A 60,948-nucleotide genomic window follows, 5' to 3' on the forward strand; every position below is an offset into this window, starting at 1 on the left:
TCTGCCTCCATCCCACAACGCCACCCCGGTAACTATAGTAACGCCAATGGCGGCGCAGTGAGGAAGGTCCTGCACGGAGCAGGGCAGTAAGGCAGTGTGCGGTGCGGCACGTAACTCCGACGCTTGTGATAGGTCCAGCGTGGAGACTGACGGCACCTGCTCGTCTCCTTTCCTCAAACACTTGAGTTTCAGCGGACATAGTGAGCATCCATCCTCTGCTCCAGCTTCAGTCTTCGGTCAGATGCGGCACCTCGGTAATCGCCTGTAGCTGCTGTTGACGGTTATGCCCCAGGAACCCGAAGGCGCACTGAAAGAAAGCTTCTGCGTTTTCAGACAGTTTCATTGCTCCTGCCAGACATGTATGTGAAACTGGCTGTAGTGCTGCTGGTGTTGAGTTTGCAGCGCAGAGTCCACGCTACGGATTCCGCCGACCTTCAGGACACCTCCTCTCAGGAGAGGCCTCTAAACATCCAGAAAAGACGATTATCCCTACAGGATACAGGTAATATCTTTCCAAAAATAACAAGTTTATGTCCAGGGACCCACTACAGTGTCGCCTACTTTACACCCAAAAGTGCATTCTTCAGATAGTATTAACTCTCCAGAATACTTCCATACAAACCTACAAACTCACCTGATCACAAAACGTGTTTTCTGAATGTTGTGTTACATGGTATAAAAGTCCACTTTGAATACAAATGAACGCGTGTGTGTGTGTGTGTGTGTGTGTGTGTGTGTGTGTGTGTGTGTGTGTGTGTGTGTGTGTGTGTGTGTGTGTGTGTGTTGTATGGCACTTCTCACGCTCCTGCTCCGGCTGTAGTGGAGATCCAGCAGTGTCTGCTGAGCGCAGGAGATGTCGGCTGCGGAACATTTCAGTGCTTTACGAACAACTCCTGCGAGATCCGCGGACTGCACGACATCTGCATAAGCTTCCTGCACAACGCCGGCAAGTTCGACTCTCAGGTATTTAACATCTGGAGCTTCACTGAGTGAGTGAGTGAGAGCAGCTTAGAGCAGGGATCTTCATCCACCCCAAACATCCACTCCAACCATCCACCCCAACCATCCACTCCATTCATCCACTCCATTCATCCACTCCATTTATCCACCGCACAGAAACAATACAAACGTTTGCATTGTTTCATTTCCGTTTTATTGATTTTTTTAAGACGATTTCTACCTTATACCAATTTCCCCGCACTTGTTTTTGTAGCCTTTTTTTTTTTTACTGATTCTGCATTATGGTGAGTTGTTTAATTTTCATCATATATTTAATCATTAAATGAATGATAAATTCATATTTATAATAGTAATATAATATGCACGTTAATGCGCGAGCCGACATACACGGACCCCCACTCTGCCCCTCTGCCCCACTAACGCAGTAGGTTTCTGACCCGCGCTTATAGACATGCACAGATCCAGCTTTTCCTTTTTTCCATACTCACTACAGGACGCAAACGCATTACAGCCCATTGCATAATGGATTCTGTTATATAACGCTACCTCATTACCATTTGGGATAAAAAAAAAAAAACAAAAAACAACAAAAAAAAACATTCATGGATTCAACTTCAGAAGTGGACAGTAGGAAAGTTTGTCCTTTATCGAGTATTTTCCATTTTGGAAAATATTTACTTTTACTTCACTAAATTTTTTTTTAACTAAAAGAAGATGCTGTTACTAAATCCCCTGAAGTGAATACACAATCAAATACTCTCAGTGTGTGGCTGTAGCTATAAAATACTCTAAACACACACACACACAGTTATGGTGTGCAGAAGAATGAAACACCGAACTGCATTGAATATTGAAATGTATTTATTATAGATTATAGCTTTATACTTTAGATAATTAAGTACATTTAAATGCATGTACTTGTGTCAAGTAGCAGTGTAAAATGTGTACTTTTATTTAAAAGTATTTGTACTTTTTGTCAAGTACAGGATCTATTTACTTTATACTTAAACCTGAGACACTGGATCCAGAGAATCCAGCCCCCATGGGACACCAGCCCATCACAGATATATAATTGCATGCATTAATAATAGTATAGGCACAATAATTTAGACTGCTCCATCACATTAGTAAGTAATGTAATATGGGATCTTTGGAAATATTGATTCTATGGATAAATCAGATTAAACTAAAACATAGAAATAGTCAAAATAGAAAACGATGTATATATTTTATAACAATGCATTAGAAATCTTGTCATATAGTCTAATGTGGCCTGGCATTGTATACTGGCTAAGAGTTTAAGCATTAGGTAAAAAGCCCTGTAAGATGTAAATGTCAACAGTTTAGCTTTCCCTGCAGGGCAAATCATTTATCAAGGACGCACTAAAGTGCATGGCACACGGGTTACGGCACAAGTTCAGCTGCGTCAGTCGCAAGTGTGTTTCCGTGAAGGAAATGGTGTTTCAGCTGCAACGGGAGTGCTACAACAAACATAACCTCTGCTTGGTGGTCAGGGAGAACATCCATGTCATGACGGAGATGATCCATTTCCAGGATCTCTTTCCCAAAGGGTATGTAGTTTACCTTTAAACTAACTTAGCAAGTACTTACTAAATATCTATTTTACAGTGCACGTTAAAGAGATTTCAATGTTTTTATTCAGTCTTTGTATTTCTGAGACTGATATTTATGTTAATTGATGCTTTTATTGACACTGTATTATGGGGGTACTTCAGTCATTTAATGAAATGTTATCATCATTATCATACCAACAATATCTCTGGAGTTTATATTGTGATCAAAAAGTAGAATGTTCCAGTATACCGTATTTTTCGGACTATAAGCCGCTACTTTTTTCCCACGTTTTGAACCCCACGGCTTAAACAACTAAGCGGCTAATTTATGGATTTTTCCTGGGTTTTTCCCGGTTTCACAAACTTCAAGCCAAAAAACTGAGACACATAACATTAGACCAATGAAATTTCCGAACGGAAACGAAAAAACGCACCTCACCTGTGTTCTGAACTGCACGGCATCGGAAGAGAAAAAACTTCCACGGAAGATGGAAGACAGTAAACCATGACTTTCTTGGTAGGCTGCTGTTTAGATACAAGCCGTTGTAACGCGTTGAGTCTGGGTCATGGAAGAGTTCGCTAACTCCAGTTGCAACAGAAATCATATGAGCACAGACAGGTTTCCAAAACTCATGCTTTTTTATTTTTCTTGGCAACAGCATTACGGTTTAGTCAAAGAAACTTAGAAATGAGCATCAGAAAATAATAAGGACATATTCCTCGGTCTTGCACACATGCAGTCATAGCGAAAAAATGCGGCGGCAGGCTATTCCCAAAATGCCGCTCTGCTCTTAAAGGAGCCGCAACATTTTTCACCCGTTACACCCTGTAACAGACACTGTCTTTCATTAAAGCCTGTGTAAAGTTAATTAGTTTCGGTGTAGACACCTGCGGCTTATAGACAGGTGCGGCGTATTTATGTTCAAAATAAAAATCTTTGTCAAATTTAGTGGGTGCGGCTTATATATGGGTGTGCTTTATAGTCCGGAAATTACGGTACATCTACAAAACATTTTTCTGAAACTATACCACATCACTATCATATAATCATATAAATGCTTAAGTAACTATTTTAGGCAGTCATTACTCTTAGTACTAACACTCTCACTGTTTGAATATCTAGCGGACGTAACTTACGTTATATTTCAGATGAGTTCTAATTCATCAACTAACCTCTTATCTCTCTTTGATATCACTAGGCCTCATGTGGAACTAGTGAACATCATGTTGGGTTGTGGTGAGGAGGTTCGTGTGGCCATTACCCGCCGTATCCATGCCCAATGTGAACAGAACTGGGGTGCACTGTGTGCCAGCCTGAGTTTTTGCTTGCCAGCCCACACCAGGATCCAGACTGTGCCTACACTCACTCCTGTGCCTGCTCTCAGCAGCGCCAACTTCCTGCCTCCTGCTGGTCCTCCTCTCCCACAGCCTAATAGACAGCAGGTTTAGATACTTCACAAAGAAAATGAGGGCCTTACTTCAGCCTTCAGTGCCTCGATTGCACGATAGTGCAACACATCTAATGGCCGACGATTCAAACGGGTCTGCTAATGACACTCAAACTACAGCATTGTATGCATAAAGTGTTTAAAAGTAGTAGTATCTACACTATACTTCCTACAGTGGGATTGTACACTTTGCATCTAAAATATTAGGATGGTAGCAACCCATTAAGTGACATTTCCAGCTGCATTAATACAAAACTGAAGCCTCTTCATGTTTCTGTTCAACAAACTGAGGAAAGTCTAGTGTGAAAAATGGTGTCAAGACAGGACTCTATACCCAGCAGCAGAGGTTTAAGTGAACACAGAAGATACAAATGACTCATTTAATCAGTTATGAATGTAAATTCATGGTGCTCTTTCTCAGTAGCACAGTCTGTTACAAGCTCTGATCCACATTTAGTTTTTTTTGTACCTTCTTCTCTCATGCCAAAGGTGAATCATGCTTGGGAATGTTTATCTTAGTCACACTGAATATAATGTTTCTGGGTAAAGCAAAGCATTAAATAAAAACCGGTGGCAATCAATGTGGTAGGAAAAAAATGGGATTTACAACTATGACATCTACTGAAATATTCAGCCACGTAACAGCCATTAAATAAAAATAAACTGGTTTATTGAGTTTTATTAAAAATGGTAACTTATAATGTGTTATATGTATACAGACATTTTTCTACTATATATGTGATAGATATCAAGTTAAATTTATAGGATTTTTTAAATGATTATTATTATTCCAAGGATTGAAGTAAAACTGTATAAAATAATTATAAGCAGAATTTGAAACTACAGTTATCTTTTGTACCTACCTCATCCTTTTAACATTTAATTATTAAGGCAATATTTTACATATACAGAGGTCAATTTCTCTGTTCAAATGAACAATTTTGTTTATTTATTTCTATGTTTCAAATGTTATGCATGATTATTTTTCAGGTTCAACAGCACCAACTTAAGATGTTATTTCAATGCTTTTTTTATATCACTTGTATTGTTGTATTATTTATACATTTACATGCTGTTGTCTCAATTATTTATGTTTTACATTTTGGTACATGATGACAAAACTACATTATATCCACAAATAGCCCCCTTTCAAAATAAATATTTCCCAATAAATTATGTTTATGACATTTGTGTGTGAATTGTCTGGTTTTCACTTTACTAGTTCTATTTTATCAAATCTGCTCTTATCATCTTGCCAAAATCTTTATAGAAACTTTCTAATATATATATAGATAGATAGAATTATATTAAAAACACACTTCAAAACATTTTAATATAGTTCAGATTTATTAAAGTCATAAAAATTACAGGAAATAAATTAAGATGTGACATAAGGCACTTCATCACAGTTGAGTCATCAGTAACAAACTTCACCTGAGGCCCCTGAATTCCACAGAGACTGGAGTGAGGACACTGAGGGAATCAGTGACCATGCTTACAAGTATTTCTGAGTGGTGGCACAAATGCTAAAAAGGTTTCAAATATGAGCTCAAAAGCAGTGATACTATGCATAACACTGACTACAACAACCTGAACAATCAAATACTACACAAGTGCCCAGCCATGGCAGTGGAGTACCCTATCCTACAAGCCTGATACAACTAATAATGTAGGTAATCATCGTTCCTGAGCTGGTGTGTGTGTGTGTGTGTGTGTGTGTGTGTGTGTGTGTGTGTGTTTAAAAAGGGAAAACAATGAATTGTACCAGACAGGGGTACTCGAAGACCAGGGCTAAGAACCTGTAGGATATCATCATGTTCAGATAAAATACATTGAGTTACATTACATAATTATAAGAGCTAAATGGAAGAAACAGTACAGCACCATCCAGTGGTCTGATTGGTAACTTGTAACAAAGTAACTTCTTGTGTGTATGTGTATATATAAATGCTTATAATGCAATGAACTGGATGCGCTACTTCATAAAAAGCCCTTGAACTTCCAGTAAACAATTTTTGCCAAGTTGTTATTGTTATTATTGTGTCATTTGTATAAAGTCAACAGAAATGGCCTACACACAATATGTATTTAGTATGTAAGTATTACAGTTTTTCTCAAATGCTAAAACACATTTCACAAACGTTTCCTCCATGTTCCCCAATGTCTAAACACAACACCCTTTTCTAAAGCTACATAAACACAACCACACCTTCTCACTTCAAAACTCAAACTTTCACACCAAAAGAGCAGCTCGAAGCTTTCAAAAAATGTAAACACAATACACATCATTACACACTACAGCAAAACAATTGAAAACACAATGCTCAATTTGTGAGAAGGTTCTTTGTTTCATAACTGCCAATGCATATTTTTGAAACTTTACACTAATGGATGTTCTTAGATCTCTGCAGAGGATTAGGCATTTAGATTTGAGTTTCATATGAAGAGTATAAATCTATAGTAAATTCTGCATGTACACTACTGTAACACAACTCAATGCAAAAACAGAATCTATTGCACACAACAGTACTCTTGAAAACATGATCAGGGTGTGAAGTTTATTTATTTACTTTATTCACACCACACACACCACGATCACTGTGCGGCATCATGTCGCTGAGCGGCATCGGGCCACATCACCTCATCCACATCGCAGGCTATATTGTCTCTTGCCAGGCACCGCGGGAAAAACGACATGGAATGGCGAATCCATCCTTGGAAGGCCTCCACTGGGATATCAACACAGGCCAGCTCCATTGCCCTTAGTAGGTTCTCTCTAGTGTATGGTTGTCTGTCATAAACCTTCCATCTCCATGATGAGAAGAACTCCTCTATAGGGTTCAGGAAAGGGGAGTAGGGTGGCAGACAGACGTTTAAAAAGTGGTTACTGTTGGTGGTGAACCACTCTCTGATTTCGTTTGTTTTGTGGAAGCGTACATTGTCCCAAATGATCACATAAATTTGATGTGCGGGCCCAGGATGGTGTTGTTGGCGGTCCAGGAGGATGTCTTTTAGCTCCTCTAGGAAGGTGAGGAGACGTTGGGTGTTGTAAGACCCAAGGACAGCATGCCGGTGGACAAGCCCCCTCCAAACCCATGGCCGCACAAAGAGTAATATTACCCCCCCGTTGGCCAGGAACCTCAGTGATGGCTTTTTGGCCAATGATGTTACGGCCTCTTTGCCTTCGTTTCTGCAGGTTGAAGCCAGCCTCATTCAGGAAGAGGTACTCATGAGGTCTGGCCATCGTGTCCAACTGTAATATCCTCTGTGAAAATGTGAAAGTGCACAGGTGTTCAGAACAACAGTCAATCAGGAAGCACAGTATTGTCCAGAAGTAATGTAGGCCACTGAGCAACACAGTATGTCCACTAACTGTACTGTAAACATGGATGTATACTTACTTGCACATACTCGTAACGTAGGTCTTTGTGTTGCGCAGAGTTGCGCTTAAAGGGAACCCTATAGACCTGTTTCATCCGCTTCTTTTGGCGCCGGAGAACTCGGTCTATTGTGGCCAAGCTGACATCATTAATGCTCTCAAAGTTGACATTATCGGCAATGACTTTGTCTCTGATCTCCCGGAGTCTGATGAGGTTGTTCTCACGAACCATATCCACAATGAGACCCTCCCACCTCTATGTGGCATTCTTTCAACTCTAAAGAAAGAAACATGTGTTGTCAGTTTTACAATACAGTAACAACTGATTTGAAACCAATAGACTACTTTCACAGGCTTGTAAAATTGTATTGTGACAAAGAAAGCAATAGAGTACAATACCTGTTGTGTTGTCTGAATGCCCTGATAATGGTGGCCCCGGTGAACCTACTCAGGTTTGGACCGACTCGTAGTCCTGCTTCAGCCATTGTCATGCCATGGACAATGACATGGTCAATGACTGTTGCTCGCATCTCGTCCGTAATGATGGTGGGAGGTTGTCTTGCTCTCCCTCCTGGACCTTCTCCTCTCCCTTGTTGGCCTGCTCCTCTTCCTCCTCTGATTTATACTCTTCTTCCTCGTTGGCCTGCTCCTCTTCCTCCACTGATTTTAACTCCTCTTCCTCGTTGGCCTGCTCCTCTTCTTCCATGGCCAGCTCTTCTCCCTCCTCTGACTCTGCCTTCATCCATTGTGTTTGTTTGGAATCTTCAGCAAACTGTGCACTCTGAACTTGCTTTTGTACATGTGGTCACAGCATTAGCAACAAGTGTCTTCAATTCTGAGTCGTTGTGTGTAATGAATGACGCCAGGTGTGTTCATTGTGTTCAAATATTGCTGACTGTGGCAAGCATTTTGCATCACATGAGCTTTCATTTGAAAATATGAGCAGAGTTCTTTTGCAACTTGTGTTTTAGCAAAAAAAAAAAAATGTGTTAAGATTTATGAGAACGGAGGATTGTGTTTTGTGAATTGTGTCTTCATGTGAAATGTGTTTATGATATTGTAAAATGATGGCTAGATTTAGTAAATGTGTTTAGACAACTGGTCATTTGGTTTAGAGGATTGGCTTTTGTGTTTTAGCATTTGAGAAAAACTGTAAATTATTATTCATGAGTTCCAAACTGCAAACCCCAATGGATGCACAGAAGACAGGCACACAAACATTCACACCAACACTATCAACAGAACATTTTAAGTAGTTGCAGGCAATTAAAAAAAAAAAAACAGACAAAAGAAAGAAAAAAAGAAAGAAAGAAAGAAAGAAAGAAAGAAAGAAAGAAAGAAAGAAAGAAAGAAAGAAAGAAAGAAAACTTGAATTCTTTGCTCTAAATGAAAGGGAAAAGCCTCTTTTTCAGTATGTAGAGTACAGTACCAAAAAACAGAGCAAGTGCAAGAAAGATAAGCAGTTTGTCTGTGATTTCACGCCGATTATATTTCAGGATGAGCTTCTGTCCCAAGTGGATTGTGGAAGTCATTGATTTAAACTCTTCACTTGTTTCCAGCACTGACCTTGACGATGTTGCTATGAATAAAGCAAAAAGATGGATTGTGGATTTAACTAAAGCACATTCAGAGCCATTCAATTAACAAAGAGCATGATTCTACTGCATTCAAAAGTGTTACTGTCTTTTAAGAAAAGTAAAACATCTTCAGTACCCATTTACCCCAATTAAAGTTGAACATGTTATTTTAAACAATTTAAAAGAATCTATTTAGAAAACTAAACTTTATACTTTAACATTATCATTAGATAACAAAACTAAATGGATAGCTAAATGCTAGTTATATGAGTCTTCCTGGCCACTGAATCATCATACTTCATCAAGATATTCCCATATGACCATCACACCCATATGTGCTTATTGTACATCCCATTCAAGGAGTTTGACCAACTTTCTTCTTATTATTTCAGCTTCTACCATTAGGGGTCGCCACAGCTGATCATCCGTCTCCATACCCCCCCCCCCCATCCTCTACATCTGCCTCTTTCAAACTAACTACCTGCATGTCTTCCCTCACCACATCCATAAACCTCCTCCTTGGACTTTCTCTTTTCCTCCTTTCTGGCAGCTCCATCCTCAGCATTCTCCTACCAATATACCCTATGTCCATCCTCTGCACATGTCCAAACCATCTTAATAGCACCTGCCTTACCTGGTCTCCAAAACATTCTACATGCGCTGTCCCTCTAATAAGATAATTTCTAATCCTGTCCATCCTCGTCACTCCCAATGAAAATTTCAACATCTTCAGCTCTGCTACCTCCAGCTCCACCTCCTGTCTTTTACTCAATGCCCCTGTCTCTAAACTATACAACATCGCAGGTCTCACCACAGTCCTATAAACTTTTTCACTTTTGCAGACACCCTTCTATCACAAATCACTCCTGTCACTCTTCTCCACCCACTCCACCCTGCCTGCACTCTTTTCTTCACTTCTCTAACACATTTTCCATTACTTTGCACTGTTGACCCCAGGTACCTGAACTCCTCCACCTTCTCCACCTCTTTTCCCTGCAACCGCACCCCTCCACTGCCCTCCCTCTCATTCACACACATGCAAACATCATGGTCCACGGAGACTCCTGTCTGACCTTTCCGTTAACCTGTATATTAACCACTGCAAACAGGAAAGGGCTCAGAGCTTTGATGCAATCCAAATTACATCTTAAATCAGTCTGTCGTTCCTACTGCACACTTCACTGCTGTCACACTGTCCTCATACATGTCCTGCACCACCCTCACATACTTCTCTGACACACCTGACTTCCTCATACAGTACCACAATTCCTCTCTCTGCACCCTGTCATTCGCTTTTTCTAAATCCACAAACACACAATGCAGCTCCTTCTGACCATCTCTATTCTTCTCCATCAACATTTACAAAGCAAATAAGGCATCTGTGGTGCTCTTCCTCGGCATGAAACCATACTGTTGCTCACAGATCGTAACCTTTTTTCTCAGCCTGGCTTCCACTACTCTTTCCCATAACTTCATGGTGTGACTGATCAACTTTAGTCCCCTGTAGTTACTGCAGGTCTGCACATCTCCCTTATTCTTAAAGACCGGTACATCACACTCCTTCTCCATTCCTCAGGCATCTTCTCACCTTCCAAAAACTTGTTAAACAATCTGGTTAAAAACTCCTCTGCCATCTCTCCTAAACATCTCCATGCTTCTACTGGTATGTCATCTGGTCCAACCGACTTTTCACTCTTCATCCTCTTATTAGCTGCTCTCACTTCCTCCTTACTAATCCTATCTACATCCTGCTTCACCATCTCCACACCATCCAACCTTCAATTGATGAAAGATCACTTTGATATAGAGGAAAGTGATTTTATTTGTGATATAACAGCCAGCATAGTGTTTAAGACATTAGACTTCGGATCAGAAGTTTAAATCCCAGCACCACCATACTGCCACTGCCAAATGCCATAAATGTAAATGTAAATATGAGATACCAACAGTGACAAAAACAGGCATCACTAATCATGCATCTCTGTAATTGGCTGTTAAACTACAGATGATACCACAAATGATTTTGATTTGTTCAAAGGAGGCTTAAAAGATTCAAGTATTTACATGCATAATTATTTAAATTAAATGTATTAATTAAAATAATATTTGGAGTGCAGCCTGCCATGTCAATAGCCTTGAACTAAAGATTCAACAGATAACACTAAATCTATATTATTAAGAGTAATAATAATACAGAGGCTCAACAACTTTGACAAAAGAAAGCCTTAGAAAAAATTCCAATCTGAGTGCACTTACCCAGAGTGCCAATGGATTCCTCACTTTGCTTGACCTGCTGGGACATCATTCGGCTGATGCTCATCAAACTCTCTGTGATGTTACTGGATGTCTCAACCATGCTCTCTTTGGTGGCCTTCCTACCATCAAACAAATATGAGATAAGGTGTCTTTGTAAGTCAACTAGGAGACACCAAAACAGTTTCAAAATGCCTTGTGTCTTGTGGGAGTTTTTAGAAATCTCAGGAACTATACTAGAGTGAGAGAACAACATTCTTCCAAAGGGTGTCCTCTTAGTTTATAGTGAAGACACTTCTGTGTCAAATCTTTTCAAAATTTTCCAACATGTTGAGGACATACACAGCGCTCACCCACATCTGTCACTAAACATCATTGCAAGCACATCACAATGCTTGCTAAGGACAGCAGTGACACGGGGTTCATCACCAACAAAGAGGAAGTGAGACAGTTTGAGGTTGGGTGAAAGGACACGATCTCTGTCTAAATGTCAGCAAGAGGGGGGGGGGTGGTTTAGGGGGAGACGTCGACTGTATTTGTACCCAACATAAAGAGAATGACAAAAATTCAAAAATGGCAATCCAATTACAGCTGTTTTAGCAAAAGGCTGAAGGCTTCCAGCGTTTACCTACTTACTACCATTTTTACTACCAACTTGCTTAGTTTGTGAACTACCTTACTTACTTAATTAATAACGTCTTTCTATTAATCACCCTTTTAATCTATCCTTTAGTTTCAGTACTCGTGAGACCAGTAACTAAGACTCCTGAAGCCATTTGTGTTCTCATTATGAATGAATCCAAGTTTTCAAACATATTATCTGTTTGAAAACTTTCCTTTACATCTGTAGTCTTGAACCCACCGGTTCTGTAATGTGTTCTTGGATATGCTTTTGTTCGTGTCTTTAACTCACGCTGTAAGCGATAAACAGATATCTAATCTCATAATAATAGCAAATATTAGAAGCTTTTTGAAAGCATTTGTTTCCTGCAACATGTAGCAATGACAAGACTTGCCTTTGCCTCACAGAATCCGCACCGTGGAGTAGTTCATCTTTTTCCAAGTTGTCGATGGCCAGCTTGCAGGCCAAGTTGGCTTTCCTCCATGCTGTCTGGTTACTGCAGAAGAGCAAAAACAAGCTTGACATAAATATACAGGCAACTACAGCATAAAAGCACAAGCACCCGGAGCCTCACCTTAACATTTGTTTGCGATGACTTTGTGTTTCAGCCATAATAATGTTCTTATCAGTCTCTTTATCTTGTTCTTTAGCCATTTGTTCCAAATCCTATAACCCAAAAAAAGATCTTTAAACAGTTGTCCATTCCTTGCAACACAAGGCTGCATTAGAAATTGATTATAGAGCTGATGAGGCGACAGAAGTATCAATTCAAAATATTGAAATCATATTTTTTGAGAATCCTAAATATACATTTTTGAAATGCAGATAAACTGTAAATTAGCTCAAGGAGATGCACCTAGTCAACTAAAAAAGATAACAGACAACTATTTAGGTAATGTTTTAGCAAATTAGCCTAACCTGGAGTTAGATTGTTGGCAACTGCTAGCCAATCACAGCTGTCACAGGAATTTAGCTGTCAGCGGAAAAGAACGCTTTGGATGCTGACTGTGATTATCTAAATGATAAAGGAGTTTGACTCTTAACAGAACTTCCTCTACAGGGAATCCCAGTTTATTCACTGTTTACTAAAACATCTGTAAGCTTGTCTTTTTCATATGTGTCCAAAAGAGTTCAAATCTCAAAAATACATACATGTGTATATGTAAAAAAATCATATTAGAATGTTTCAGCTCTCCCTGCACTTTTATTCAGTTCAAATTGTTTAAAGAAAAGAAAAAAAACACCAGGAATTGGACAGAAGTCCACACGTCATTTGTTGGTTATGATAAACACAGAGGTGTGTAAAAACAACATGAAGTGTCTTAGAAAGAGGTTGAGACTCTGCAAGCAGCCAAAACAGTTTCATTGTACTGTGAATTCAGAAACGGTACTGGACATATGGAACACTAAAGTTATTTTGCTCACACATGCTGCATCATACAGAAGTCAGTCCAGAATCTCACACAGATCAACCACAACTGGGTTATAAAGACTGTAAAAGCGAGTTAAAATAAGTGTGCTAGGGCAGGGGATGCTATAACTTATAATACAGAGGCCACGCCAGGACCAGGATTGGGAAGATATGCTCTAAAATGACAAGCAGACCAATCAAAAAAAATTGCCTCCCACAGCATGACAGAGCCAATCTTTATGTTAAACAAAAAACATACATTTGTCAACTTTATATGAGGTTGTCTTAAAAACTGCAACAAATAATCGATAATGTCCACTATAAAAAGAAATCAACATAGATTGATTTTAATAATCAAATTTCCATTCGCTTCAACAGTAACAGAAACGTAACAGCATGTAGGGCTTATTCCTGACTAGAATAGTACAAAAATACAAAACAGCAGAGTAAATCCACTGGGGGGCAGCACTGGCTGACACCACTGTACCATAGAGCACCACAGGTCCAAACCCAGTTAAAGCTATTTTATAGGACACTAAAAATGAACTCTAAATTTTCTTGTACAGCACAGACTTCCTGATTAAATAAACTAAACCCAAAAAGAATCATCAAATCAAATTCGAGAAAAAAGTTTTTTTTATAGTTGCAAAACAAATTGTTAACACTGCTAGTAAAGTAGAAGCCAAATAAATGCTATACATTCTTCACAAAGCAGTGACAGCAGTGTGAGTATTACATTGGTGAGTGAAATATACTTAAAGGTTGACATATTTATAAAATAGTAAATGGTTGATCATTAACTGGTGTTTGTGACGATTAAACAACAACAATAATAAATAAATAAAATACACCTCAAATTGACTGCATTCAGATGATAATTTGCATAGGTTATTGCACTTTTACATATTAAATATAACGCACAGGTTAATATATTTAGTAGTTTACTGCATTTATCCAGATTGACTTTGAGGTTTTGCTATTAAAAACAACTTAGTCTCACCCTATTTCACTAGGTCAGCAAATAAAAAAAACAGTGCTTTTTTTTAGAAACCATTTTATGTTATTGTCAATTAGTAAAGAACATAAAAATAAGGTAAACAACACTATAAAATGTGATGGAAAAAAACTTGCTTTGCATGTTATAGGAGATTAGCAGGTGGAATATTTTTATTTGGTTTGCAATATGCATTAAAACTTTAAAAGAAATATAACAAATATAATAAATGATAAATGATGTCCACTGTGGGCAAAAGGTTCGCTTATTTTTGCTCCATCAGTAAATATAGGTCCAAAAGAAGCCACAGATAAATATAGAGCTTTGCGGAACACTGCTAATAAAATTTCTCAATTGGAAAAAACTAAGCTTTCATACATTGTGTATTTAGTATAAAAGTTCAGAAAGACTCATGGTCACCTGCTACTTTAATAATAAAAAACTACTGATTATTTATGCAAACACTAATAATAAGCCTGTATCAAGTATGCATTTCCAAATTAGGGATCTTCTGACATTTTCATAATGTTCTCAATGTGCAGCAGTTCTGTGTTGGAAAAGCAATGTTGAGAAATGAGCTCAGACAAAAATCTTTAGATTGGTTGAAGGTTACAGGAAGGCAATGTGGGGGGAAGAAAAACACTTTACACCCATGGTTTAGAGAAAAAAGCATGCATGTCAAAAGTTAGTCTACAGTATGAACTTTATTAAAAGAAATAAGTTTATTAAAATGTCCTGGTCTTCAAATTGCTGTGCTTTTCATATTAATAGGACTGGAAAACATTCAATACGAATTTTGGGCACATGCTTTACACAGCTAGTAATACTGAATCAGATTATTCTGATTAATTGTACAACTGCTACATTTACACGAAAAAACAGCTAAATGTAATGTATGAACATCCTGACCTGAATCCGCTGTCTTAAATAGTTAGATTTTTCCTTCACCGCAGCGTTCAGCTCCATTAACACACTGTGTGGACCCCGACATTCTCGTATATCCTGTTATGAACAACACACAGTGTGAACTCAAGAAACACTCATCCAGTTTCAGGTCTGCTGAGTAGAAGAAAACTTGTCCACATGTGCGGCGAGGGAAACATGTATATCATTCAACTTTCACCAATAAACAATTCTAAAAAAAAAAGCCTGAATCCTACCTGAATGAGAGCTTTAACTTCTAAATCATTTTTAATAATTTCTTGCAAACATATTCGAACGGAGACGTCAGGGGACGGCGCCATCTTTGTTGTGGTACGTAAAGCGAAAAGGTCCGAACTAAACGGAAACGCGTTTTTTTAAGCTGAAGGGGAAAGCATAACTACTTTAATAACTAAGCTTAAAGAGCCGAAATGTTGGACAGATTTTTTCCATTTTTAGTATTAGCTACTATTTTAGAGTTATATTGTTACAAGTAAAGGGAAAACGTTTAATAAATAGGTTGTTTAAAAGTCGGAAAAACACGTTGCAGACATACAGGTGCATCTCCAGTAATTAGAATATCATTGAAAAATTGATTTATTTAAGTAATTCAATACAAAAAGTATTATTTAGATTCATCACACACAGATTATGGCTTACAGCTAATGAAAACCCAAAATTCAATATCTCAGAACATTTGAATCTTGTGAAAATGTTCAATATTGGAGACTCATGGTGTCACACACTAATCAGCAAATTAAATCCAAACACTTGCACAGGTTTCCTGAGCCTTTAAATTGTGTCTCAGTCTGGTTCAGGCTACACAATCATAGGAAAGACTGCTGACTTCTATGTTGTTTAGTGTAGCACCAGGGTTCTGGAGGAAGGTTGCCTCGTTTTTACTGTGTACTGTGTGCCACTGTGTATAGTAGAAATGACAATAAAAGCCTGTTGTCCGGAAGACGATCATTGACACCCTGCACATGGAGGGTAAGACACAAAAGGTCACAGCTAAAGAAGCTGTTGTTTACAGAGTGCTGTATACAAGCACATTAATGGAAAGTTGAATAGAAGGAAATAATGCGGTAGAAAAAGGTGAAACGAAGCCTATTCAAGAATTTGCGGGAAATTCATAGACTGCAGCTGGAGTCAGTGCTTCAAGAGCCACCATGCACAGATGTATCAATGTACTAAAGCTGACGCATTCCTTGTGTTAAGCCACTCCTGAACCAGAGACAACGTCAGAGGTGTCTTACCTGGGAAAAGGACAAAAAGGACTGGACTGTTGCTCAGTGGGCCAAAGTCGTCTTTTCAGATGAAAAGTAAGAACATTTTGATTTCATTTGGAAATCAAGGTTCCAGAGTCTAGAAGAAGAGAGGAGGGTCACAGAATTCAAGTTGCTTGAGGTCCAGTATAAAGTTTGGACAGTCAGTGGTGGTTGGGGGAGACATCATCTGCTGGTAGTGGTCCACTGTGTTTTATCAAGTCCAAGGTCAGCAAAGCTGTCTACTGGGAAGCTTTAGAGCACTTCATGCTTCCCTCTGCTGACCAGCTTTATGGAGATGCTGATTTCATTTTCCAGCAGGATTTGGCACCTGCCCACCTGCGGAAAGCACCAAAGGTTGGTTAAATTAACATGGTGTTGGTGTGCTTGACTGGCAAGCCAATTATACCAGACCTGAACCCAATAGAGACTTTATGGAGTACTGTCAAGAGGAAAATGAGAAACAAGAGACCAACAAATGCAAATGAGCTGAAGGCCACTGTCAAAGAAACCTGGGCTTCCATACCACCTCAGCAGTGCCACAGACTGATCACCTCCATTCCACGCGAAATTGAGGCGGTAATTAAAGCAAAAGGAGCCGCTACCAAGTATTGAGTACCTAACAGTAAAACCTTTCTTTCGGCTTTTCCCGTTAGGGGTCTCCACAGCGGATCATCCGCATGTTTGATTTGGCACGTTTTTACGCTGGATGCCCTTCCTAACACAAACCTCCCCATTTATCCTGGCTTGGGACCAGCACTTAAGCTTGTGCAACCCTAATGGCTGGGGTTGGTTCCCTGACTGGGGATCGAACCTGGGCCGCAGCGTTGAGAGCGCCGCATCCTAACCACTAGACCACCAATGAACATAATTTCCAGAAGGCCAACAGTTCACTAAAAAATATTTTTGACTGGTCTTATGAAGTATTCAAATTCTTTGAGATTAATTGTTTATTTTTATTTGTTTTATTAAATTTAATGTGAGCCAAATTCATCAAAATTTAAATAAATAAACACTTGAAATATACCAGTCTGTGTGTGATGAATCTATATAATGAGTTTCACTTTTTGTATTGAATTATTTAAATCAACTTTTTAATGATGTTCAAATGTATTGAGATGCACCTGTAAGCTGTCACCAAAATGTTTCAGTGAAAATATATATTCAATGTCGTCTATTCAAACCTTTTGATTGATAAAATACAGCTGAGTGCAAAAGTTTGCATGCAAAATCGTCAGGTGAAAGTGGATTTCTTTTTTCCTAGTGAAGGGTCATAAATGTTTTGTTCACCAATTTTAAATGCATACTTTCCAATAAACATATCTACCAAAAAATGTACTTATACTTAGAAATATGAAAAAAATTATGTATTCATCAGCTTGAACAAAGGTATGCTTTAAATATCCAAGCAAAAAAGGTGCTACACCAGCGTTTTTGAAATCTGAAATGTAATGGGACTGTAATGAGAAGTAATTAGCTTTTCCTTTATTTATTTATTTATTTATTTATTTATTTATTTATTTATTTATTTGCACCATTGTGGTTTAAGTTTGGTCCATTCTTCTTTCCAAATTGTCTTCAAGTTATCCAAAATTCCCTCTGATAGAGTTCAAAACTATACACAAAATTAAAGGAAGATAAATGAATGTGGGTGTATTCTCAAACAAATTATTGATTCCGAAAGAAGTCAAAGGTTTTTTGACTGATATAAAAAAGCATCTTTTGACATCTAGCAGAATTCTAACAAAATGAATAGGCAAGATTAGAACAGACTTGTCAGGATGCAAATATTACGCATAATGCTTAAAGCAGATACATAAAGGACATATTTTCTATACAAACTATAAAACTAAGAACTGACATTTGATTTATTTCATTTTCAGTTTAATTTGTTTTGATATTATCATAACAATGTTCTCACTTTATTGCAGAGGTGGCAAAAGTACACACATCCCTCACTTATGTAGAAGTACAGATACTGATGTTTTAAAAGACTCTGGTAAAAGTTGTAGTTGGAGTACTAACTATACTTTTTTTACTCAAGTAAAAACGTAAAAGTAAAGAAGTATGGGCTCTGAAATGTACTTAAGTAAAAAGTAGCCATTACTACTCAATCTAGACCCTTTACAGATTTGAATAATGTACTGCTCTTATTTGTACAAAAAAACAGTAATTTCAGCGTTATGAGGAAGAAATGCCACAAAACGCACTGGCGTGTTTGACGACCCCAGACAAGTAGGTATGGCTGCAGCCCGGTGACCTCCAACGGGGAGGGACTTCTGCCACAAGTTGAATGTTAATTCTTTTTTGTTTTTAATATCGTTTCTCACGTCTTTGTCATTGTGTATGTCAAACACTATTTTGAACAGCTATTTTATTGCTTAATCTTCTTCTCTGCTCCAGTTAGGGGGCGCCACAACGGATCATCTGTCTCCATACCCCCCTGTCTCCTACATCTGCCTCTTTCAAGTAAAGTCAAGTAAAGTCAAGTTTATTTCTATTGTGCTTTTCACCATAGACACTGTCTCAAAGCAGCTTTACAGAAATCAAGAATTAAGGTGAATGACATGTATTTATGCCTAATGAGCAGCCTGGGTCGATTGTGGCAAGGAAAAACCCCCTTAGATGTAATGAGGAAGAAACCTTGAGAGGAACCAGACTCAAAAGGGGAACCCATCCTTATTAGGGTGATATCAAGAGTATGATTATAAATCTTTAAAACAATACTTTAGTCTTATACAGTCATTTGAGATTATGGAACTAGGAGCTACTAAGCAACTCAGAAAATAGCTCAGCATTTGAGAGCATCATAGATCCAACACCAGCTTTTCTATGCCAGAGCCTCTAAACACTCAAAGAGGTCCAATATCCAAACTCAACATGAAGTGGAATCCAAATGGTGCTGGTACATCTCTGGATGGTTTTCTCACCACATCCCTGTCCTTACTCTTTTCCTCCATGCTCAGCATTCTTCTAACGATATACCCCACATGCCTCCTCTGCACATGTCCAAGTTATCTCAATCGCCCCTCCCTCATCTTGTGTCCATAGCGTCCTACATGCTTTTTTTTCTCTAACAAACTCGTTTCTAATTCTGTCCATCCTTTGATTAGCATTTTATTGCTCAGTATAAAAATAAATAAAATCTCTCCTGCATTTTTTATTTAACTTTTTCTATGAAAGTGAATGGAAATAGAATAACATTCTTGCTAATATGTTACATATTTTAATTCAATGATGTAATCTGATCGTGGGTAACATTTTATTTTCAGTAAAATAAGCAAAACATTTACAAGACACTCATGTATAATTAAAACTTTAACCCAGCCATGAGGGTTGCACAAGCCAGTGCATTCTTAGGGTCTCAAGCGCGGGTAAATGGGGAGGGTTGCGTTAGGAAGGGCATCCAGCATAAAACATGTGTCAAATCAAATATGCAGATCATGAAAGAGAATTTCATACCAGATCGGTCGAGGCCCGGGTTACCAACGACCACCACAGGTATCGTTAGCCAACAGGGTACCGGTGGAAATTGGGCTACTGTTGGCTGAAGGAGGAGAAGGAGAGGAGGAAGATGTCTACAGAGACAGCAGGGAAAGGAGAAGTGAACGAGAGTGGAGGTTTGGGTGGGCACTTTAAAAGGTACTATGACTGGTAAAAAGAGAGAGGTAGCTGATATGATGGAGAGGAGAAAGGTAGACATGTGTGTTCAGGAGACCAAGTGGAAAGGGAGTAAGGCCAGGAGCATTAGAGGGTTTAAACTGCTTTATAATGGTGTGGATTGAAAGAGAAATGGTGTAGGGGTGATTCTGAGGGAAAAGTTTAGTAAGTGTGTAGTGGAGGTGAAGAGAGTTTCTGATAGGGTGATAAAAGTGAAGCTGGAAGTTGAAGGGGCGATTATAAATGTTATCAGTGCTTATGCTCCACAAGTGGGTTGTGAGATGGAGGAGAAGGAAAAATTGGCAAAACAGAAAACGTTGGCAAAACAGAATTGGGGTCGACAGAGTAATGCGAAAAGTAGACAGGAGTACAAGGAGATGCGGAAACAGGTGAAGAGGGAGGTGGCGAAAGCAAAGGAAAAGGCATATGAGAAACTGTATGAGAGGTTGGACACAAAGGAAGGAGAAAAGGATTTATACCGATTGGCCAGGCAAAGGCACCGAGCTGGGAAGGATGTGCTGCAAGTTAGAACAATAAAGGATGGAGATGGAAATGTGTTGACTAGTGAGCAGAGTGTGTTGAGAAGGTGGAGGGAGTATTTTGAGCAGCTGATAAACGAGGTAAATGAGAGAGAGAGAAGGTTGGGTGGTGTGGAGTTCGTGAAGCAGGAAGTGGATAGGATTAGTAAGGAGGAATTGAGATCAGTGATTAAGAGGCTGAAGAGTGGAAAGTTGGTTGGACCAGATGACATACCGGTAGAAGCGTGGAGATGTTTAGGAGAGATGGCAATTAAGTTTTTAACATAATTGTTTAAAATGATTTTGGAAGGTGAGAGGATGCCTGAGGAAGGGAGAAGGAGTGTGCTGGTACCGATCTTAAAGAACAAGGGAGATGTGCTGACCTGCAGTAACTACAGGGGAATAAAGTTGATCAGTCACATCATGAAGTTATGGGAAAGAGTAGTGGAAGCCAGGCTGAGAGAAGAGGTGACCATCTGTGAGCAACAGTATGGCTCCATGCCAAGGAGGAGCACCACAGATGCCTTATTTGCTTTGAGAATGTTGATGGAGAAGTATAGAGAAGGTCAGAAGGAGTTGCATTGTGTGTATGTGGATTTAGATAAAGCGTATGACAGGGTGCCAAGAGAGGAGTTGTGGTATTGTATGAGGAAGTCAGGTGTGTCAGAGAAGTATGTGAGGGTGGTGCAGGACATGTATGAGGACAGTGTGACAGCAGTGAAGTGTGCAGTAGGAACAACAGGCAGGCAGGGTGGAGTGGGTGGAAAAGAGTGGCAGGAGTAATGTGTGATAGTAGGGTATCTGCAAGAGTGAAAGGGAAAGTTTATATGGATTGGAGACAGTGGCATTGAGTAAAAGACAGGAGGTGGAGCTGGAGGTAGCAGAGCTGAAGATAGTGAGGTTTTCATTGGGAGTGACGAGGATGGACAGGATTAGAAACGAGTTTATTATAGGGACAGGGCATGTAGGATGTTTTGAAGACAAAGCAAGGGAGGCGAGATTGAAATGGTTTGGACATGTTCAGAGGAGGGACATGGGGTATATCGGGAGGAGAATGCTGAGGATGGAGCCGCCAGGTAGGAGGAAAAGAGAAAGACCAAGGAGGAGGTTTATAAATGTGGTAAGGGAAGACAAGCAGATAGTTGGTTTTAAAGAGGCAAATGTAGAGGACAGGGGGGAATGGAGACGGATGATCCGCTGTGGTGACCCCTAATGGGAAAAGCTGGAGAGGAAGAAGAAAAACCCTTATGTGTTTTTTTTTTTAATTATTATTTGTACTTCTTCTAACACATTGCATAGCATGTGTTGGTGATGTGATGCCTCTTGTGTGGTGGGAGGTAATCAAAAGATTTTTTCATTGCAGCAACAACAGTTTTACCGCCCACAAGAATGCAAGATACAAGAATACAAGATTCGGCCTCTCATAAATCACATCCTTACCAAGCTAAAAGAACTGCCTATGTGTGAGACATTAAGTGTGGATGAACAAATAGTATCATTTAAGGGCAAGAGCAGATCCAAGCAATACCTCCCCAGTAAACCAAGAAAATGGGGTTACAAATTCTTTGAGGACGGCATTTCACAAACTTTTGAGATTTATCATGGTAAAGCTGTCTATCCACCTGAGCTTCCAGATGTAGGGGCAAGTGGGAATGTATTACTGTGCCTAGCAGAACCAATACCAAAAGAGTTTAATTTAATTGTTCTTTGACAACTGGTTGATGCTTACCCTATATCTCATGTCAAAAGATGGGACAGAGGCTAAAAGAGAAAGATCGAGGTCCCATGCGCTGCAGCAGTATCCACTTACAATCAGCACATGCGAGGTGTTGACTTGTTGGATTCATTGAATGCTTTATATCCTAATAACATCAGATTAAAGAAATAGCATCACCGTCTAGTCTTTCATTTGATTAATATGGAAGTGGTGATATGATGACTCCTCTACAGACGGGATTGTGCTAACAATGAAATGACGAAAGGTGACCATATGCGGCGGTGACTTGAATGCCTTCAAGTACCAAATACCACATAGTCTGTGCAAATCATAAAAAGATGGAAGGAAGCAGGGGCAGGGGCACATGGCTCCCATTCCTAACCAGGATGTCTGCTTGGACAATACCTCACATTGGCCAATAATGTTTGACAAGAAGAGAAGGTGCATATACAGGAACATCCAAAGTGACGTATAAAAGGTTTATTGTACACCTCTGTTTCACAGCAGAGAACTGTTTGTTTTGTTTTTTTTTTATTTTATTTTACAAAGAACGAAGTACATAAAATAACACAACACACTACATGATACAAACACACACCTGGATCAAATCCAATATGTAAATATGTTTAAAGTGCTTTTATCTTTTGTGTTGATTTTGTTACATTTTAAAAATAATTTTATAAATGTGTTACACTCAAGTTTTGTTATATGATCTGTGAATTCACAGTTTTCTCTGTGATTCTGTACCATTGTTGCACAGCGTTGCCCCTAGACAACAAAAATTATTTTTTTAGCAATAAAAAATCCCAAAATGAACCAATAAATGATGTGGACTTATTTGTATCATGAACCAGCAAAATGTGTGCAGTAGAGGGTTAAGTACAGTAATGAAGAATTTGTACTTAGTTACTTCTCACCTCTGCATCAGTGGATCATTATGTAGGGAAAACAATTTGCAAGAACTTGCAAAATGCAAGACTTTTTTTTTTTTTTTTTTTTAAGACAATGGTAGGATCTGGGGAAACCGTTAGTCAGGGATAACATGATAGTCCCTTTGAGACAGTGCTGGAGAGGTGAGTCAAGTTCATAACTATGTATTTATTTTATAACTGGTTCAGGGAAGGATTTAGTTTAAAGACTGCCACGTCACACTGTCAATCAAGAGGCCAATGAATGTCCAGTAATAAAAAAATGAGAAGAGAGACAGAGCATATAAGCTACAGTATAAGAAATACTCAGTTAGAGGGTTTTAGGGTTATCTGGACTATTTGGATAACAGTTTTGTATTTATTTGTATAAAACCACACCAAGCAAATACTGCTGTATCTAATGTTTATTTGTGATATTAAACTCAATAATAGCATTAGACTATAATGGTTACAAGCTAAGTTGTGGTACCAACTCCGGGCTGATACAATGCAGAGACATATTTAAGGATAATACAAAATAAGAAAGAAACAAAGAGGCACAATAGCACAAGTAGACACATAAAAAATGTCACAACTGATTTTAAGCCTACTTCATATCTGTACATTAACAATGCTTAAGAAACCAAGTTGTTTTCCAACCAGTTGTGCCTCCAAAAATAAATGAAAAAGAAAAAAAAAGAATAACAAAAAATAATAAAACATGAGAAAAGAAAACAGCACAACACTGAAACATAAATAGAACAACTGTTAAGATATTGTATTTGAACAGGCATATATGTGAACTACAAATATAGACATTGCTAATAGGATCATGTAACTGTTAGTTTCAGTAGGATACACTGCAGAATTCTGCTTTAGAATCACCAAGAGAATTAGAGCACTTAGCAATGAAATACAGCCTTCCTACTATGACAAAAAAAAATAAAGAGAATTTACACTTGGGGAGTACACACACAGTACGAGCTACTTAAAGATCCCATGCTAATTTATCTAGGAGAATACCATACAACAAAATGCATCAACAATCAGAAGCATTACATCAAGGTCATGAATTGTGTGTGGGTTTTTTTTCCCAATGAGTGACAATTCCATCAATTGATAATTGAACATTGTATGGATTTCAAAACAAGCTAAAAAACTTTTTGGGGGGGTTTTGTTGCTTTTCTGGAAACCATCCCGAAGGTCAATAATTAGCAAGGGCAATATAAATTTGGCAAAGTTTGGAAGAAGATGTAAATCATTGCAGTGTGATGTGTGAGTGTGGTGCTCAGGAAACAAAATAAACAGAACACAAGGGTTTGTTATTATCAGGTTGTGTGGTTGTCTTCTGAAGTCGAGAAAACTGGGGCCAACAGTCCAGGTGACCCTACTAGCACTCTGATGTCCTCCTTAAAACAAACAAAAAAGTGAACAAAAAGAGCTACCACCGCTACATTTACACACCCTTTTTTCCCACCCGACCGCAGGTCCTGTCCATGCCATTACAGTCATCCTATAATAAGGACGAGGCCTTGGCACAGGTGTTTACAGTGGCTCCAACTGATGTCAAACTGACCACTGTCCAGCACTGTTTCTTGCAAGGGAGTGGAAGAAATAAGTTTGTGAGCCTGACAACAGATTCTACATCACAGCTCTCATGCCACTGAGGGTGTTCAAGTATGTATTTTCAAAATTCAGCACCAATGGGCGGCGAGACGGCACTCCTACCCAAAGTCCATGTTTTGTTTCGCACAAACAGCTTCCTTTCCTTCAAAAAGCAACGAGGGAAGCCATGCAGCTATGGAGAGAAGACTCTGGACTTCTCTATGGATGTGGTCAGGTACAGGGAAAACATGCTGTCGGCAACTCGCACACGTGGACAGCTTCACAAATATTAACAAAAACAATACAGTCCTTTGCTTCCTGCCCTCTTATCCAGTGACACAGGATCTCAGATCTGTCAAACAACGTTATGTCTACATGTGTCGTGGAACTGTATTTGGAAAATGGAGGTTTTCTGTTCGTTGGAGAGTAAAGTGGTGAAGGCCATTTCTGTTGGTGAATGAATAAGACTGTTCCAGATAAAATCACATGGTAATCGGAGGAACAGTAGAACCAGAAGAATTAAGAGGCACAAAAATCTTGAATGTTGGTGAGGGAACACGATGCTTACAAGGTCTGACGTTGTCTTTCCAAGGCTGATCTACCTGCTCCTTCAAGGGCTCCTAAGGAAGTCTTTAATCCACTGCAGGTCTGCTAAATTTATTTTAGCAAGACCTTTTCGTGTATCATTCTGGAATTATGAAAAAAAAAATATTTTCAAGCAGATTTCACTCTAACCAAACAGAAAAAAAAAAAGGAAAGCAAAGTCATTGAAAAAGGAAAGGTTTGGACTTGTGCATTCACCAATTGATTTGAAACCCAATGTACAAACTAACAAATAAAAATAAACAAAACAAAACATGGTGTAAATAGAAACAATATTAGCATTTAAAAACAACTCTACATCGTGACTGCAGCACTCTTTGGATAGTCTCTTAACCAGAATGTTCCACAAGTTAAAATGTACAAGCTTAACATATTGAATTGACTTCACTGTAGGAAGACTACATTCATTTTAACATGAAAACTGTCTGAGGCAAAGCAGCAACAGCTCTCATTCTGCAGACATCTCAAATCTACAGAAAACAAAACTCTTGATTTAGTTCTTGGCATAATGGGCTGAAGTTTCCTTATAAAACATCATTAAATCAAGTTTGGATATTTCATTTGTTTGAATAAGGCACCTGATATTGCAGGCATCATTTAAAAAACAATTTGTAATTTGTAGTTAAACCAAGTGCAATGAGGGTTGTTTTCAGCTTGAAGTAATCTGCAATCACATAAAAAAGGCTGGAGCACCACTGCATTATGTTTACATCAGAGTCTGTGTGGCATCTATAATCCACCCCCTTGTGCTCATCATTTAAGTTCAGTGACTTGATCAGTGTGTATAATCTCTACTCAATGTCCTTGTCATGGTCTCACTGGATGGTTAATTACTCTGTATTGTATGAAGTGAGTTAAGTCATCATGCACAATGTTCATACTTCATCTTCACACTCAAATGACAATTAGATACTTGTGATACGATACAAAAAAAAAAAAAAAAAACTTTAAAACAAATAACAATTTTAAGCAATAGTAAGCTTGAGGAATGCCATTCTAGAGCACTCTTGAAGCGACAGTGTTTTAGCATTAGTCTTATCTAATCTTCTTAGACATCTACTTCTGTGAAATAATTTTTAGGTTTTTTAATTAGTAACAAAATCTATGAAAAACGAAAAATAAAAGCTTGGTAAAAGATGACAAACCATCAGACAGAACAACTTAACGGACAACCATCCAATAGGGTAAATATACTTGAATGGGCATGTTTATTTATTAACAATAAGACAGACTGTCTCTCCTTAAAGGTTTAGCAAATGCTCTAAACCATTTATCATCCTTTAATAGTAAGTTATGGCCACCATTAGGTACAACGTTTAGACTTAACCTGAACATTATTAGATACAATTTCTTAGTAAAAACAAAAAGAGCCAATATTTCTTTACTGGGAGAGCATCCCAATTTACTACAAAGACATACAAAATGCACCACTTAGAGCTATGTCTGTCACATGCTCAGGACACATATGTACAAAACTAGGCATGCCAAAATTATACAAATGAAAAGGAAACACATGAACACAAACATCTCTCTTTTCAAATGCTTACTGTAGCCATTTTGGAAAATGATGCAAAAAATGTTTCAGTAACTTTTTCTTTTCTTTTTTTTTTTACTGGGATCCAACTGGCCATTTCTTTGTACAGATACAGTGGCAAATACTCAACAAACAAGAAAAATAATTTTTTAGTTAGGAGTGGGCTTACACATAAATCAAACAGAACAAGGAATGGTTACTGATTTTCTGTACAATATAACAAAAATGGTTAAGCAGCTTCAACCAAACATTCATTTAATTTGTATATAGTGCAGACAACAAATAGAAGCACAATTTGGATTCAATAGATAGCTTACTCGTTTTTAGGATTGCAATCTGGCAACAATAATGGAAAAATGTTAACTGAGACTCAGGATAATATGCAAAAAAAAATACATAGAATAAACAAACAAACTGCTGGTTGGATCATTATTTCTATATTGGAAAAAGCAGTTTTTCGCTGTATGAAGCAAATATAATAAAGGAACACATGCAAAATAAATGTTAGGTACTCTACTAAACAATTGATATTTTTAAATATATTCCAGCTTAAGAGCAGTGTGTATAATATTATAATGTACAAGTTTTGAAAGAAATATTTCAGATTTGTGTTAGGATAGATTTGCAGCAGAGGCCCCTTTATTAACTCTAACTTAAGCTATATGTAAAATTCACATAATGCAATAGCTTTTTCATGCTTTAATTTAAAAACCAAACAACAGGAAAAAAAAATAAAATTACTGGCTTTGAATAACAACCATATCCTTAACCGAATGCCACAGAGTCTCTCGAGTTAAACACTTAAACTCACAATGTCACATCAAATGCAAGAAACTAAATTAATAAAAAATAAAAAAAACCTAAGACAAACACATATTTTCCCACTACAGCAGGCCACTGACTTATAAACATGCACCTCCACCTTAATTCTCCATGCTCATTGTCACTTGCCAAATGTTTTTTTTTGTTTTTTGTTTTTTTTGTTTTTAATTACAAATTGGTCATAACTACTGAGAGCCAATGCCAGAGGTTTTAATTCAAGATGGCAAGGCGAAGGCCAGGATAAGTTTTCATAGCAGCAAAGCTTTTCAAGCCTTGCCCTTTATCAAGAATGGATGGGTGTTTGGAAAGGCAAAATCGATGTAGTCTGATTAATTCCCTATGGCAAACAAGATTTGCCTTACAGTACAGCGATATAGTTTTTTTTTTTTTTTTTTTCTTTGAACCACTAATAAGGAGCTTACGCTTCCTCAGTCACCTCCGATTTCCACCTTTAAGTACAAATTACTTAAAAAAAAATTATTGATAACAATATTCACCTCTGGCAATGTCCAAAGAGAACATGTCAATACTGTACATCAACCTGAAGAAGAACACAAAGCAGAATTTGCACTTTTCCATAGGAAATGTCTACTAAAGGCAAATGGAGTTTGTGACGCTTGACTTGTCGTCACACAGGGGCCTGTCCTTTCGTGACTTCACTGTCAACCTGTCCTGGTTAAGATGGTAAAAGTCAAGTACTCACTGCAGCATTCAAACAAGGCCTGTTTAGCAGCAGATGGAAGGAAAAGAATGCTTTTTTTTTCCTTTTTTTCTTTCTTTTGTCTAGACAAAGTGCTTTAGTTATCTTACATATAATATATATGTTTGTATATACACACAAGATAAATATAGAAGATATATCTAATTTCTATGTATAAAGAGAACACTGCAAATTACATTAGCCTCTAACATGAATGGTATATACAAAATTACTATGCTGCCAAACGAAATAATAATAATAAAAAAATTTAAAAGAGAACATCAATGAGCTACTATGGTGTACAAACGTCTTTAGATTTTATTTTATTTTTTTCACAAAGCTATTTTGGAGGCTGTAGAGGAAAATATTCTCCCTTCTTTCATTCAATCAAAAATAACTCCACAAACACCCGAAGATAAGCCATGACTATCAATCACGCTTTTTTTTCTTCTCTCTCTCTCTTTTTTTTTTTTTCTTTCCATATAACATGCAGTTCTGCATTGGGAAGTGCAGTAGCTTTTCACACTGGACAAATATGAAGGTGCAGCAGCTAGCAATCATTTGTGCAACTTTAAAGCTCTCTCTCATAATCTTTTCCTGCCTCAAAGAATTAGCACTCTTAGTTATGGACAAGGAAGAGCCTATGACTGGGTCTAGGTTTAAAAAATTTTTGAGCATGAGGTCCTGATGATAAATTTATCAAAGCCTTTCTCAAAAAAGGGTTTAGAGATATGTTCATAGAACATTAAAAACAGAAAACATCAAGGTAACCATTGCAAAAATGACAGAGAATAAGTCTTTCTTTCTTATTTCCAAGCTGCTCAGTGAATATAAAGCTATAAAAATGAGTCACGCTTATGAACATAATCCGTTACAAAGGTACCATTATATCAATACATATACAAGAGTGTGTATGTATCAATTACGGAATATACACATGACAAACTCAAGATAAAGTTTTTGCTGTATGCTTATTCTCCATAAAACTAAAGAATATTAATAAACTAACATTTTGGTTCTCCGTTAATGTCATACATATGCATTTACAAAAGCATCTTCAGCTCTACCGTTTAAAAAGCATTAATGGAAAAAATTGCATGGTGGGAAACTGAACTGCTTGATCTAAGTACAAAGGTTTCCAAAGCAACACTTCAACTTGAGAGCTAAAGAACAGCACAAGAGCGCTAGGAGGATACGAGTGAATGCTTCTTTCTGTAGATAATTGGACCCAAGCAAACTTCACAGTTCATTGAAAATCCCTGACCCTACAACTTTTTTTTTTAACTTACATTCAATACGGTGTCAGGATAGCTGTGCAAAACCTTACTTAAACTGGCTAGATGCCAATTTACTTTGCACGTGTCTTTGGTACAAAAACAAAACAATCAGAATATAGTGTGCAAATCTCTCGTTCTTTTTTTTCTTTTCGTATTTAATATATGAATAGTACTTAAAATAACCACTCTCCCTCCCAAGCACACACACACACACACACACACACACACACACACACACACACACACACACACACACACACACACACGAGCACACACACATCCATTCTCCACTTAAATGAAGTACCAAAATAGAGAGAGGAAAGAAATATTTGTCAGAGCCATCTTATTTTACCTAGCACAGACTCTGTGGCATAAATCAATATTTTTTCATGTTCCTAAGTCCATTCATAGTATCTTTATCAAGCTGAAATACACAGCAAACTTGCAGGTCTGACTTGCCTCACTGCTCTTTTTCTCCTTGAAACATGGTCTATTTGCTTTCAAGTGAAATCCCCTCCATATCTACAAGGCACAATGAATCTTACTTTTAATAAGTACAAATATGAACAAAACCCGAGTCAGGGAAACATTTGAGCCCCTTCAATGCGACTTCGGAAAACGTCCATGATCATTTGATGTGAGGGCACTTTGATCAAAGTGGAGTGGAGTTACCACTACAAAATATTATGTCTTCCCAGCTAAGCAAGGAGATTTAAATGGACCATCTGCTCCAGTCAGTCTATAATCTCTTTTTTTTTCGGCCTGAGACCACCAAGACAAAAGGAACAGAACATTCAAGCCCAATTCTAATTGTCGTGCTGTGTCCCTTTTCTAAATTCACACGCGTAACGTCAATCTTTTAATTGCTTTCCAATACAGTTAGATGATTAATATGTTTGTGTTGGCTTTGTCAGAGTTGGCATATAAAGTTTTAACTTGTTTAATCCTGCAAAAACCAGGACACTAGAGTAGGAAAGCAGAGGTTTAGTTAATTTTGAACATTTTAAATAACCAGGTAAAAATGTGTGTATTAAGTTGTAGAATGACTTTTTCTATCCATGAGTCTAAATTAATGTTAATAATAATGCAATATTCCCTAAAGAAAACACCTCTGCTTCCTGTATCCAGTAAAGGGGCATTTGCTGGACATAAGGAAAAATGGCTACAACAGGAACTAGTTGCGTCTTCTTCTGTAAAAGGATGATTCATTCCGGGAGGTATCTCGTCAATTGGCTTTTGAATTTTGCAAAATGGTGGCTTACAGATGGAGGTTTTTTTTTTTCAACCAGCCACATGCACACATTGTAAGGAAAAAGACTACTGAGTGCAGAGAATTCTGTAGGTGCGTGGAAGGCGAATATATACATACGTCTGCACAGACGGACAGGTGTTCGTATGCATATATCCACATTAAGCATTTTGAGCATCTCCTGTTGACATGGGCATGCAGAGTGTTGGGCCGTTACAGTGTGAGACAGGAATGGCGCGGATGGCTTCGAGTGTGCTTCCAAATACTATCTGTATGCCTCTACACTTTCAGCGTGGGCACACGCAGTCCCACTAGACCTCCAGTGGGATCACCTTTGCCTGTATTCTCAAGGATCTGGTTCACAAAGTCTGAAGTCTGGCCAGCTACTGGTGACTGCACTGCACAAAGAGAAAGAAAAATGAGAATTATTCATTCTCCACGTTTAGATCTCCAATGTGAAAAAGCATATGGCTCGTTATTTATCATAACACTATAAGCAATACAGGTCAAAAAACTGCACAAAGGACTACCAGAAAGCCACTGCTGGATCTTTGAGCAAAGAATATGTCTCTCAAATATTCAGCTATGTGGTGGGATTGTATTAGGCTTCATTAGTCACTTGCTCATAATAAAAGCATCTGCTGAATGAATCAATATCAATTTATTAGACATTTAAAATATACATGCACCATGCAAAAGCTTTTTTTTTTATGCTGGAAAAAAAGCAGACCTTAAATAGTCTAGAGTCAGTACTAAAAAAATATGCAGAATAAACATGCACATCCTTGTGTGGTGTGCGGAGGCTTTGCTTACCATTAAAACTAAATAAAAATGATTTAAAGTCAGTGTCATACCTAGTGTCTCCTCTATGAGCTTGTCAAGCTTTTCTGCCATACTTGTCCCGTTGTTATTCGAGTTATCTTGAACTCTGTTCACAATCTCCTCTTTGATTGTATTAATCACAAACAGCAATCGATCTACAGATAAAAAAGCATACATAAACCAATAAATTCAACATATAACAGTGGTGGCGTGGTTCCAGGTAGGCAAAGACACATCACATTCGAGACATACAACAAGAACAAAGGCACAATGAAAGCTTTTGGCTAAAGGATTGAATCAGATTCCACTACGGACGTCAACTGCCGTAAGCATTGATTTTCCTCTTTCTAGTTTAACTTTAAAACTGACGTACCATATTCAGTGCCCAGGCCCCATAGCTTGACTTTGTTTGCTTCATATTGAGCTTTCTTTTTCAGTCTGCAGGCCCTGAGGAACAGAACAATGCACAGTTGTATTTGAGAAATGTTTTGAGCCATTCTGAACATGATCAATGATTTTACAGTAACAGTTTTGCACAATACAATTATGCGAAAATGCTGTAATGCAAAGTTCACTTGTGTTTCTCAAATTGTTGAGAACTGATGGTCATTAGTTGCTATTTCTGTTTTTAGATCGATAGCTGCTACACAATATGCATATCTAACTATAGAATATATTCAAAACCACCACTGAACACACACAAAAAAAAAAAAAAAAAAAAGAGATAATTGGCCAATTTTTACCAAAAAAAACATTACATCTATTCACTAAAAATAAATATTCTGATGGAAAATGCATATATGATCTGATTTCACCATTCTGTTTTGCTAAATTAAAGACCAACGCTTTTCTTTGAAGAACAATAAACGGATATTGTTTCACAGTGAGGAGAAAAAAAAAGTCTCTCACTTACTGTAGGTAGTCACAACATTATTATACTTCTCTTTTACAGAACGTTAGACCTTTTGCATTGCTTCCTGGCCATGTTTGTGTCGCTAATGGTCACACTACCTCTTGCCTTGTTATTTTTGTTGATTGATGTTGATTTATGGTTGATCCTAAAGCATATTACTTGTGTTGCATCCATCACTTATGAATAACAGTGATTTAACTTTTAGGACCAAGGTTATAATTTGATATTAATAATTCATATTCCTAGCCTAAATTTCCATGTGCAATTCTTAACAACATGAAAACAATTAATCTAAAAAGAATATATATATATATATATATTTATATATATATATAATATATATATATATATATATATATATATATATATATATATATATATATATATATATATATATAAAAAAATTAAAAAATTTTAAAAGTTAAATCTTAACATCGCATCACCTGTACTTATTTCTTTAATATTTAAAAGTGCAATAAATGGGAAGAAGTTTAACAGGCAAGTTTTTAAATATGTATTTAATGTGTAGGAGTATATAAATGTATAGATTTTATGCTGAATTTTTTATTAAAACTGAAAAATGTTTTTGCTCATTATTATAAAGTTTAATGGGAATGATGTCCTTGGCTAGGTTTATGTCAAAGTGTCATGGTATCAGTGATGTTTTCCCAATGCACACTGGTTTTAACCTAAAGTCTGACCGCCGTTTAATATTTTCAATTACTATTTCAGGATTATTAGAACGACTGAGGTAGAATTTGTTCCTCTATTGACTCAATAATTCTTTATTTTGACAAAAATCTCACTGTTTATAGAATGTGCTTTTAAAATCCGTTAAAAAATGCTGTTGTGAGAAAATAGTACTACAGATGCAAACACCAGTTTTAGATTGGTTGGTACCTGCATTTGGTTGTTGGACCAATACTATAGATGTGGCATGTAGAACAGACTGAATTATTAAGTTTACTTTATTACTGTATTATTATTATTATTGGAAGGGCATGTATATTATTACCAATTAAAACTAATGCCACAATACTATAACTCATTTACTATTTTCTGTAGTTATAAGCACTGACCTCTAGATCTCTCATTAGAGGCTTACTGGATTGTAGGTAATGGTAGCTAGAAGAAAGTTATGATTACTGTCATGTGTTTAATGCTTTCTTCTATCTTACTGCCAAAAAAATATGCTAAATAGGAAGTGTAATTTCACTGTCAAAGTAGGGTTACACATTAACAGTGGAAAAAAAAAAAGAGGTTTACACAAGCTCATGGGTGAATGCACATAAAAGTAGACGTATAATCAACAGGTCAGAGAGCATTACCATTTTGGAGGAGGCAACTTAAGTTAAGTTCAATTGATAAAGCATCTAATTTCAAAGCATGTTTTTCTCCCCCAAAATATATGCTGACACAGCAATACTTGGACGATAAATAGAACTTGTTATAACTGGTTAAATTGGTTAAAGGACCTATTTCATAAGGAACTTCAAGCTTGTTTTCTAAGGCACTGGTTAGATTGTCTTACAGAATAAAATACTGTGGCCAAAATTGTAATAAGGTCCTTTACATTTGATTCTGCATTTAAGGTTTGGAAGGTTTAGCATATTTTTGAGTATTCTTTAAGTTTGTGTGCATTTAGAATAAAGAAACTTACAACCGCTCAATAAAAATCAGTTAGAAAAACTGCAGATAATTTGGATCTGAGTAGATTTTTTCTTAGGCACTTGACCCATCACAGTTGCTAGCAACCGCGGCTAATGTGGCACATACTGTTTTCCAGTAGCAATGACCTATATTCATGTCTGTCTTACTCCAGGGTGGATGAGGCACAAACTCCAAGCAAATGAATTTTTTTTTTTTATATCTTGTCAGGTCTAGCTGAAGGTTAAACACTGATTTTTTTAGCGTATGAAGAGAGAAAAAAAACCTTTAATCACCAATTGAAATCCATGAAACTATATTCTGCCTTGGTCAAAGTTTTAATTGCTTATACTCACATAATTAAGAACATTTTGTGCAAACATACCTTTTTCCCGGTGAGGTTTGTTTGAAGTACAATTTTGCAAGAGATGAGAGAATAAATGGAGTTGAACGAAAGCAGCTGTAGAAAAGCTTACCTGGATGCAAGCTTGTTTTTCTCCTTTCGTGATCGAGGCCGCGCAGTCAAGGGGAGCTCACTAACAGGGGTCAGGTCACTAATCACCTTGTTAAGTTTGTGCAATTCATTCCCAATCTGAAGCAGCTTCCGTGGGTTGGGGGTGAGATCCTCTACGTCTGTCCGTCGAGACTTCTTTAGTGTGTATTTTCCTGAGATAGAAAAACAGAAGGTAAGTGTAAAGTGTAATGTAATAACACTGTTAGTGTCTTTATCAATTTCGTGCTGCAAGTACCTGCATCATTATTTGGATTTCAACCAGAAGTGGGTGTGTCCTAAACCGGTATGTTAAATTATGTTACTATTGATTCTTAAAATGACCAGAGATCCTGTCCCTTTCTTCTTTTTGGATTTGCCTGATTTATCCTGACACCCTACCTCTGGATGAAGATCTTCTCAGTTGGAGACTACTCTCCACTCTGTGCAGCTAAGAATGGTTCCACATGAACAGTCTAAAGATACTGATACTGGCCTTGCGAACTATAGGGATGAATCATAAATTAATATAAACAATACTGTAATGGATTAGGATGCATTTTGCAGGAACAATTCTCCATTTCAGTACCCATCACTAAACAGCACACCTCAACAATAATGGAACTGTAACACCCGGGTGGATGGCAAGATGCTTATGGATTCTTTTTTGAGTCTGTTTTCTCTTAAGGTTTCTTCTTCATGCCATCTTAGGGAGTTTTTCCCTGCTGCCTGGCTTTCCTATTAGGGATAAGCTTATAGGCACTAAACTAAAACTGAATAACCTCCATCTCTTTAAGCTGCATTGGGACAATGCCCATTGTTAAAAGCGCTATAAATAATTCTAAACAAAATTTCTTTTTTTTAGTAATAGCAGCTTCCTAATAAGCTTGTTATGTCTTAGAAAGAATATGTTTGCTCTACAGAATATATGATGAATTGCTAGCATTCAGTCTTACAAGTGTGGCATTTCGTTTTATACCACAATTAATTGTTTTGAAATCGTTTATATACTCTGAATTGGTCGGTGCATAAAAATCCTGTATTATTTTCGGTCGAGTCACAGTTTTGAGTTTTGGCAGGTTAATATGAATGCAGCAGTTCCGATACGTTAGTGTTTCTATAGTAACAGCTCAAACGCAGGGACACAGCTGACCTCCTCATAATCAAAGGCGTATAATAAACAGACATTATAAAATTGTTGCTGTAATAATGCATTTTGTTAGAAGACATTTATTTAACGAATACAATCCTACAGTCCAGCAGGTACCAAATCGAGCAGATTTTCAAATTTTATACTTTCTGCTGATTTTTGAGAGAGAGTGAGAGTGATGGAGACAAAGAAATGAATGTTTATTAGTGTTCTAACACAGCTGAGTATAAGAACCAACTTGTCTCTCAGATGTTCCACAACAATCGGGAGTAAATTGCTATTATATAAGTGGAACAACTTACTCCAGACCATGTTGTTAAATGATAAGAACACATTTCAGTGGGTTCTTATCACATTTTAATGTTCCATTGTTAAAATACATGCTGCAATGTGCAATAATTATCTTATCATCTCACCATGATGCAGGCCGTTCTTTTGATACATGTTGCTGGGAAGGGTGTCTCTGTCCCACTCGGAAGGTTTTAGCATACGTTCTTGTTTAGATGGGGTGAGCTGCTCGCTGTATTCCCAGAAGTATCGACGCTTGCCCCTCTTCCTGGAAATTCCAGGTGTCAAACCTTTGACGTCCTCTACCATGTCTGTGTCACAACCTGCTCGAAACAGAGGAGAAAATTCAGATCAACAAAAAGCCAAAATTAAGAAAAAGTGTTCTTTGAGAATACAGAGTGGGAAAAAATATATATAATTTCAGCTGCAGCTTGCCTTTATAATCCCTAGGCATGCTAATCATAATGTCTCATCAGTAAGAGTTTACATTATGTCTAACTGGAGCTTCTCAAACAGGAAAAACATGACCCAATTCTAAACCTGCTAGAACAGTGCTTACACACAGCGTGCTGAATGAACAAGTACACTATGAAAACATTTGCAAGTAATGGACAGTGAGACCTATAATAAAAACGCACTATAAATGTATTTCAGGACACTGGAATAAGTTCTTTAATATGCTGGTATGTACCTGGCTCTGAGAATGCATCGCTGATGTCATCGTCTTTGTCTCCCTCATAGTCGTCGTCTTCTTCCTCCTCTTCCTCTTCGTTTTCTGAAAGCTCATGCTCGCTGCCAAATCCTTCATCGTGGTCTTCGTCATCCAAATCCACCCCCTCAGCCTCCTCCTCTTCCTCTTCCTCTTCCTCCTCGACCTCCTCTTCTTCCTCGTCTTCATCTTCCTCCATATCAGTGGACGCTTTGCCTGCAAGCCTGGCCCTGGTCAAGAACAGCGAGTAGTTGTGCTCCTCCTCTTTCTTCTTCTCAGCGGCAGCGTCGGCCCCGAGGGCACTCACAGTGAGTAACGTTTCACTGATGCCGGCCACAGGGAAGTTAAGCTTCTGTGGCTTTCCTCTTGACAACCCCACCTCTGGAGTAGAGCCACATGGAGCTTCTTGTTTACAGACTTCAACACTTTTCTCACAAACCAGGGGAATCAGAGAAGATGGAGTGTCAGTAGTGGCTGCTTGGGCATTGCCGATCAAAGAAGAACTTGACTCATGCTCTTTAGTAAGAGGAGAGCTGGTAGACACGGTGATTTGCTGAGCACAACTATCTGGGAAGGGCTTACGTGGTACGCTAATGCGAACCTTTGCCTTGCGAACATAATCTGTGTTCTCTGGTTGTGGAGATGAAATCCTACTAGGCCCTTGCATCTGGGCCTTTGCCATAGTCTCAGTGCTTGAGGGCACTGGCCACGTGGCTTTTTGTGAACCTTCGGCATAATCCGGCAGTGTACTGTGGTTGGAGGACGTGACAGAAGTGGTGGTTCTGCTTATCTTCTTGCCTACCGCTGGTGGAGGAAAAACAGTCTGCTTTTGGCCTGACAATGAATCTGGAAGGTATAAATTGTCACACACCGGCTGAGAGTCCTCACTGTTGAGCTGGGCCAAGGTGGGTGTACGGCCTATGACTTCCTCATCTTGGTAAGGACTGGAGAAATCATCCAAGCCCAAGAAATCCACTTCCTTTGTGCCCCAGATGTCACAGCTGGTGAGGCGAGTGTACTTGGTCAAGTCTTCCCAATACGTGTCCCACTGTTCAAAGTTGGAGCTGTAAGTCAAGTCATTGTCTATTAGTTCTGGAGGATTTTCCATACTGTCAAACTCTTTGCAGTCCTCAACTTCAAACTCCTCACTTCCAGGGCTCTGGCGACAAGTCATGTCTCTGTCCTGCAAGAGGAATGAAATGCCAACAAGATATAACTAAACAACATGCTCAAAGTTCTCAAATGTTATTCAAAGCCAATGAATAATCTCACCAGTTCATAAATGAAGTCTGGGTCAGAGTTGTTGGCTAACAGGTCTGTGCTAGTCAGTGCCTGGTCAGCGAAAGTGTAATTTTGAAAGGCATCCGCAAAGGGAGGATCCATTCCACTGACACTAGGCTGCAGGACAGATGAAAAAAGATACTGCTGAATTATCAGCTGGAAAGTAAGAATACTGGTCGTTAATACAAATATTGTAAGTATTCTAGTTAAGGTGGACGTTAGTTTATGATAAAGCATTTAAACAAAGGTCAAATAAGATCAATTATTTTAATTAACATAAAACAAATGCATATTTAATCAATATCTTTTGAGAATACAGCTGACACATTAAATAATACGCTTTACCTGAGGCATTGCCAAGAACAGGTCACTGGTTCCTTGGCGGAAACCTTTTTGCCACCTTTTTTCCAACAATTCCCTTGTTCTTATATCAGTCTGTTGGAGAAAATTGATGTGACCAGCAAGTCTTTCTGTAATAACAATGCCTCAGCCACACATGTGGGTATGGCTGTGTGTTTCTCCTCTGTTCTCTGCAGAGAAGGAAAATGCAAACAAAAACAACAAAACATGTTAACAAATGAAAACTGGTATTTGGTTGAATTATCACAATGAGACACATTATCTGCGTGCGTGATACACTTTTTCTTTATGACAGTAACTCAGCCTGTGTGGAGTTGTCTATAGATAAAATGTCACTTACAAACTGCAATTCAGTGCACAAACAGTAGCTACAAGCAGCTGTAACAAACGACTGTTTGCTGAAATTAAAACAAGCACTAGTAGCATCAGTTAAAAGACCTGAGTTCCTCTGTGTAGGATGACCTAAACAGCAACAAAGGACAAGACGACATAGCGTTTCTTGCCATAGTCTGAAAAAGTTACAGAGGCCCTTTGAAAAAAGGCAATGCAGCTCCATGGAAGAAACGATAGCAGCCCCAAAGCCAGTTCGGAAGAAAGTGAGAGAGCAAGAGCGTTGAGCGCTGGGGATATTTATAAACAACCTCTGCAGCACCATTTCACCACTGCCTACAGATCGTCATAGACAGAGGAACCCGAACAGCCTAATGCCCTTTGCATAACAAATCAAGTGAAATATGCGTGAGAGCGCCAGGGATGTACCGGCCAGCTGCGAGATAGAGCAAAACAGTCTTCTTCGTGTGCAAGATGACATCATTTCCTCCGAGTGTAGCGAACAAGTCAAATGAGTGTCTTATCACCCTTCAGTTCTCACAAACAGCAGTCGCTTGTACACGAACCATTGAAGAAGACGGAGAGGAAAAAAACAACAAAGTGTATTTTCCCGTTAGTGCCTGACTGCATTCTTATTCTCTCTTAACAGCCGAACAGGAATATTTGCATACAAAACTTTCCAGAACACAATGGTTGCAGAGTTCCAATACATCATTACACTGTTCTCACAATCCTGACTTTCTGTGCTGCCTGGGAGAACCTTCAAAAGTCACTGTAACAGAGAAGAGACAGCATTTTCCTTTGCAATTCATTCATTCAACTGTTCAAAAAAGTGTTAGTTTGCTGTGATTTGAATGATCAGCTTTAGAAGGTTAAGCCCAAAAGATAATAAAGCATACAGTGACAAAGACAGAAAAATACATGACATTTGCTCAATAAAATGAGCTAATAACGGGTTTCGGTGAATTCTACACTAGAACTTCGATTAGAATTATCATGCCTCAATTTTTCCTGGAGCGAAAGTTCACAGATCACAGGGAAGGTGATACCAGCTTTTGAAATGATTGTGTTGCAAAGAATGCACAGGCTGTAAACAGAAATGCTGAACAAACAGAAAGAAAGAACTTGTACACCTTCGAGAAGGTCTCTTGTTAGTTACTTAAATCCATACTGGGAAAAAACAGGACAATAATGTGCATTGCTTTTTTGTAAAGCTAGATGGTTAATGGTACAGTACAAGTACAGTCTTGGCAGTAACAATGAAGTAAACAAGGCTTGTGCTATATGACCACATTTAATACAACATTTAATTCTGGTCTATCAATTTCACTGGACTAGAAGTTCCAGGAATGTCTATATTTTTTGTAACCACACTGTGCCTTTCACTGTGCAGATCATTCGGTTAATCTGTGTTCTTCTTCTTTCTGCTTCTACCATTAGGGGTCGCCACAGCGGATCATCCGTCTCGATTCCCCCCTGTCCTCTACATCTGCCTCTTTCACACCAACTACCTGCTTGTCTTCCCTCACCACATCCATAAACATGGTCTTCCTCTTTTCCTCCTTTATGGTGGCTCCCCCCTCAGCATTCTTTTACTGATATACCCCATGACCAGACCTGCCTAAATGTAAACATTTTGTGTAGGAACTCAATTTGTGTACACTGCTAGTGATCAAATGTTTTGGCATATTATGTACAAAATGTTTTCTCTTTAATAACATGAGCCAATCAACACTTGGATTGGAGGTGTCCTGAACTATTATTAATATTAATATAACAATATTAATAAAAAATGTCTGGAAGCCACACCCCCTTTCCTGACAAATCCTGTCTGCTTTCAGGTGGTCCTACACAGGAGCTCTCTCTTCAGGGAAAATAGAGAATGTTTGGAGTTCAATAATATAAAACAAAATCTATCATAATACATTGCTTATTTCAGAGCAGTAGGTTTAATGAAAAAAAGGTGAAAGTAGTAAAAAAGAAAATGGCTTTAGATTTTTCAGTCGAAAATAAAAGATGAATTCATAAAATAAAGAGTTTGACCTGAACGTATAAAAGAAGTGTCAGATTATTACGTGATACAGTGCGACTTTATTAATAATGATAGCTCTTTATAAAAAGTGATTATAACATTTTGTATAGGCAACTGTTTCTGGATGATTTCATGATTTATGAAGATTTGCTAAACAGAAAACTGCAAATGGGGGGAAAAGAAAAACGCACAAGTCGCAACAAAGCCATGAATTTGCAATGCAATTAAGACATGAATTTGCACTGTGCAAAGTGGCCTACATAATAACATCATATTTGTTTGACACAGTATTAGTGTTTTCAGAACAACCTTTTGTACGTTTTTTTTATTTTTAATGAATAAACATGCTCACAAAGCAAGAAATCCATCTGTAGCTTAAGTTTGAGTGAGATCGCAAATAATCAAGGCCAGAGGTCACATCGTCAAAGAGAAACTCCCTGAGGTGACCTAAGGTTTTGGCAGGCACCAAATTGAAAGGGAAAGTGATTCTGAAAAGATGATTGGGAAAGTAATGCATTATGTTTAAGTAAAGCATGTTTAGAATATGTTTAGCATAAGACAGTTTTTATGATTAGAGAAGCAAAACAGCGGTCTGGAGTGATCAAGTGAGATTATCCCCTAAAGCCATGGTGAATCTTGGGCAACACAATGCTGTATACATACCGGGGATAAAAAACTTTTTTCCCCACTCAAATTTGGAATCAGACTCAAATTTGAGAGAATGGTGGCGTTTCAATACATCAAAGAAGTTGCCTGAATATGTGGTTGTTGAGAAGTCAAGCTGAAATGATCATTCAAATAGCCACTGTTTATAGCCATAATGAGTGGAAAAGCAGAACAGACAATGAACTACAGACAGATGAACTACAACAGCAGAGGACCACATCAGATTCCTTTCCTGTCGAACCACAACAGTAATCTGAGTCTACGGTGAGAAAAGGACAGCTGAAGGCTGAAAAATCAGCACTTTTTTCTCTTACAATCGTTAACTGCCCTGCTTCAAATTATCTGTGCCCACTGTATGCGCAGATTCCTGTTATTGGTTGAAAGGAGAACAAGCCGATGTGTTTTATGTGCTATTTTTATTTTTTTGCTGTTGCAGCCCATCTGCCTTAACATGTGCTGTGCTTTTGGAGATGCTTTGCTGCCCAGCATAGTTGTAAAAAATGGCTATTCGCACAACCATAATCTGTCGGCTAGAAGCAATTCGGCCTCTTCTCTCACCAGGGCACTTCTGTCCCAGATCTGATGCTCAATAAATATTTTTTCCCCTGTGTTGTGTATGGAAATTCCCAGGTGATCTGCATGTTCTGAAATAATCAAACCAGCCCATCTGGCACAAACAATAACGTCACTAATGTGAAGTTGATGTCCTGTATCTGCATGATTTTATGCATTTTGTCGCTTCTACATGATTGGCTGATTGGATAACTGCATGAATGAGCAGCTGTACCAGTGTTCCTTTTAAAGCGTCTTTGATTATAACAAAACAAAAGCTGTGCTTTAAAGGGAAATATTCGAAACTGCGCTATGTTTTGAATAGTGTGGTCTGTGTGCCATGTCTAAAGCCAGCAGCTTTTCTATTTCTGCTGTTACTTTGTTGTGCTCTCAGTGGCAGGGAGCTTTCTGCAGAAAGAGCTGACTGGCTGTCAGCATTGTAAATTACAAGGAAGCCTAAGCACACCAGACCTAAGGTGTAAAGATAAGGAAGACTATTTCGCTTTCTGCTTGCTATGTCCCAAGCTATTGCTGTTGTGTTTCTGAGCTAATAATATAATAATCGATTGCCTATTATACCTTATACCCAAACAGCCTACATATTAAGACTATTAAAAACATTGCTTGATATGAAGATGCTTTGATTCCTAGAGTCTTATATGTTGTTCTGTTGCATTGTAAAAGAAACACATATGCAATACATAAACAATCATGGGATTAAATCCAGGGAATAGTGTTTGAAATCTTCTGGTTTGTGCAAAAGTTTATAAAATATTGTTCTTTCGAAGCATTTAACATGAACATTTACATTATTAGGCAGACAACCTTATCTCTCTCTCTCTCTCTCTCTCTCTCTCTCTCTCTCTCTCTCTCTCTCTCTGGCATGTCTGAGCAGCAAGGACTCAAATGCAGGAACTGAAGAATCTTAAGAATGGGGATGTTGTGATAAGATTTGATGTGAACTTACATACTTGCCATGATTAATGCTGTCGGTATAAAAAAAAAATAAAATAAAAAAAAAAGGTAAGTAAAAAAAAAAAGTAAGAAAAAAGATATTCACTACAACAGGTATGTTTCATCTTTATATCTTATATTCCAATGTGTCCTTCTGTCCACCAGAATTGATGTCTAGTTTATGTCTCTTCAGAACTTCCTAAACTGGCCTGAAATGAACTACAGAAAGCCCTGGATGTCCTGGTATTAGTACTAATAAATAAACTTCAGGAGAAGAGGAGTGGCCTGTAAACAACAAGGGGTAAATCAAGGTAATCCAGGTACATCTCTTTTAATGCAACCTGGAGCTTTTGACTGCTCATGTCCGAAAACTCTGCCTGTTCTGCTTGTGAACTCTGAACTTTGTCAAATTTATTTTTTAGTCACATTTCATAAGCAAATAACTCGTTTGAAACCCGGCGTGGCTTGCTCGCTGCTATTCCTCTTACAGCATGATGTCACCCACGCAATGTTTACAAGAGGAAGCGTTGATCTACAAAAAACTCTTTCTAAAAATAAAAAAAAACCTCTTTCTAAGTGAAAGTGCTTACAAGTGCTACGCTACAGGAAACAGAGCGCCTGTTCCTTTAAATCCAGTCGAAGATTCGCGTCTGACTCTGACCTACTCCACAACGCTGAACTCAACACGGGTCCCTAATCGAAAACAAACGTCAACCAAACATCCAGCGCACTGCGCCAACGCCCACGCTTTCCAGGGCCCTCATTGGACACGAGGGCGGCTTCCGCCCGCCCCCTGAGCATATCTAAGAGGTCCGACTGAACGTCAATCATTGAACACCGTAAATATCCTTCACCTATGAAGTGTGGTTGAGAACGCGGAGCAACAAACAACACTCAAGGCCTTCCCCGCGTTACGTAAATAAGTGAATTAGACATAGAGATTATTTATCTTATTATCTCATATTTTAGTCTGAACACACCACTCTCTAGTAGTACCATTCTGATGGTTAATAAACATTTTTTTTCGCTAATACAGAAGGAATAATCCTGCAGCTGGATCGCCAAAAACAAAATAAAAAATGATTAGCAATGCAATTAATTCCCCATCATGGGGAAATGTTTTTTTTTTTTTTTTACTAAAAAGTTGAATTATATCGTGACAAAGACACACAGATTCACAACTTTACAGAGCATCTGTCACTTGGTGTTGTGCTTGTAGGGGGGCGTGTACCCTAGTCTGCAATACACTACTCATCCTCATCATATCAGGGCTTTGTTCCTCTTATCCAGAGATAGCATCAATCTACTACAAGTAAATCAAACTTACAACCCAGGAGGATACATGCTCATGAGAGTAATTGTCATTTATTCAGCTGATTTCATCAACTCTTACACACTGCCAGGTTGCTTGGCATTTTAGATCAAATTTTAAACGTTTGACCTACAGACATTTTCTTCCTTCTTTTCTCATGTGGAAACTTTTTTCTGAATGTATTAAGGCTAAAACGTGGCAAATGAGTATGCACAAAAGCGTGCTGTCCAGCATTCAGCAGCACTAACCTTGACAACACAGCCAGAAAAAAATAAAACCACAGACACACCACAAGCCTTCTAGAACAAGTCAGCGACACTCGTGATAATGAGAGCAAAGCAGCCATCATTAGAGTTTTTCAGCAGGGTTGAGTGCAATATGAATTAAAATGCACAGTAGTGGATCCTGATACATCAAACCCACGAAATCTGTCCTGTGAGAAGATCAGTGGAGCGGAGTGCAGTGTTTGGTGCGGAACTAAAACTTGCTGTGCTGCTTTGACAACTATGGCCTCCGTCCCTCCCACTCTCACTTAGCCTCCGAGCTAACAGGCAGGAGACAGTGTTTGTATTCATTTTAACGATCCCTTCGACGGCGTCCGCGACTTTCACTGTGCACAAAACGTTTACTCACACGTGAGCAGGCTTTTCCCGTTGTCCAGAGAAAAGCGTCGCGCTCCGCCTGCAGTCGCCTTGGACGAGAACTTGCAATGAAATTTCCGCACAAATCCACGCTGTCTTCTTCCTCTCGGGTTTGTTTTGTTTATCTTCTTCCTGACGGGTTCCTGGAAAGCGCGTGACTCCCTCGCCACGTGACCGCGTGCAGCCAATCAGAGCGCGCCTTCGGAATTGATTCAAAAGCCATTTAACCACCCCCCACACACACCTCTTTTTAAAGCATTGTCATCAAATGAACATAATGATGATCAAATGTAATTATTGTATTCATAAAGTGTGATACTTTCTGTTGTGTATCCTTATCAGTGTTGTACTTTTAGTTGGCGAGGATTAGGACTTGCAATTATTGTCACCTAAATCATTGCACATTTTAAAAATTTGATGAATTAAATATTTTTTAAAAAGTGATTAAGAGAATATATGTTTAGATTAATTCTCTATCAATTATGTTGGGTTTGCAACATTAGACAATTAAGTTGTCTGTGTCAGTCCTCAAATTTCCACAGTGGATTGTCTAGCTTACGCTACTATTTCTTCACATTTACCTTTCATATGTACACTGGAACATTCCATAGGTGTATGAATGTTTGGATCTTAGTAAAGGAACAAGTGCAAGATTCCACTATTGGGCAGGGAAAACAGTGCCAGTGTTTCCACTGGGGCGGTCCGCAGCGCACCGCAATGCATTGAGTACTTGGATATGCCCATAGCCCTGGGCTGTTAGCCAAGCCCTCCACTAAATAATAGCATCTATTACTCCCAAGAAGGAAACAAAACGTAAAAGCTACCATAATAGGTCTTTTTTAAGCTTGAGCTGTCAAAATGACCAAATAACCATGGGTTAGGTCTGACATAAAAAAAAAGCAATATTCTATATAGAATTCATATGGTACATGTTAAATAATGTTTTATCACCTGTTCTTATTGAACCAATGCATAATTTTGTTACATATGGAATAAGATGAAATGTCTGCTTATAAAAACAACAAAACAAAAATGGATTTTGCTTTTAGAAAAAGTTTGTGGAATCCTAATGAATTCTCTTTATTCAGGTATAAAGCTGTTTTGATCCAGAAGCTTGCAAGAGGTACCTTACAGTGTTGGTGCTCAGCGTTGGCCCAAACAGTGGGTTTAGCTGAGCCAGGTTGTATATCAACTGGCTATTAAGAAACAAGAACAATGATGTCAAAAGGAGCATACACAATAAGTCTTTCATTTACTGTTTTGCCAAACCCCACATTTTTGTGATTTTAGAGTAGTGAACAAACTTCTTTTTGTCATTGTTACCCTTTTCACACAAAGACAGAGATAAAAGGGCCAACCACACAATGTAGTCAGGACAAATAATCACTACTATTAGAGGACTTGGTTAAAAAAAAAAAAAAAAAGGCATTTAAACATTGTCATGCCAAAAATTACAAGAGTAAAAGAATGAACCAGAGATGGGCTCTCTGTACTTGTACAATAGGTTGGAGGTTAAGTGCCATTAGCTGAAAATCAAGAATCACAAGCCATTTAGCCTGCTTCTATGCATAAATCTTTATGCTCTACAGATTTTATATCCATTATTTAATATCGTTTACTCTGAATATGATGAGATGGGTTCCAGAATTCAGTTCTGAACTGTGGTTTTGAGCCTGACCAGTCCAAGAACTACTGCATTACTATAAAGTGTGTGGCTAGCAGCTGCATTTATCAGACTAGAGGCACACAATGATAGTGACACAGAGAAGTGGTTTCAACAGTTTTTGAATGGGTTGCTATGTAAATACATTCCACAAACTAGCTATAAAAATGGATGAGTGCTGTGCTGTTTGTTTTTGCTGTTTCCTGGATTTACTTCTGGAGGGAAGACTGTTCTCTTTCTGCATGTCAAGCTGAACTTTGATGTGAAAATAATGTCAGAATATGGCAGAACAGACTGTTGGAAGGAAGAGTATGAAACAGCATTATGGCATTTTCGTAATAACATTAGTAGACCTGTTAATCTGCAGACTCACTTCTATCGCTAGTATATAAAACATTCTAGTTGCCCCCCCGAACTGCCAGAAAGTTATGGCTAAAGCATTAAGCGTAAATCTCAAATGCCCAGCTTTTTACTTAGATTGGATTCTGCTTCACTTCTTAAGCGTCTGCCAAAAGGATAAATGTAGATGTACGAAAGAAGATTCTTGAGCTATCCTGTGAGGTTAGAAAAAGGAGTTCTGTGTCATTAGCTAACAATGTGTTTATCTGAAAACTTGGATCTGCAGTTAAAGGTCTTTTACTTTATCCTCTTGAGAAACGCACTGGTTCTCACAGCAGGGTTGTACAAAAGGCTTTTCTGTTTCTTCACAGCTTTTTGGCAAAGTTGACAATGAGGAGAAAATACAAACAGCAGTCTGTAGCGCCATCTGTGGCCGAGTAGAGGTAAAACGTAGGACGTTTTCAAATAATGTGATTTGCGTTTTAAATAAATAAAATGTTGAAAACACCATTACACATTTTGCTGCTCAACAGAAATCAAAACCATACAGGCTTACGTTTTACTGGCACAAATTATGGAATTGGTAAGTGGAGAAAAGGGGGAACACTTACTACAGATAGTTGTAGTCAGCACCAACCAAAAAAAAAAAAAGACCAAAATAACACTAGAGAATGTGATTATGAAAGGCTGTGATCGCTAATTATTAGTAATAGTTCATTTCAGTACTTTAAAAAGTCGAATCTAATCAAATGAGAAAAACAGGGCCAATTTTTTTTTGAGTATGTAACAAGATATAATGGAAGCATGACCCTCTGCTCAGCCCCTTGGGAATGTCAATACTGATATTCGTAGGGCAAAGAATTGGTCAAACGTTTGGCTCCACTAGAAGGTGTCCATATTGTTTTTAATTGAATTAAAATACTGTTTCACAATTGCATGTAAAAAGGATATTCAAACTAGGATGCAATGTAGTTCAGCAACTACTATATATATATGCTAAGGTGGGACCTGGGGTGAAGTAGAAAAGCAATATAAGTGAGCACTTCAGTCTCAGGTTACCCAAAACTAAACACCTTAAAAATGTTTAGACACACCCTACCCACTTAAATGTACTTCCCCAGTAAATATGCATAGTAAAAATCTTTAAGTATTCTAATAATCCATGATCTTATCTACAATTAATCTTTCAAAATGAAACAACCAACCATAAAATGAATAATTTTGAGTAGGTAATGCGATAATAAAGACTGTACAAAACCAGTGAAAACTTGAAAAAAATAAAAATTATTATTATTTTTTTTTTGAAAGAACAACTCAGTGTTACATTATTTTAAAAACAATCTATAAAGATTCTTGGGGACAAATTAAATGCTCTTTATTCCAACTAGAAATCACTCAAACAAACAAACAAATAAATATCAGTAACATTCCAAAAACAACAACAAAAAAAACACTTTAGCTGCGTTTTCTTTCAAATACAGAAGTAACCATCTTGTCAGCACAATGACTGGAAATACTGTAATAGATGTGCAAAAAGCAATGTGTTCCACAGTCTCTAGCTTGTGCTAGCAGGAATTTTACAGAAAATTATTGTTGGTCAGAAAATTTTACAGTTCTGTCTTGATCTTGTGCATAAGGTCATTCTGGTCAATCATCTCGTGCTGCCTATTCCAGCGATGGTAAGCCAGAAGCGCAATGTTCTTAGCAGACACAGAGCTCATCTCCATGGCACTTGCAGCCCATTCAATTCCGTTGAGATAGTAAAGGCTTTCATGCAGGATCATAGGTGGTATTTCCTGAGAGCTTCCATAACGAGGGTATGCCTTCCATTCAATGACCTGTACAGAGTAGTAAGACTTAAAAAGGGTCTTTAGCTCATCCTTCTCCAGTGGTTTAGGGGAAAAGACTTTGTAGACTCTGGCCTCATGTGGCTGTTTGCGTCGAAATCCAGTGCTGATGTTGACGGGGCAGATGCTAGAGGCACTGTTGAAGAACAGACCAGCCGTTTCGCTTGTCAGCACACTCGTGAAGGGGAAAAGCTTAGGGTCAGGAAAGCCGAAGTAAGAGCAGTTGAGATAACCATGGACAATTGAGGCCACCATTGTGTGGTAAGACCCAGTTATCTCTGGTAGCTGGTGTTCAAAACCTAAGAAAGAGATTCCTGAGTTGACGTTTTGCTGGAGAGGAGTGGCTATGACAACAATGTCATAGATGTCTGATGCAATCTCAGTTTGAGTGGTGTAACTGAGCTTGTACTGGTGGGTGTCACCTAGAATGAGCAAAAACAACATGTTATAAAAGATTTTATTTCAGCTTAATTCCAGCTTTTTTAAAAGTACCTTTTTAAGAAAAAAATACACCTGCAACAGAGCCATGCTCCTAATATGTAGCATCCACTCTTCTTTCAACAACAGTCTATATAACTGGCAGCTGATGAGACCAGTTGCTACAGTTTCGGTAAAGGAATGCTATCTCATTTGAGTATGATATAGAATTTTACATGTTTAATGGTCCTGGGTCTTTTTTGTCATATTTTTTATTTCTTGATGTGCCAACTGTTTTTCTATTGTAAAAGGTCTGAACTGCAGGCAGGCCTGTTTAGCACCTGGACTCTTTTACTACAATGCCATGCTGTTGTAACAGATGTTTGTTATGCGGTTTAACATTGTCTTGCTGAAATTAGCAAGGCTCTCCCTGAAAAAGAGGTCATCTTGATGGAAGCATATGTTACTCTAAAACCTGTATATACTATTTAACATTAATGGTGCCTACCGGGTGTGAAAGCTGCCCAGTCCATAGGCACTAATGCACCCAAATTCCATCAGAGATGCAGGCTTTTGAACTGAGCGATGATTATAAGTCAGAGAGTTCGTCTCTACTTTAGACAAGGTGTCCACAGTTTCTTAATAGAATTTCAAATTTTGATTTCTCTGACCACAGAACAGTTTTTTCCCTTTGCTTCGGTCAATTTTAAATGCTCTTTAGCCCAGGATCATGTTCACATATGGCTTCTTCTCTGCATGATAGAGCTTTAACCTGCATTTGTGGAAGGCAAGGCAAACTATTTCCACAGACACTAATTTCTGGAGGTGTTTATGTGCCCATGTAGTGATTTTCATTACAGAATAATGCTGTATTTAACGAAATGCCCCCTGAGGGCCTGAAGATTAAAGAAATCCAATATTGAATTTCGTGATTCTTCATATTCTCAAAATCTTTTGAAGATATTATGTATTGCAGATGCATAATATCTAATTTGTCATCATCTATCATCCAGTAACAACTTATTCACAGGGACTTATATGGCAGACAATCTACATTACTAAGTTTATTAACAAATGGATTAAAATAACATTATCTAGAAAAAACTATAAAAATGTATAATAGTTGATATGGTAAAAATATCTTCCATTTATTGATTAAATATAATATATATATTACATACAGTGGTACCTCGCTTATCGACCGGCTCGGACATCGACCTTTTCGCTTAGCGAACAGTTTTTCGACCAAAATTTGCGCCAGCTGAACGACCAAATGCCCGCTTATCGACCTTTTTTTTACCCCAACCCATGTGGAGCATTTTTTTTTGTTACATTTGTAATGTTTTTAATTTATACTTTTTTCTGTATTATTGTCAGAAATCCACCTGCCACGCCCCCTTCGGCGACTGTCAAAACCTCCGTGTTTCCCTGTCACACGTATTCCTATGCGTTTCTTCCTTTTTCGGACTCCACGCGCTCTCCACGGCTGCGCTTTCATTCCAAAGCTCACACCGGATTACCTTTTTCCTCCTGTGCGTTCGCCCGTGGACCTCGCCCCTCCAGGGCGTAACACGGATATCTCTCTCTCATTGTCGGGATGTTATGGACTGCCGTGTGTGTGTGTGTGTGTGTTTTTGTGTTAAACTCTCCGTGTTTTCGTTAAACCAAAGCGAACTGTGCTCCGGCTTTGCCTCCGCTAATTACGCTGCATAACAATTATATACAGTATTATTTATGTACCTGTATTATTTAGTATTAATACTGCTAAAAACAGGGCAAAAATTTTTAATAAATGGGTATCGGTGGAGGTCGGAAACGGATTAATTGGTTTTCCATTATTTCTTATGGGATAATTACATTCGCTCTTCGACCTTTTCGCATTTCGACCGGTTTTAAGGAATGTATGAAGGTCGATAAGCGGGGTACCACTGTGTATATTTATATACTTTTTTTTTTTAGTTTATTAGCTAAGATGGAGCCAGAAACTTTATCTCAGGATAAAAAAGTATCATCTGCCATTAAATTATGAAGAACATTTTTTTAACGTGCTGTTAAAGAAATGACACTAAATTATGAAATACATAAGTACATGTAAATACCTGTTGAATGAAGGGAAATGGAGGTGACTTGTGAATGGATCAGGTTTGCCTTTGCTAGTTTTAGAAGTCCGGAGCACACTAATTTATTTCCTCCTTCCACTGCCCACAGATTTGTCTGTGCCCCAGCTAGTGAAACAGCACCTGAGAAAGTACAGCAAAAATTAAGATTTATGTAATTTATGTGCTAGAATTCCAAGTAAAATCTGCCATCTGAGAGGAGCACAAGTTCAATAAACAAAAGAGAAGAAAGTAAGAAAATACAGCAGGAATGGGTTCAGCTATATATGAAAAATCATTCCATAAAGAGATTTAGAACTCCTAAACATAGCTACCGTTCTGAAGCGTCAGCACAAGTAAATAGGAAAATATAAACATTATAAACATTTATTGACCACATACAAAATGGGGTTTATCTTTATGTTAAACCTCACTAGGCAAAAGTCATTAGTGTAATTATGATTGTTTCATAAAACTGTGAGTGAGTAGATGGATGGCTGTATAGATTGTCACCTTAGTTTTTATTGAGCTCCACATTTATATACATTTTAAATAACAAACATTTTTAGGGCACGTTTTATGTTATGTGGGCATCACTATATGTATATCAGCTGTGCTGTACACATGCATGTATATAAACATTCCTAAAAATGTTTGGAAATCCAGCTGAAATGTTTTGCTCAGTTAAGCTTATAGTAATATTTACAAAAAAAAAAATTTATTCGGTTCATTTCAGTTTTATTTGTATAGTACTTTTAACAATGGACATTGTCCGAAAGCAGCTTTACAAAGATGTCCTTGCTACCATCGGTCAGTATGTTACCAGCTTTGCCTCATAACCTCAGACTGCATGTGATGTATGTGGGAAACAGTAAATATACCTACCAACAAATGCTGGTATACTGACATTCTGGCCGTAGTTGACCCACATAATTGGAGCAACGACTTCATCAATGAACCGCTGAGACACACCCAACTCCAAAAGAGACTCAGACAGAGAGCGGCGGGTCATGTTGAGAAATCCCGAACCTCCGAGCGAATTCAGTAACTCCTCCACTGAACTGAACGCATAGCCATGACCCTGGTATTTATAGATTCTGCAGAGAAACAAACAGATCATTGCAGTACAGACTTAATTATCAAGATCTTAATGACACAAGTACAAAAAACATTTGGCACAACATTCTCCTCTTTATTTTAGTAAAGATACACTCACAGGGCTGAAAGACTTGTTACTTTTTATCACACAACACCCACACACCCAAAATTCCTGTCAATACACAGTGTATATCACGTATTTATAAATATTTATATTATATTGTTAGCTTTTTCACTACAACTACCTCAGGTGGTACATATTGTAATATGCATAATCGTGTGTGTGACAAATAAATTAGATTTCTTTATTTACATTTTGCTGATGCAAGTAAGACCTATTTTCATAAATAATAATAATTAATTTAAAAAAACGAGTGCTGAGAGTTGGGTGCCTGCTTTTCTGGCATGATTACATCTGAATCTTTAAAAAAAAAAAAAGCATCACCCGGTGAAGAGAGCTACAAATATGTTAAAAAGACATATTAATGGAGAACTAATATTAGAAGTACAGGAGACCAATGTGAATATACAATATATAATAGCATATGTGAGTTATTATAAGAGTTCCAAAATATGCTTTTTATTATTTATTTTTTTTTTTACTTAACATGTTTAAATGTACAAAAAAAAAAAAAAAAGCAAACACAAACACACACACATTTTTTATATATAAAAATCATTGCATATATAATGGCTGTATAGCTGTTATTGTTAACTATTCACAGTTTTTCCATCATTAAAACAAATGCTAATAATCCTGTACACTTCATTCATGTCCTACTTTGTCCTACTAAACTGTGATCCATTAAAAGAAAAGAAAAAAAAATCTCCTTAAAACATTACATACACACTGCTTTTTCAAACCACCCTTCTGTACACCGTCTGCATCGCTGTTTTTGTTCACTGCCCTGATTACTGACCCCTGTCATATATTCCATAACAGCTTATATCAGTGTAATAAATTATTTCAGCTGTTACGTTAACAAGTCGTCAAATGGAGCCGTCAAACCAAATGTGGCGGAAAAAGGTTTGTCTTTCTCACTCACTCTATCTCAGAAACTCGGAAACTTTCCATGATGGCAGCACCAAGTGAGAAATCGGTTTTGGTTGAAAAAACAACACTGAGAAATGCAGTCTGCTCAAAGTGAGACACCTTCCACATGAGTACAATTGTTTAACAAAAGCATTTGAAATCTGGGGCAAATAAAGATCACTAAAAGGCTGTTTATATAGCCTCCTTTTGTAAATGAATTCTCAAATTGGTCTAGTGAAACAGCAAAGCTGTGACAGTAGCTGTAACATGAACACATGAACACATGAACAACAAGTTAATGCGATTTAATGCACTCATAATAATACATTACTGTTTATATGCTAAAAGCTCAAACGCGCCTTCTATAAGCTCATAGTAACAATACAAAAAATTTTAAAAGAATCTACAATGTATAATTATTGATGTGGTGTCATTTATTACAAGAAGATATTTATTTAACATTTATGAAAGGAGTCTCTGGCATTAACCCTTCGTTACAGTTAAACTGCTTGGCAAAATATACAGCACAGTTTCAGGACAGATTTTCTCTGCAAAATGTGTATTTTCAACAAAAAGCGAGCATACAGAGAAAGATAGACAGATAGAAAGAGAGAAACTCTGCTGAGTGTGCAAGCTTGTTTGCAGGCAATTTTATGCGCACAGCTTAAGGTCCTGCTACAGTCAGGTTGAGGTCTGGACTTTGACTGGGCCAATGCGACACAGATTCTGTTGTTTTTTTAGACATTCTTTTGCAAATTTGCTCTGTGTTCCAGATCAATGTCCTGTTGTATGACCAAATGTTGGCCAAGCTTTAGGTGTCAGACAGATGACCTTATATACGACTCTAGAATACGTTGGTATACAGAGAATTTCATGGCCAACGCAATGACTGCAAATTGCCTCTGGGGGCAAAAACAAGCCCAAATCGTCACCACTCCACCACTGTGCTTGACATTTGGTATGATATGTTTGTGCTAATATGCTGTGTTTGGTTTCACCAAACATGGTCCTGTGTATTATAATCAACCATCTCCAATTAGGTCTGATATGTCCAAAGGTCACTGTTCCTGAAGACTTGTGGTTTGTTCAGATGCAACCCATCCAAACACACCATACTGAAATGTAACTCTTTTTTTTTTTTTTTCTCTCTAAGTATTGAATGGTCTGGACTTATGGGAGGTTTGCTGGGATGTCCACCCCTGGGAAAATTGGTAACTGTCTTGAATGTTTTCCACTTGTGAATAAATGGCCTTGTAACCCTTCCTAGATTTACAGGCAACAACAATTGTTTCTCTAAGATCATTGCTGATGCCGTTCCTTCTTGATATTGTATTAATACACACCTGAATGCGCAAAACTAACAACCTGCTGAAACTTGTGCTTTTATAGTGGTCGGTATACTTGCTGACAATCAATAATCAGGGGCATTTAATTAGCATTTAATTAGGTTGGTACTTATCCTCCGAAATTTCTACGGAAGCAGTAAATATGTACTTTTTTCACAGTTTTTCCACACATCCATTTTGGCTTCCCTTTTGTAAAAATTTAATAATGGCACAGTGTAGTATGACACATGGTGATGTTCATCTGAGGTTGTATTAACCTAATTCTGAGACCTGATAAGACCCAGGTTATTTTTATTATGTCCAACCACAGTGGATTTTTATTATATGTAAAAACACAGAATTCAAAGAGGGTGTACTGTCATTTTTACTTGAAAATGGAAAAACTTATCCCAGAACAAGCATTTATTGGAAAATAAAACACTCTACAGCCACCACCACAAATTCTAAAGTATATATATATATATATATATATATATATATATATATATATATATATATATATATATATATATATATATATATATACAGTGAGGAAAATAAGTATTTGAACACCCTGCTATTTTGCAAGTTCTCCCACTTAGAAATCATGGAGGGGTCTGAAATTGTCATCGTAGGTGCATGTCCACTGTGAGAGACATAATCTAAAAAAAAAAAATCCAGAAATGACAATATATGATTTTTAAACTATTTATTTGTATGATACAGCTGCAAATAAGTATTTGAACACCTGAGAAAGTCAATGGTAATATTTGGTACAGTAGCCTTTGTTTGCAATTACAGAGGTCAAACGTTTCCTGTAGTTTTTCACCAGGTTTGCACACACTGCAGGAGGGATTTTGGCCCACTCCTCCACACAGATCTTCTCTAGATCAGTCAGGTTTCTGGCCTGTCGCTGAGAAACACGGAGTTTGAGCTCCCTCCAAAGATTCTCTATTGGGTTTAGGTCTGGAGACTGGCTAGGCCACGCCAGAACCTTGATATGCTTCTTACAGAGCCACTCCTTGGTTATCCTGGCTGTGTGCTTCGGGTCATTGTCATGTTGGAAGACCCAGCCTCGACCCATCTTCAATGCTCTAACTGAGGGAAGGAGGTTGTTCCCCAAAATCTCGCAATACATGGCTCCAGTCATCCTCTCCTTAATACAGTGCAGTTGCCCTGTCCCATGTGCAGAAAAACACCCCCAAAGCATGATGCTACCACCCCCATGATTTACAGTAGGGATGGTGTTCTTGGGATGGTACTCATCATTCTTCTTCCTCCAAACACGTTTAGTGGAATTATGACCCAAAAGTTCTATTTTGGTCTCATTTGACCACATGACTTTCTCCCATGACTCCTCTGGATCATCCAAATGGTTATTGGCAAACTTAAGACGTGCCTGGACATGTGCTGGTTTAAGCAGGGGAACCATCCGTGCCATGCATGATTTCAAACCATGACGTCTTAGTGTATTACCAACAGTAACCTTGGAAACGGTGGTCCCAGCTCTTTTCAGGTCATTGACCAGCTCCTCCCGTGTAGTTCTGGCCTGATTTCTCACCTTCCTTAGGATCATTGAGACCCCACGAGGTGAGATCTTGCATGGAGCCCCAGTCCGAGGGAGATTGACAGTCATGTTTAGCTTCTTCCATTTTCTAATGATTGCTCCAACAGTGGACCTTTTTTCACCAAGCTGCTTGGCAATTTCCCCGTAGCCCTTTCCAGCCTTGTGGAGGTGTAAAATTTTGTCTCTAGTGTCTTTGGACAGCTCTTTGGTCTTGGCCATGTTAGTAGTTGGATTCTTACTGATTGTATGGGGTGGACAGGTGTCTTTATGCAGCTAACGACCTCAAACAGGTGCATCTAATTTAGGATAATAAATGTAGTGGAGGTGGACATTTTAAAGGCAGACTAACAGGTCTTTGAGGGTCAGAATTCTAGCTGATAGACAGGTGTTCAAATACTTATTTGCAGCTGTATCATACAAATAAATAGTTTAAAAATCATATATTGTGATTTCCAGATTTTTTTTTTTTAGATTATGTCTCTCACAGTGGACATGCACCTACGATGACAATTTCAGACCCCTCCATGGTTTCTAAGTGGGAGAACTTGCAAAATAGCAGGGTGTTCAAATACTTATTTTCCTCACTGTATATATATATATATATATATATATATATATATATATATATATATATATATATATATATATATATATATATATATATATATATATATATAAAATTCCTTACATTTTAGGTGAGTAGGCTGGACTATTTGAATTATAAGAAATTCATAGAACATTAATTTATTTGTTCTTTTAATTATTTGTTATTATTTGTTTGTGTGCATAGGTTGGGCTTCACATGGGCTTCAGATTATTTTATACGCCATGCCGTAATGCATGCTTGGGTTTATTCAATTAATCATTCATTTACCCATTCACCAATTTCACCACTTAGCAAGGCATGCCTATGTACCAGGTTAGCTCTGTCAGATGCTAAATACAGCACAGACTTTTCCCATTAGGGGTCGCCACAGCGGATCATCCGTATTAGTGATCCGCATGTTTGATTTGGCACGTTTTTACGCTGGATGCCCTTCCTAACGCAACCCTCTCCATTTATCCGGGCTTGGGACCGGCACTAAGAGTGCACTGGCTTGTGCAACCCTAATGTCTGGGTTCAAATAAAGCACAGACAATCACCTGGTTAAATAAAATAATCACATTCCTTTATCATCGCTGTTTGTAACTCATTTACTGCTCATTTTGTGTGTTTTATTGTTTCCTCGTCACTTGATTTTGCAGTCTTTAAATTACATTTCTAATATTGGAAGCATTATATTTTTCAAGTCAACGTGCTCAAAACTTATCCTTTTTCATTCATTTAATTTCAAGAACGAGTGGTTCAGGGTCATGAAGTCTTTAATGGTTTTCCGCCATTGTGTCCTGTTAATAATAAATATATTTTAAGGCTATTTCAGGCAATTTAGTAGAAAAAAACTATTATAGTTATATTGTCCAAAAGCGTTCGAACAAGCTTCTCTGCATTTTGAATAAATTAGTGGCAATCTGCCTTTAGTTGGATGCATGTTCTACCTGCACATTTAGGTGTACCTAAAGTCATTTAATTTTTTTTTTTTTTTTTTTTGTACACATGCCTTTCACCACATGACAACCTACAAAATAAAAACCTCTTATTTCACAAGCATTATTATATGATTAAAAACTCAAACCCAATTTATATAGTCATGGGCTTGAAGCTAGTTTGTTTTGCTCTGCTGCTCTTTTCAGAGATTTTCCTCACCTCATGAACTTTTCCATGATCTCCTCGACCCACATTTGCATCCGGATAAAGCTGCTGCCATAACGCCACCACAGGCGGAAGAGGTCCAGCAAGTACCAGTCAGTCTCTTCCAGAATGAACTCCTTACCATTAAAGACGGCCATCTTGCCTGCCACACTCTTTCGATATTTCAGCCCTACCACAGTAAAACAATGGAATATGGATCAGTGTCCTGGACTGGATCAATTAGATTCTACTCAACTCTCATATTCCCTGTCTGTACATGATTCCTATGAGTGTACATAGTAGAACAGTAACAGACGTCAGAAGTATCTTGACAAAAAAAAGTTATGATGTTTTTGACACACACCTGCATATTGCATGGACATTTTTATGTGAAAGTATAACCAAACTGCTTTGAAATCAGCAAGGTAAAAATCATATTGGTGGATCCCTCATATTGTTGTTTATATTCCAGAAAATAAAAATAATCTTTAATGGGCATAATGTACACACAGTTCACATACTATTATACTTCTATTTACAGTAAATGTATCACTATTAAAAAAGCCTTGTTTGTTAAACATTGTGAGAGTTAGGTACACACCCAGCTGCTTCACAAAGTCCTGCATGTGTACGTTGAGGGAATTAATGATGGAGCCGCCAGTTTCGTAGGCTCGGTTGTTAACGGTGACGGTTGCCAGGCGACCGCCGACCTCCTGCTTCTCAAACACGTCAATGCGCACTTCCGGTCCAAAATGCTGCCGCAGGAAGTGCGCTGTCGCTGTTCCGCCGATTCCAGTGCCAACGACAGCTCAAAACACAAATACACATTGTGAGCAAACAGGGATTGAATTGCAATGGCAGATATTTGCAACGTTCAACTAACTTAAGAGTCTGCACCGTCGAGGTGTGTAGAAAGACTATTTGCGGCGCAATAGAGTGTAAAAAGTGGGAAATCGTTTAGCGCTGATGTAGCTGGCATTAGTAACAACGCACTATAGCGCAGTAAATCAGGCCTACCGATTTTAGAAGGCGGTGTGCCGTCCAGCTGTGCAAACCCCGAATCCCCCAGCGCTGGACCCGCGCATAATAAAGAGAGAAACCCTACTGAAGTGTAGAGCAGCATGGCGCTAGATATGTTCAGGCAGTAGAACATGGAGAGCTGACGTCCATTACTGAAGCGCAGCCTCACAGGAACATTTTATCCAGAAACTACACTGAAATCCACGGACCGCAGTGCACAAGCTGAAATGTCGGAGATAAATGATCGTGTTTCCAGAGCGTTTCACTTCATCGGAAGCGAAGCAGCCTGCCAATTCGGTCCGATGTGTCAAAGTCACGTGCTTCCGCTGACCGTAGCGTCATGACGTAATGCTTCCAAAACATTTTGCCACTTTTTTTGCCCGCAGCATTTCATCTGTCCTTTGCGTACAGCGGCATTACACCTACTACACCCACCTGACTGGAGAATATATATATATATAACGCGTTTCTTAGCAAAAAAAAAAAATCCTTCCTTGTACATATAAAGTGGTGTATATTTTAAATGTAATTCTCCACCTGACTAACAGTTTTGAGCCTTTTTATCACCATTGATTTCGTTTTTACTTAGTTAATACTGCAGGGCCACTGCTGAGTTAAAAATACAAAACCTAATCCAGTAACTAGTATAGTCTAGTGTAGCAGGCTATACAACAGAAGAAGGAATGTGTGTGTGTGTGTGTGTGTGTGCGCGTGGCCGCATGCGTGCATGTCAATCTGCTGTTCAGATTAAGCAATATTTTGCACATATTTGTTTTCAAAATCACAAAATGGTCAGATGTTATGCGCATGTTCACTTCCTGTTTTTGCGTCTGTAACTTCAGGTCATTTGCAGTGTAACGATAGTGTGACTCGCCTCCTATATCATGTGAGTTAAGCAGAGTGTTTATGTGGGTCAAGTTTTTGTGGAGGTTATCTGTGTGCAAGTGGAGGAACACTTTATGATCCTCCTGTGGAAATACAGACCCGTAATGAGATTAGCTGCACAAATAACAGTGACGTGTGTTGAAGTGAGAGAAGTGCAGCCAGGAGAGGTAGGTCATAAAAAAAAAAAAAAAAGACAAAATAAATATGAAATGGCAAATAACAGTATACATTTTTAAACAAATCTTATTTCTAATCTGTGCTAATCTGGTCGTTTTTATTGTCACAATCACTGGCTGTAATTCCCGGCAAAGCACAGAGCTTTCCCCTCCTCGGATTGCGCAATCCCATTCCAACTCATTTGAGCGCGCGAATTAGGCGCGTGCCCGTGACTATTTATGAGAATATCACCAATAAACTGTTTGTAGACCTCTTATTTGCAAATCATCGCCCTCCATAGTCTAACATGTAGCATATCGGTGTAAAATACATTCAGGCCTACTTCCAGCGATAAAACTGCAATAAAAAGTAGCATGAAAGGCAGACATTACCCCGGCCACATGAGGGCGTGCGAGAGCCCGAGTACTGTTTGTATAACACTAATAACGTTGCCTAATAAAAGCAAGTTAATGAGAATGTAATCATTTCATTTCAGTGGTGTTCATATAAGTGTATAAATCTGTCTCTGTCTAATGCCTTGCCCGCTCTAGACCAGGTTGAAGTGTTTTAAAACCAGGTTGAAGTGTTTTATTTGGATACACACACGCGCGCAAACACTCTCCTCAAGC

The 60,948-nt window shown here is 38.1% G+C and overlaps 5 protein-coding genes across 10 annotated transcripts in view; 1 reads left to right on the plus strand and 4 right to left on the minus strand.

The window, feature by feature from the left end:
* stc2b (stanniocalcin 2b) overlaps positions 1-5,169 on the plus strand; it is a 5,505-nt gene extending 336 nt beyond the window's left edge. Inside the window, exons 1-4 of the mRNA XM_083565282.1 lie at positions 1-502; positions 821-963; positions 2,320-2,531; positions 3,734-5,169. The exon at positions 1-502 is cut by the window's left edge and continues 336 nt beyond it. Coding sequence (XP_083421408.1) covers positions 358-502; positions 821-963; positions 2,320-2,531; positions 3,734-3,983 — 750 coding nt within the window. The 5' untranslated portion in view covers positions 1-357 and the 3' untranslated portion in view covers positions 3,984-5,169. The remainder of the gene's footprint in view (positions 503-820; positions 964-2,319; positions 2,532-3,733) is intronic.
* Positions 5,170-5,310: 141 nt separating this feature from the next.
* Positions 5,311-7,607, minus strand: LOC310739370 (uncharacterized protein). Its single transcript, XM_083565291.1, has 2 exons — positions 7,384-7,607; positions 5,311-7,247 (listed from the first exon to the last, which is right to left on the minus strand). Exons 1-2 carry the CDS (start codon positions 7,591-7,593, stop codon positions 6,867-6,869), a joined length of 591 nt encoding a protein of 196 aa, XP_083421417.1. The 5' UTR covers positions 7,594-7,607; the 3' UTR covers positions 5,311-6,866.
* On the minus strand, positions 5,311-15,521 carry bnip1b (BCL2 interacting protein 1b). 2 transcript variants are annotated; one of them, XM_083565284.1, is made up of 7 exons: positions 15,379-15,521; positions 15,128-15,220; positions 12,388-12,479; positions 12,208-12,309; positions 11,195-11,313; positions 7,653-8,940; positions 5,311-6,239 (listed from the first exon to the last, which is right to left on the minus strand). In XM_083565284.1, exons 1-6 carry the CDS (start codon positions 15,460-15,462, stop codon positions 8,744-8,746), a joined length of 687 nt encoding a protein of 228 aa, XP_083421410.1. In that variant the 5' UTR covers positions 15,463-15,521; the 3' UTR covers positions 5,311-6,239; positions 7,653-8,743. The 2 variants fall into 2 exon arrangements, with proteins under 2 accessions (XP_083421410.1, XP_083421411.1); XM_083565285.1 differs by having other exon boundaries at positions 11,195-11,309; positions 12,204-12,309.
* An 8,096-nt stretch (positions 15,522-23,617) lies between these two features.
* crebrf (creb3 regulatory factor) lies at positions 23,618-45,298 on the minus strand. Of its 5 annotated transcripts, none has more exons than XR_014537114.1 (10): positions 45,137-45,289; positions 38,643-38,827; positions 38,289-38,414; positions 36,999-38,199; positions 36,436-36,630; positions 34,856-35,045; positions 32,193-32,266; positions 31,852-31,974; positions 31,118-31,395; positions 23,618-25,500 (listed from the first exon to the last, which is right to left on the minus strand). XR_014537114.1 is itself a non-coding variant. In XM_083563608.1 (9 exons), exons 2-9 carry the CDS (start codon positions 38,649-38,651, stop codon positions 31,277-31,279), a joined length of 2,037 nt encoding a protein of 678 aa, XP_083419734.1. In that variant the 5' UTR covers positions 38,652-38,827; positions 45,137-45,298; the 3' UTR covers positions 28,927-31,276. The 5 variants fall into 5 exon arrangements, 3 of the variants coding, with proteins under 3 accessions (XP_083419734.1, XP_083419733.1, XP_083419735.1); XR_014537115.1 differs by having other exon boundaries at positions 38,289-38,453; positions 45,137-45,273; XM_083563608.1 differs by lacking the exon at positions 23,618-25,500 and having other exon boundaries at positions 28,927-31,395; positions 45,137-45,298.
* A 3,204-nt stretch (positions 45,299-48,502) lies between these two features.
* pcyox1l (prenylcysteine oxidase 1 like) lies at positions 48,503-59,612 on the minus strand. Its single transcript, XM_083563640.1, has 6 exons — positions 59,276-59,612; positions 58,860-59,066; positions 58,274-58,448; positions 52,392-52,603; positions 51,510-51,650; positions 48,503-49,415 (listed from the first exon to the last, which is right to left on the minus strand). Exons 1-6 carry the CDS (start codon positions 59,409-59,411, stop codon positions 48,754-48,756), a joined length of 1,533 nt encoding a protein of 510 aa, XP_083419766.1. The 5' UTR covers positions 59,412-59,612; the 3' UTR covers positions 48,503-48,753.
* Between the last annotated feature and the right edge of the window lie 1,336 nt (positions 59,613-60,948).

The sequence above is a fragment of the Silurus aristotelis genome (genome assembly GCF_946808225.1).
Source record: "Silurus aristotelis genome assembly, chromosome: 16".
In the NCBI taxonomy this organism is placed as follows: domain Eukaryota; kingdom Metazoa; phylum Chordata; class Actinopteri; order Siluriformes; family Siluridae; genus Silurus; species Silurus aristotelis.

Coding starts and splice junctions, on each gene's coding strand:
- pcyox1l (XM_083563640.1), bottom strand. CDS start 59,411: ATGTTCTACTGCCTGAACATATCTAGCGCCATGCTGCTCTACACTTCA. Junction 51,651..52,391: donor CAGTATACCAGCATTTGTTG/GTAGGTATATTT, acceptor GTACTTTCTCAG/GTGCTGTTTCACTAGCTGGG. Junction 49,416..51,509: donor CATTTCCCTTCATTCAACAG/GTATTTACATGT, acceptor TGCTCATTCTAG/GTGACACCCACCAGTACAAG.
- bnip1b (XM_083565284.1), bottom strand. CDS start 15,462: ATGGCGCCGTCCCCTGACGTCTCCGTTCGAATATGTTTGCAAGAAATT. Junction 12,310..12,387: donor CATCGCAAACAAATGTTAAG/GTGAGGCTCCGG, acceptor GCTCTTCTGCAG/TAACCAGACAGCATGGAGGA. Junction 8,941..11,194: donor GGAATCCATTGGCACTCTGG/GTAAGTGCACTC, acceptor CTTTATTCATAG/CAACATCGTCAAGGTCAGTG.
- LOC310739370 (XM_083565291.1), bottom strand. CDS start 7,593: ATGGTTCGTGAGAACAACCTCATCAGACTCCGGGAGATCAGAGACAAA. Junction 7,248..7,383: donor TACGTTACGAGTATGTGCAA/GTAAGTATACAT, acceptor ACATTTTCACAG/AGGATATTACAGTTGGACAC.
- crebrf (XM_083563607.1), bottom strand. Junction 38,200..38,288: donor CAGACTTCATTTATGAACTG/GTGAGATTATTC, acceptor TTCCTCTTGCAG/GACAGAGACATGACTTGTCG. Junction 31,396..31,851: donor GCTCATAGAGGAGACACTAG/GTATGACACTGA, acceptor CTCTTTGTGCAG/TGCAGTCACCAGTAGCTGGC.